At 42.1% G+C, this 71,328-nt stretch overlaps 3 protein-coding genes and 1 pseudogene across 6 annotated transcripts in view; all 4 read left to right on the top strand.

Annotated features, from left to right (window-relative positions):
- Positions 1-798, top strand: part of phax (phosphorylated adaptor for RNA export) — a gene marked incomplete at its 3' end in the record, with an annotated part of 2,576 nt that extends 1,778 nt beyond the window's left edge. For both annotated transcript variants that reach the window (XM_079580900.1, XM_079580899.1), the window contains exon 2: positions 1-798. This exon is cut by the window's left edge. In XM_079580900.1, coding sequence (XP_079437026.1) covers positions 1-798 — 798 coding nt within the window.
- Positions 799-21,631: 20,833 nt separating this feature from the next.
- On the top strand, positions 21,632-31,976 carry LOC306981281 (myosin heavy chain, fast skeletal muscle-like). The gene is made up of 39 exons (XM_079580847.1): positions 21,632-21,856; positions 21,947-22,090; positions 22,737-22,893; positions 22,992-23,019; positions 23,094-23,214; positions 23,294-23,386; positions 23,462-23,525; positions 23,734-23,832; positions 23,926-24,029; positions 24,526-24,664; positions 24,771-24,889; positions 24,971-25,120; positions 25,199-25,369; positions 25,439-25,742; positions 25,810-25,889; positions 25,962-26,049; positions 26,133-26,250; positions 26,327-26,450; positions 26,525-26,661; positions 26,731-26,986; positions 27,068-27,310; positions 27,536-27,712; positions 27,802-27,947; positions 28,020-28,110; positions 28,196-28,585; positions 28,669-28,795; positions 28,866-28,984; positions 29,067-29,263; positions 29,346-29,529; positions 29,608-29,773; positions 29,862-29,986; positions 30,085-30,393; positions 30,468-30,671; positions 30,755-30,880; positions 30,966-31,136; positions 31,210-31,314; positions 31,496-31,591; positions 31,676-31,807; positions 31,877-31,976. The coding sequence occupies exons 1-39, from the start codon at positions 21,647-21,649 to the stop codon at positions 31,889-31,891; spliced, it is 5,829 nt and encodes a 1,942-aa protein (XP_079436973.1). The 5' UTR covers positions 21,632-21,646; the 3' UTR covers positions 31,892-31,976.
- An 8,385-nt stretch (positions 31,977-40,361) lies between these two features.
- Positions 40,362-45,239, top strand: LOC306981465 (myosin-7-like). 2 transcript variants are annotated; one of them, XM_079581074.1, is made up of 5 exons: positions 40,362-40,477; positions 40,563-40,714; positions 41,973-42,054; positions 42,155-42,261; positions 45,070-45,239. In XM_079581074.1, the coding sequence occupies exons 1-3, from the start codon at positions 40,364-40,366 to the stop codon at positions 41,995-41,997; spliced, it is 291 nt and encodes a 96-aa protein (XP_079437200.1). In that variant the 5' UTR covers positions 40,362-40,363; the 3' UTR covers positions 41,998-42,054; positions 42,155-42,261; positions 45,070-45,239. The 2 variants fall into 2 exon arrangements, with proteins under 2 accessions (XP_079437200.1, XP_079437199.1); XM_079581073.1 differs by having other exon boundaries at positions 41,973-42,261.
- Positions 45,240-52,307: 7,068 nt separating this feature from the next.
- On the top strand, positions 52,308-61,269 carry LOC306981283 (myosin heavy chain, fast skeletal muscle-like; annotated as a pseudogene). The gene is made up of 33 exons (XR_013794313.1): positions 52,308-52,532; positions 52,627-52,770; positions 53,416-53,572; positions 53,658-53,685; positions 53,763-53,883; positions 53,963-54,055; positions 54,131-54,194; positions 54,402-54,500; positions 54,594-54,697; positions 55,198-55,336; positions 55,443-55,561; positions 55,643-55,792; positions 55,871-56,041; positions 56,111-56,411; positions 56,480-56,559; positions 56,632-56,719; positions 56,803-56,920; positions 56,997-57,120; positions 57,195-57,331; positions 57,401-57,656; positions 57,740-57,982; positions 58,208-58,384; positions 58,467-58,612; positions 58,685-58,775; positions 58,861-59,250; positions 59,334-59,460; positions 59,531-59,649; positions 59,732-59,928; positions 60,011-60,194; positions 60,274-60,439; positions 60,528-60,652; positions 60,751-61,059; positions 61,134-61,269. The product of XR_013794313.1 is annotated as a myosin heavy chain, fast skeletal muscle-like (transcript).
- Positions 61,270-71,328: the final 10,059 nt, after the last annotated feature.

Below are 71,328 nucleotides of genomic sequence, written 5' to 3'. Positions count from 1 at the left end.
GAGGGCGAGCTGGACACGTCGAGCCGGAACGTGGAGGCCTACAACTACGTGCTGGCCCGCAAGATGATGGAGAAGGAGCGGGAGCTGGAGACGCAGAGCACGGCGGGCGGGGAGGTCAGCGTGCTGGACGAGCAGCTGGACGAGTACATGAGGGGGGACCGGGGAGACAAGAGGAAGCGGCCCGTGAAGGAGCGCCTGGGCCCCAAGGCGGAGATGGACGTGAAGGGGAGGTACGAGATCACGGAGGACGACCCGGCGGAGAGGGTGGCGGGCGAGATCGCGCACAGGCTGAGGGAGCCGAAGACCGACCTGATCGAGCGGGCGGTGGCCGTGGTGGGAGCCAGGACGGCCATCCAGCTGCTCGGGGAGACGGCGGCGCTGGAGGAGGCGGGCGGCGTGTACACCCTGGACGGCAGCAGGAGGCGCACGCCGGGCGGGGTCTACCTGAACCTGCTGAAGAACGCCCCGAGCGTCAGCCGGTCGCAGCTGAAGAAGATCTTCCTGGAGGAGAACAGGCAGGAGCAGAGGAGCAAGAAGGCGGCGCAGAAGAGGAGGCGGCATCTGGTGGCGAGGAAGATGAAGCAGGCCATCGGGACGCTGAACCTGCAGGAGCACGACGACGTGTCCAGGGAGACGTTCGCCAGCGACACCAACGAGGCGCTGGAGGCGCTGGAAGACGGGCCGGAGGAGGAGGAGGAGGAAGCAGCAGCTGAGGAGGAGGAGAGGGCGGAGCCGAAACCCGCGGGGACAGAGGAGAGCCCGGTGGTTTACAGCGCGGCCGACCTGGAAGTCTTTTGATGGACTCGTGATATTCCTTTAGCCGACTGTCTTTAAATGCCACACAGACTCTATGAACAGCAGCCAAGTGGAAGTCAGGGTCGCTCACGCTGAGGGCTGGACACCGTTACACGAGAAAAGCAGGAACTGAACAAAAATATCTTTAGATCCGAGTTTTGATGCTGTTGGTCGAGGGATTAAAGAAGTGACTTGGTTGTTTCAGCTCATGATTTTTTTCCCCTTTTTTGCCCAATTTATTTATTTGACCTCCCCCCATTCACCTAATTTCTTCCCATAAAAAAAAATATATATCTTATTTTCCCCCCACATTTTCCCCTATTTTTGGCCAATTTCCCCCCTAATTATTCCCCTTTTTTTCCCCTCCCCCTCCATTTCCCTAATTTCTTCGTATTTTTATTTTTTTTAAATATTTTTTTTCTTATTTTCCCCCCACATTTTCCCCTATTTTTGCCCAATTTTTCCCCATTAGAAAAAAATATATATATTATTTTCCCCCCACATGTTTCCCTATTTTGGGCCGATTTTCCCCCCAATTATTCCCCCCTTTTTTTTTTCCATTCCCCTAATTTCTTCGTATTTTTCTTTTTTTTTAAATCTTTTTTTTCTTATTTTCCCCCAAATTTTCCCTATTTTTGCCCAGTTTTTCCCCTAATTATTCCCCCTTTTTTTTTTTTTTTTCTTATTTTCCTCCCACATTTTCCCCCTAATTATTCCCCATTAAAAAAAAACAAAAAAATATCTTATTCCCCCCACATTTTCCCACATTTTTGGCCAATTTTCCCCCTAATTATTCCCCATTTTTAATTTTTTTTTCCTCCCCCCATTCCTCTAATTTCTTAGTATTTTATTATTTTTTTAAATCTTTTTTTTCTTTTTTTCCCCTCACATTTTCCCTATTTTCCCCCTCATTATTCCCCTTTTTATTTTCATTATTATTTTCCCCCCACATTTTCCCCTAGTTTTGGCCATTTTTTCCTCTAGTTATTCCCCTCCCCCCCCCCCAGATTTTCCACCACATTTTTGCCCAATTTTTCCCCTAATTATTCCCCATTTTATTTTATTTTTTCTTATTTTCCCTCCACATTTTCCCTATTTTTGGCCAATGTTTCCCCTAATTATTCCACATTTTTCACACATTTCTGCCCCTAATTTCTTCCCATTTAAAAAAAAAAAAAAAAAAACTTATTTTCCCCCCACATTTTCGGCAAATTTTTCTCCTAATTATTCCCCATTTTTCACACATTTCTGCCCCTAATCTCTTCCCATTTTTATTTTATTTTTTTCTTATTTTCCCTCCACAATTTTCCCTATTTTTGCCCAATTCTTCCCCTAATTCTTCCCCATTCTTCACACATTTCTTGACCTTGAACCGTGAACCCAATATTGTTAACTTGCAGATCGTTCTGTTTTCCGGTTCTGGACGACAAATCTTTCTGTTCAGGTGTCGGATTAAATAAAGTTCAGGTGATTCAAGTGCTTGTATGGGATGAAACATGTAGCGGTGCCCAGCCCTCCTGTTTTATTAGACTGCCTTAAACCTAATGAAACGTCTCTGAGTTCAGTCTATTATAAAAAGTAAAGATCAGTTATTATTGATGTCTCTCATTATACGATGATCCCATGTTGAAGAGTTTCCCATTGTGTGAGAACTCCTCCCGTAACGATCTGTCGCTCCTGGAAAGATGATCTGATTTATCATGAATAAAACTGTTAATTGTTAACGTTGTTTTTCATAGTTTCTTTGGTTTGTCTTGGTCTAAGTCAGGGGTTAAAGTTTTTTTTATTTTTATTAAAAAGACAAATTCAATCGACACAGACGTTTATACGGTTAGTCTGGTGTTAGAAGTGATTTTCCTCAGGTGCTCTGTGGGTCAGACTGTTTTAATGCAGGCTACTAGTTACCATAGACATGCACTAGCCTAGCACCGCTAAACTCTTCAAATATGAGGACTGCTTTACCCCAACAGAACTGAGACGAAAACGATGAAGATGTGACAAAAAAGTGAGAAAAAATTGTCAAAAAACGGACAAAAATTTGACCAAAAAAAAATGAAAAAGTGGCAAAAATGTCACAAAAAATTGACAAAAAAGGACACTTTTTTTTTTGTACAAAAAATGGACAAAAAGATAATGAAAAAGTGGCAAAAATTTGATAAAAATTTGACAACAAAAGGACAAATTTGATAAAAAGTGACAAAAAATGTACTATTTGACAAAAAAAGTTACAAAAATGAGTTGAAAACCCCCAAAAAATGATGGGGAAAAAATCTGATGTCGTGAGAAAAAAATATCCATTTAGATGAGTTTTGTAGGTCTTTCAAATTTTTGTCATTTTTTGTCACATTTTTGTTAATTTTTTGTAATATTTTTGTTAATTTTTTGTCACATTTTTGTAATTTTTTTGTAGCATTTTGTCACATTTTTGTGAGGTGTTACACTGGCCTACAGGATTTGGGTAAAGCTGAACTGGAGAAATTGCTCTCGGTTCATTTTTTGTCACATTTTTGTTATTTTTTGTCAAATTTTTGTTATTTTGTCAATTTTTTTTAATTTTTTGGGTTCATTTTTTGTCACATTTTTGTTAATTTTTTGTCACATTTTTGTTATTTTGTCATTTTTTTTTAATTATTTTGTTAATTTTTTGTCACATTTTTGTATTTTTTTTGTTAATTTTTTGTCCATTTTTTTAAATTTTTTTGTAGCATTTTGTCACATTTTTGTGTTTTTTTTGGGTCATTTTTTGTCACATTTTTTCGTCATTTTTTTTAATCACATTTGTCTTTTTTTTTGTCATTTGTCCATTTTTGGTAAATTTTTTTCCGTCAATTTTTCGTCAATTTCTTGTGACATTTTTGCCACTTTTTCAAAAAACATCTCGTCGCTTTTTTGTCAATGTTTTTTACTTTTTTGTCACATTTCCATCATTGTTTTCGTCTCAGTTTTGTTCCTATTTCCACACCTTTTTTGTCCAGAAGCTTTTGGATTGGGGTAAAGCCAAACTGGAGAAAATGTGCTCGGTTCAGGTGGGAGTTAAGGGGGTTAATTTGGCCTGTTACACCGGGATTGAATTTAACATTTTGCTGCCAACTTTTAACTGAATGGTCTGGCGCCGGGTTATCTGTGAGATCTTGTACAGCCATATCCGTACATATTATATTATATATTATATACTCCTCTAGCTCTAAGGTCTAGTGAGGCAGCACTGCTGGCTTGGATTTTGCCCTAATACTTCTTTCCCCCACAGTAAAAAGCAAAGTAAAGTGCTCCCAGAAGAAATTAAAGCTGGACTTGGAATCTTGGAGAAGCCTCAAGCCCCTCCTGAAGCTTGTGAATACTTGGCTCTCATATCACATTTGGCATTTTACTAAACATGGTCTATAAACAGGTCTTACCACTGAAGTGAAAGTTAACAACAACAACAAAGTATTTCTGTCACATTTTCACCTTGAAAGGTCACAGGACCAAACCTATAGTCCATAAAACCACTATATGTTCACATAAAGGCACAACATCATAATGCTCATTAACCTCTTAACTCCCACCTGAACATGTTTTCTCCTGTTCTCCAAATTCTCCAAATCTAAAGGCTTCTGCAAAATGGCGACAAAAAAACGAGAAGAAAATGAGGATGTAAACTGACAAAATGGCAAAAATGCAGCAAAAAAGTGACAAAATCCAGCAAAAAATGGCAAAAATCCAGCAAAAAAATGACAAAAATCCAGCAAAAAAGTGACAAAAATCAATAAAAAAAAAGACAAAAATCCAGCAAAAAAAATGACAAAAAATCAGCAAAAAAGTGACAAAAATCAATCAAAAAAAAGACAAAAATCCAGCAAAAAAAATCACAAAAATTCAGCAAAAAATGACAAAAATCCAGCAAAAAAAGACAAAAATCCAGCAAAAAAATGACAAAAATCCAGCAAAAAAGTGACAAAAATCCAACAAAAAAATGACAAAAATCCAGCAAAAAAATGACAAAAATCCAACAAAAAAAAGACAAAAATCCAGCAAAAAAGTGATAAAAAACCAACAAAAAAATGACAAAAATCCAGCAAAAAAATGACAAAAATCCAACAAAAAAGTGACAAAAATCCAGCAAAAAAAGACAAAAATCCAGCAAAAAAAAGACAAAAATCCAACAAAAAAGTGACAAAAATCCAGCAAAAAAAAGACAAAAATCCAACAAAAAAAAGACAAAAATCCAACAAAAAAATGACAAAAATCCAGCAAAAAATGACAAAAATCCAGCAAAAAAATGACAAAAATCCGATCAGGAAAAGTGTCTAAATGAGTGAAAACAGCTCAAAACAAGAAACATTTCCTCAATTCAAGTCATTTAAGCCGCTTGATATTCACTTTTTGTAGTGCAGGCGCGGGGGAGATTTAAAGAGGCCTCTTCCGCCATTCCACCGAGTTTCCCCCTGTAGTACCTTATATACATAATCCAATGTCGGCTTCTTTGACTCGAATGTAGCGATGAACTTCATTGAATTGCTGTTTCCGTGCGCGATCATGAAAAAACTGGGGTACGTAAACTAAATCGGGGTCATTTTGGCAGATTCTTTTTTTCATGACTGTGTACTACTCACACTGACTATGAGTGAAGAAAAACTGTATCATCTTTCATATTCTTATAGTAAAGGCACAACTGTATAATTCTGTGTTCTCATCTAAATGTCTAGTGTCTTGACTCCCCTTGAATGCATTTCCAATTATATAAAAAACATATATTATCAGTGTTTTTGCTTTCAAGCTGATGCTAAATTAAGTGGAGATGGTTAATTTTTATGTCGCACATAGTACAGATATAGTTTTAGGTATGTTGCAAATCGGCAACAACAGGCAAAAGTTGTAAATGTATTAAAGTGTGTAGTGTTTTGACCTGCTGGTGTTTTGTTGACTACAGGGAGCACACATTATATTGATTTTTTCCATTTCTGTTCTTATTTGCTTCAGCACAGACAGAGAAAGAGCATTTTCAGGCGCAAATATGTGTTTCTCATTCAGGCGGAATTTTGATTTTTCTGTTTCAGACTAATTTTTACTTAAAAACTGTATTTTTTTTTATTTTTTTTTTCACTGAAACATAAAGTACCAAGGATCACGTTTATTTTGGTACCAAGATTAACCATGTACCCCTTGTAGAGGCTGAGTTAAACCCAAATAAACACATGTATAGCATTTGGGGGAAATGGGCCCTAAACAAGAATGGGTTAAGGGAGAGCCGTAGGAAAATAAAACAACAGTGCGACACAATGAATGACAGGATGATGAGAGTTCATGACCAAACAGAGAGACGGTGCTGACCACACACTCCCTCCCCCTTCTATAAAAGAAGCCGCTCTGCTTTTGTGTGAGGACTGACAGGCTCCTGAGGGTGAGTACACTGCACCATGACATTAGTTTACTACTAAAAGTAAAATAAACAAGCCACCATTTAACTATTTGAGACTTGTGTTTAAGCCGTCATGAGCGCAGACGCAGAGGTGGAACAGTTTGATAGATAAGCGCACACTTTGTGGTGGATGATGCAGAGATGTAGCTCAATTGTAAAGTTGTCAAAAGATAGGGTAGAGAAGCCTCGTGTGAAACTGAATGATTTGTAGAATTGACCTGTTCATTAAGAATCTGGACCCAAGCTCTTACCCACGGCATGTTTAACTTGAGCACGGGTCACCAACCGTTCAACCAGATTCCCTTCTGGGCTTCTCCAGTCGCCCTTAGACGTTTTCTATAAATATAACAGTACAATTGCTTCCATCTTGATGCTAAAAATATAGTTATTTAAGTTCTTAAGACTTAGTTCTTGTTCAAAAGCATGAATTTGTCTTATAATATGCTTCATAGTCTATAATTAAACAGTTTGACTTTAAGTCTTCGGGATGTATTTTTAACTGGTTGCCCTTAAATGACTTAATGCTTTAAAAATAGCCCTCAGCTCTATTAAACTTAGTGACCCCTGATCTGGAGTGTGGCGACTGGAAAGAACAAAAAACCCAGTTACTGCCCTTACTATAAAAAAACATGACATAAACAGTTGTAAAGTTGTTATTGTTTTTGCATTTACAGTGTGACAACCCTCTGGTTGCCCCATGGAGTGGTACGTCCGTCCATCCATCTTCTTCCGCTCTATCCGGGGCCGGGTCGCGGGGGCAGCAGTCTCAGCAGAGATGCCCAAACTTCCCGATCCACACACACCTCCTCCAGCTGTTCTGACCCCGAGGCCACACCAGGCCAGCTCGGAGACATAGTCCCACCAGCGTGTCCTGGGTCTTCCACGAGGCCTTGTCCCACTAGGACAGGCCTGGAACACCTCCCGTGGGAGGCGAGTGGTACGTCTATAGAGTAATTTTTGGGAATATAACTGCCCTGCATCACATGAATGATCGCATTTTTAGGGACTATTTTCTAGCAGATCACTCCGCCGCTGTGTAGCTTAAACAACCAGGAAGCTGATGCTGCTCAAATATAAGGTCTTTTTAATGATTCTATGCACACACACATATATTTGTATAGTCTGGTGTTATAAGTGATCTGGAGCGGGTCAGACTGTTTTTAATGCAGGCTAGCTGATACCATAGACATGAGCTAGCCTTGCATTAGCCTAGCGCCACGAAACTCTTCAAAAACAAGAACTGAACTGCATGAATTACAAAAAAAATATCTCCAGAAATCAGCAACGCTCTGGATAACTAGGAAATGAGGCCCTGTGTCAAACATCCTGAAATATCCCTTTATGGATCAGGAACTAGGATCAGGACATAGGAGGTATTATTTAGGGGGAATTCAGACGCAGCCTGTCATTTATAACCATGAACGGAGGCAGCTCAACCGGCAGCACAAAGGTGTTAGGAATGGAGTGGACAGTGGGGGCAGAGAGGGGCAGAGGGAACGCACCACTCCAGAGGGCAGTGTTAGGCAACGTCAGGTCCAAATCCGGATGATTTGAAGAAATATTATTACACCATTTAGAGCTAAAATACCTGGTAAAATACTCCAAAAAATGTGTAAAATACTGTGAAATCCTTAACAATGTCCTGGCATAACACCTCATTTAGTCGTATATGATGTTCAGCACTGGCATTTGTGGAAAGTGGAGCTTTACTTTGGGCTACAAGTGGGAGGTCCGGCCCTTGGTATTTTGACCACAAAGAAAATTGGCCATTCACCCCTGGTTGTCACAACAGTACACACCTCAACAGTGTGTTTATTTATACTAACCAGTGGCCACAAGCTTTTGGTAGTTCCCTTCAGATCACAAGCTGCATCAAACCAGATCGACAGCACTGTCACCATGTTACACTGATCCAATGTGTTTATGTTTTAGACAGAAAGAGTTTGATCAAACGGCAGACATGGCCGTGAGGGCTCACCTCATGGGCTTCATGTGTCGAGCTTATCCTCACAGAATGCTCTGCATCACGGATCCATGTGAGGACAGATAGACAAACAAATGTCAGTACAATGCTCATCTTATTCTCACTCAAAAGACCTACTCTGGGTTGTTCTGCGTCGTGGTGCGGTTGTTGCATTTAGAAGTTCTCTTCCGCCTGCTCCCTTGTTCTACTAGTACCTATTCGATTTCTCTATTTTTGCTGCCTAAAAAAGTAAAGGCAACAAAAGCAATAGTTTATTCTTTTTTTTTTATGTTATTCTTCTTACAGGACACCAGTCTTCTGAACACCAAGAAGAAGCTGGAGTCTGATCTGGTCCAGGGTGAAGTGGACGACTCAGTTCAGGTAGAAAGCCAACCAAAAAGGCCATCACTGAAAAACACATCACTGTGGAAACATTTCAGGCCGCCATGACGGCTGAGGAGCTGAAGAAGGAGCAGGACACCAGCTCTCATCTGGAGAGGATGAAGAAGAACCTGGAGGTCACTGTCAAGGACCTGCAGCACCGTCTGGATGAGGCTGAGAACCTGGCCATGAAGGGAGTGTCTGAAATATTATTGGAAAATTTGTTCCAACAAGTCAAAAACGGAAAAGTTTCTTGAGTTCTGAGCGCAGAGTCCAGGACCTCACAGGTATGTTTTCTTGAGTGATACTTTAACTTCCAATTAATGTTGATTTCCAGCTCTGTGGTGTAAGAATAAGGTATTTATTTATTGTGACACATGTTTGTTGTTTCTTTTACAGACTGAAGAGGACAAGAAGAATGTGACCAGACTCCAGGATGTGGTGGACAAGCTGCAGCTTAAAGAGACGAGCAGGGGAGGCTGTATGCCAATTCAAATCAATATTACAACAACAGCATATATCACACATTCATGACATGTTATTGAACGGGTTGGAATATTGTTTTGACACAAATCTTACAGGAGGAGCATGTCCAGGCTCAGGAAGGTTGAAGTTGAAGAAGCTCCAGAGCGTGTGGATATCGGCCTATGTCAACAAGCTCAGAGTCAAGAGCCGTGATGATGGAGAGGTAAGGACTTCATCAGCTTTGTTTCTTACTGTCTCTCCCTTTGCTGATTTCAGACACTAAGCAGAAGGTGCCCTCACTTTGACCAATGAGACGAGCCTTCCTGTGAACCGGCCTGTCAGGTCCAATCAGGAGGGGAGGGGGAGGAGCTTAATCATTTACTTTTGAAGATTCTGTTCTGGGAGTGTCTTTCTGGTCCAATCAGGAGCAGGGGGAGGGATTTGCTGACTGTCAAATTCCACTCACTCTCACCTCCCTTTGCAAACTTACAAAATATCTCTTTTACTTGTTTGCCTTTGTACCTTTAACCTTAAACACACATGACTTTCTATCAACTATTAAACCAAGAATTACAATATTAAATGGAGAAGTAAACAGGGTAAAAATTATCTTCTGCTGTCACTAATCAAAAGAATATAGAGAACACAACAATCAAAATGACACTTTGTACAAATCACATCAAGACAGTTTAGCATCTTCTAGCATGATTTATTCCATAATCAACCAAGCGTAAAGTACAAACGTTACTACAAACTTACAGTTCAATAAGCACATTTAAAAGTGCTCTCCTCAGACAGGTCCAGCAGATGGTAAAAAATGAAAAATCAAGTCCAAGCGCCGAGAACTGCTCCTTAAGTATAACCGAGCATCAGCTCTGACTGACACATGAACCTCACACAGCAGATGCCTTTCTACTTTTACACTTTGACCCTGACATTAAACTAACATTGCTGTAATCGAGCAGTCCCAAGATGGGCCAGAAATCGGATATGTTTTACAGTCCATACCGGACCATGTAAAGGTCAGTGATCAGATTTAGATTAATATAACTTTCAAAATATCTAGGGCAGTGATTCTCAACCTTTTCAGATCCGGGGTGTCCCTTTCATCTGCCTCTCCCTGTCCCAACACCGACACATTATCACGTTACATCTGCACTTTAATTTATTAATGTGTCAAAGAGCAGCTTTATTCAGGAACAGTGAGAGGACGATGGAGGTTATGTTGGCCACATTAACCTTCAAAATGTCCATGTAAGCTAAGCCACATTCTATACTATAATGGATTGTTCTTTTAGTAATAGAAGGTTTATTTATGTGTAGAGATGCAACGATCCAGCATTTTTACGACCGATGCCAATACTGGGATTTGAGTATCTGCCGAAATCTAATTACTGATACCAAGAGAAAGTGTCTTTGAGTGAAATATTGAAATGACTCTTTTCTCCATTTTAAGATCAATAAAGTCATATTTTATTGTCATGGTGTTAAAGATCACTTATCAATTATATCTGTTGATAAACTAATGGATGAACATTAAACAAGGATCACTGGACTTTTTAACACTAATATCCAGTGCTGGGAAAGTTCATTTTCTACATGAACTAGTTCAAAGTTCAGTTCACAAATTTCAAAATGAACTAGTTCATAGATCTTTCTTTTTTGTTGTTGCTGCGAGCTGTTATTCAGGCATGAAAACAGGTCAGGGGTGAAATAGGTGAGAAGTATATTTCTCCTCTCAGGGAAATGTTAAATTCCATAATTGTTAGCCACATAGCATAACTGCCTAAGTCATTTTGTATTGTTAAAATGGCAATAAGAGAATAACAATGTGTTTTCTATAAAACGTCTTTTTACATGTTTTCCAAAATCAAAACAAAAATGAGTTAGGCAATTATGCTATGTGGCTAACCATACCTTTAAGCAACAATCTGAAGTATTTTGAGATGCATTTTTGCCAACCTGGGAGAGCTGGAGAAAGTAAACTTCAGCCATAAGTCAAAAATATTATGGCCTCCTCTCTTAGTTTCTTAGCTTAAAGGGGCTGGAAGCAAGTTCGCCATTTTATACTCACTACTGCCACCTCTGGCCATATATGTAACTGCACCTTCTATGTTAAGCTCGTGCATGACGGCAATTCGGGCCGAAGTGATACATTTTTGAGTGACCGTACAGGATTTTAGAGGCAGTTGTGGTGAACAGGTCTGAGCTCATTCTACACATTAGGACATGTCTGGAACATGTAGGGGGAGGAAAATACTTAATTTTAACATTTTTAAACTCCTTATAGTCCCTTTAAAGCTCTTTCATGTCAGCCTGTCACTGTTTTAGGAGTGGATTTTGGAAATCTTTGCTAATCAGATTTTATTTTATTATTTTTTTCAAGTTTAATTGGTAAATTCTTAGTGGAAAATGAAGCTACAAATATTCAATTGCATTTGTTAATTTGGGATATTAATCATGTGAATAAGATTGTTTTAGGAGCTAATTTGTAGTTAAAAAACTCCAGATTGTGGCTTTATGTAAATGAGTGGCACCGCGGAGCAGAGGATGTTTGGAGCGACAGACGTTACACAAGGGAAACTCGCTTCGTAGCCTCACACTGCGGCTGCAGCGGCACCGTGCGGACCCGCTGGTTACCGGTGTGCCAGGGCATGTGCCAGAGCCATAAACAGCAGAGTTCAGCGCCACAGACCTGGACACAGCGCGGGGGTGGAGCGGAGCTAGAGTTTAGAGCCGCTGGTAAACTCTTTATATTCACTGATATAAGAAATCTGGCACCAAAATGAACGAACGTAAAAAGGACGGGAATGCCGTTCACAGACACCAGAATGAACGCGTTCATGGTTTCGTTCATCAAACAGTAATCCAGTGCGTTCAGTTCACGTTCGCCCAAAATATGAACGCGTTCAGGTACATCACTGCGGATCGGTGCATCCCTACACAAAACTGTCTGAGAAGTACAGGTACTTAAAGGCAGTAGATGCTGCAACTTTTAAAGAATCAGAATCAACTTTAAAAAATAGGCTGAATCCTGTTTTTCTTTTACAATGGCATTTAGAACACGTTGGCCACAGACATCAATAAATTCATTTTGACTTTCAGGTGAAAGGTAGGGCACTTGTGAACACTTTCCTCTTATCTTTTGTAAATGTTCATTTAGAACAATGTCTTATTTGATAACAGTTCAATCAGGCCAAGGAAATGTCCATTATCTGGTTAATCCAGTACAGTTGTTCCACCTTGAAATGGCAGATTCCTGGAGGCCAAGTAAAGCGTTACACCCAACAGCCCCTTTAGCAAGGCTTTGGTCTCCTCTACCTCAGCCTCCACTAGTTGTACTTTACAATCAATCCCTGAGGCTTGCAAGACACTGTGCTGCAGGTTCTTCCATTTCCAGGAAGAATAATTGTGTCACATTACATATTTTCATCCCATCACTAGAATTCAGTAGCCTGGCTAACCCCAGACTAAAATCACAAGCGATATTTAGTCTGGGGATTTTTTTACTGAACGTTCACACAGTAACAGACAACTGTGAAGTGAAAGCGAAATGATACATGATTCTGTTATTTTTCAAAAAATAGAAAAGTGAAAAGTGGGGCTTGCGTAAGTATTCATACAGCATGAATGAATACTTTGTGGAACCCCCTTTTGCTGCAATAACAGCAGCAAGTCTTGGGTTTGACTCTACAAGATTTGCACATGTAGAGACTGACATTTTAGCCCATTCCTCTTTACAAAACAACCCAAGCTCCGTCAAATTACAAGAAGAATGTTTGTGAACAGCAGTTTTCAGATTATTCTACAGATTTTCAATAGGATTTAGGTCAGGACTTTGACTGGGCCATTCTAACACATTAATATGTTTTTATTGAACCATTCCATTGAAGATTTATCTTTGTGTTTAGGGTCATTGTCCTGCTGAAGGTGAATCTCCGCCCCAGCCTCAGTTCTCTTGTGACTCCAGCAGGTTTTCCTCCAAAATGTCTCTGTATTTGGCTCCATCCATCTTCACAACTATTCTTACAGTCTCCCCAGTCCCCGCTGAGGAAAAGCAGCCCCACAGCATGATGCTCCCCCCGTATATTTGACACTGGGGATGGTGCACTCAGGACGATGAGCAGTGTTAGGTTTGCTCCATACATAACGTTTTGCATTTGGGCCAAAAAGTTCAATTTTTGTCTCATCTGACCAAAGCTCCTTCTTCCACATGGAGCTGTGTCCTCCATATGACTTCTAGCAAACTTCAAACAGGATTTTTTATGGCCTCCTTTCAATAATGGCTTTCTTCTTCCACTCGTCCATGAAGGCCAGATTTGTGTAGATACGACTTATAGTTGTCCCATGTCCAGATTCCCCCAGCTCAGCGGCAGCACTTCAGCTCCTCCAGAGTTATCTTGGGGCACTTGGTTGTATTTCTCACCAGTGTCTCCTTGTTCAGTTTGTTAGTCTAGGCGAACAGCCGTGTCTTGGTAAGTTGGCAGTGGTGCTTTACTCTTTCCATTTCTGAATGATGGATAAAACAGTTGCTCCGGGAGATGTTTAAATCTTGGGAAATCTTTGTATAACTTAATGCTGCTTTAAACTTCTCCACAGCTTTATCCCTGAACTCTCTGGTTCTCGACCTTCATGATGTTGTTTAGTGACCAATACACTCCGACCACAGCTCTGAGGGCCTAAAAGAACAGCTGAAATTATACTGAGAGTAGATTACACACAGGTGCCTCTATTTAACCGTTAGGCCAAGGTGTGAACATTCTGGAGTCATGAGGAATGTTATAAAGGCAATTTAATGCTGTATGAATACTTATGCACGCCCCACTTTTCACTTTTCTATTTTTTGAAAAATAACAGAATCATGTATCATTTTGCTTTCACTTCACAGTTGTCTGTTGCTTGTGTGTGAACGTTCAGTAAAAAAATAAAAATAAAATCTTTATGTTTAGGGTTGTAAACATGACAAAATGTGCTAAAGCTCAAGGTGTATGAATACTTTCGAGAGGCACTATAGCCACAGCCAATCGTATCATCGTATGAGATGACGAACCCGCTGTAAACTTTTGAGCTAAACTATTTAGAACAAGGTCTAAAGCTTGATCAAAAAATACCATCGCATCTGCTGCTGTCATGTTTGATCCGTAAATAAACGTTTTCTTTTTTATCCGTAAATAAACGGCAAGCTTCCGTATATCGAATAGCTCGTCATCGTCTCGCCGTCCCTCCTCGTTCTGTGATTGGTTCCCAAATCCATGCGAAAATTTCGGCCATGGTCCCCAGACTGCTGTGCAGATCCAAATGATTAGAGCGCACACAGCAGTAAGGCGTTAGCCAGGTTAAGAATTCAGTGCATTTGCAGATCACCTTCCCTCAGCTTGTTCAAAAGAAAATAAGAAACATGCTAGGCTTAAACCCCTCCTGGAATCGCTACCTTAACGTGGTAGAGGGGTTTGAGCACCCACATTATCCTGGGAGCTATGTTGTCGGGGGCTTCGTGCCCCTGGTAGGGTTTCCCATGGCAAACAGGTGAGGCTGTCCGTCCGTGGACCAACCACCTGCTGGAGGAGCCATAAGGGGCTGGTGTAGTGTGATTTGGGGAGCTCCAACAGCTGCCCCATGACCCGGAAAAGTGGAAGGAAATGGATGGATGGATGGAGGCCAAAACCGATTATTAATAAGTTACTGTATATGAGTCAGTCCTTTCATTTTTCACCTACCATTATGGGACGTTGCATAGCTCTAATAGTTGGAGAAGGCCCACCATCTGCATCTGGGGGCCAGTTTTTAACCTCCTCTGATAATGTTGCTCTCTTTGCTAGAGCATGCACTGCATTGACGCCTCTCTCTTCATTTGTTCTCTCTCCTCTTTCCATGAATTCTGACTGCTTTCCCTCCACACATACATTACGCCCAGAGGACAGTGGAGATGATCGTGGACTTCAGGAAAGACACAGCCCCACCGTCCCCGTCGCCCTGACAGACTCTCCCGGCCCCATCTCCATTGTGGACTCCTTCCGTTTTCTGGGCACCACCATCACCCAGGACCTCAAATGGGAGCCAGCCATCAGCTCCCTCATCAAGAAGGCCCAGCAGAGGATGTTCTTCAAGATGCTGGTTGCAGTTCTACATGGCCACCATCGAGTCCATCCTCACCTCCTCCATCACCGCGTGGTTCCCGGCGCTACAGACCGGGACAAGCATCGACTGCAGTGCGTTGTGATTGGCTGTGAGCTCCCATCTCTCCAGGACATGTTCACCTCCAGGACCCGGAGGCGTGTGGGTCGGATCACAGCTGACCCTTCTCACCCTGGACACGGACTGTTCACCCCTCTCCCCTCAGGCAGGAGGCCACAATCTATCAAGACCCATAGATCCCGCCACTTGAACAGTTTTTTCCCTTCCGCCATCAGACTCATGAACAAAAAACAAGACCCACAACTTAGGCACAGACTCATGGATGTAATCTGCCCTATTGCACTGTGTGGTGTGTCCACACTTTGATCAGCTGCTATCACTTTATACACCTACACACCTTATTTTTTATCTAGATTCTTTGTTATGTTTTATTCCTAGTTTGTGAACCTGTTCTCAAACCATGGCAATAAAAACGAAAGATAAGCCTCATGTTACAACAGCAGCATCATCATATTAAGACTGACTGTGACTGTTGCAATCTCCTACCAATCTGCAGCTGTTGCGCTCTACGGGACTCGCCTCCGTCTTCCTTTCTCTCCCCGACAGCTGTTTCGCTGTGTGCTGTTTCATTGGTGGATGTTTTGTACTAGAACTTTTGACATTACATAGTAAACTTCGCTGTGAACGCGGAGCCTCAGACTCAAACCGAGGCTCCAGTCTGTTCACGCTCTGCCCGTGGCACCTCTCCTGTTTCCCCCCCTCCGCGGGCAGCACGGGAATATACTAGTGCTTGTGCTTCACAGCTAGAAGGTCCCAGGTTCGATTCCCAGCCGGACGGGGCCTTTCTGTGTGATGTTAGCATGTTCTCCCCATGTTTCTTCCGGTTTCCAGTGCCTCTCGAAGGTACTAATACCATAAACATAAATATTTTATTTTGAATTTTCTACTGAAAGTTCCCACACAAGTATCAGACACCTGTGATGTGAAAGCAAAATGATACATGATTCAGTTATTTTTCCAAAAATAATAAAGTGAGGCAGGCAAAGGTATTCCTACAGCATGAATTAATACGTTGTGGAACCCCCTTTTACTGCAATAATCAATCAAACTTTATTTATAAAGCGCTTTTCATACCGAAAGGTATCACAAAGTGCTTTACAGATTACAACATTTAAAACAATGCGCCTGGGACAACCTCCCATATATATACATTTTATATATTAGGATTAAATAGATTAGTCAGTTAAAGGCTACGCTAAAAAGGTGGGTCTTGAGCTGCTCTTAAAAACATGAACGTTGCAGCCCTGAGCTCCTCCTCAGGCCTGAGCTCCTCCTCAGGCCTGAGCTCCTCCTCAGGCCTGAGCTCCTCCACAGCCCTGAGCTCCTCCTCAGGCCTGAGCTCCTCCTCAGCCCTGAGCTCCTCCTCAGGTCTGAGCTCCTCCTCAGCCCTGAGCTCCTCCTCAGGTGGTTCCAGAGGCGAGGGCCGTAATATTGGAAAGACGCCTCACCATGAGTCTTTTTGTTGACTTTAGGAATAACTAGGAGACCCCTGAGGAGCGAAGGGGCCGTGAAGGTTCGTAAGGTAAAAGCAGTTCTGAAAGATAAGAAGGACCAAGACCATTAAGACATTTAAAAATCATTAAAACAACTTTAAAATCGATCCTGAAACACACAGAGCCAATGCAGCGATTCTCAAACCGGTGTAATGTGGTCCCGCCTCCTGGCCTTCGTCAGGTGTAATGTGGTCCCGCCTCCTGGTCTTCGTCAGGTGTAATGTGGTCCCGCCTCCTGGTCTTCGTCAGGACTCGAGCTGCTGTAAACCTGAGATCCTCTTTTTGGGAAGACCAGAAAGCAGGGCATTACAGTAGTGGATACGACTGGTGATAAAAGCATGCATGAGCGTCTCTGTGTTGGCCCGAGAGAGAATGGGGCGACTCTGGCTATGTTCTTTAGATGATAAAAACCTATCTTTGTGATATTCTTACTGTGTGGAATAAACGCCAGCTCAGAGTCAAAGATCACACCCAGGTTCTTCACCTGTGAGGAAGGATTCATAGACAGTGACTGTAGTTTTGGTATAAGTCTCTCTCTCTGGGCCTCAGGGCTGATGATTAACATTTCAGTTTTGTCCTGGTTAAGCTGGAGAAAGTTTTCTGCCATCCAGAATTTGATTCTAAAATACAGTTAAAAAGTGCATCCATTGGCCTGGTGTCATCAGGAGACACGGAGATGTATAACTGTGTATCATCAGCATAACTGTGAAAGTCGACCCTGTGTCTCCCTGGGGCACACCACATGTAATTCCATGGACTTTAGAGGAGCAGGTATCCACACTCACCATGAACGTCCTGTCTGTGAGGGAGGAAGTAAACCATTTGTGTTCAGCACCAGAGAGGCCGATGTGTTTTAAACGAGTTAAAAGAATAGTGTGGTCAACTGTATCAAAGGCAGAGCTCAGATCCAGAAGAACCAACACTGTGACCTTCTGTGAGTCATAATTTAATCTAAAATCATTTAAAATCTTTAAGAGGGCGGTCTCAGTGCTGTGGTTTACCCTAAAGCCGGACTGGAATTTCTCAAGGACATTTTGTGCAGTAATAAAATCATTAAGTTGGATAAAGACAAGTTTTTCTAAGATTTTGCTTAAAAATGGTAAGTTGGATACTGGTCTGAAATTGTTAAAATCTTTACAGTCCAAATTGCTCTTCAATTCAAATTGAATTTGAACTGAATTGCTCTGCAATTCATCATGTTTAGAAGCTCGTCTCTAAAAGATCCATGAAATGTTTTAAAAAACGGGGTTGGGGCCGGGTCCAAAAGGCATGTGGTTGGCCTCACTGAGGAGAAAACCTTATCAAGCATCTCAGCATTAACCAGGACAAAACTGTCCAGTGTTTCCTCTGGAACAAATAGACCATCAGATGTATTTAGAACCGTGTTACGTTGGGAAGATAAAAAATTACATCTGATAGTGTCTGCAAACTCCTCACAGAAAAGGCACTGCTATAATTAGGTGGGGAGGCAAGAATGGCATTTGCATCCGCACCCAGCCAGGTTTCAGTTAAAAACAATCAAGATTAATATCTAAAATCAAATCGTTTACAATAAAAGACTTATTCGGCAGAGAGCGGACATTTAAAAGGGCCATGTTTACTGTGGTAGGGGGCTGAGTGTTTAAGGAACTATGAGATGACAGTGCCTTGGTGAGAGGTCTGAGGCTACTAGTATTAACAGCGCGAGTGGTCTTAACTTTGGTGCGATAACAGGAGCAAGTCTTTTGGGGTATGACTCTACAAGATATGCACATCTAGAGACTTTCTTACCAGTGCTCTCCTTGTTCGGTCTGTTAGTTTAGGTGGACGGCCGTGTCTTTGTAAGTTGGCAGTGGTGCTTTACTCTTTCCATTTCCGAATGATGGATTGAACAGTTGCTCCGTGAGATGTTTAAATCTTGGGAAATCTTTGTATAACTTAATGCTGCTTTAAACTTCTCCACAGCTTTATCCCTGACCTCTCTGGTGCTCCTTCATGATGTTTAGTGACCAATGCACTCCGACCATAGCTCTGAGGGCCTAAAAGAACAGCTGTAATTACACTGAGAGTAGATTGCACACATGTGGCCTCTATTTAATGGTTAGGGCAAGGTGTGAATATTCTGGAGTCATGAGGAATGTTATAAAGGCAATTTAATGCACAATAACAGAGTCATGTATCATTTTACTTTCACTTCACGGTTGTCTGTTTCTTGTTTGTGAACTTTCAGTAAAAAATTCAAAATAATACCTTTGTTCATGGTGGTGACATGACATGACAAAAAATTTTAAAAGTTCATCGTGTATTAGTACTTTTGGGAGGCACTGTATGGACTTTTCCCGCTGCGGAACCACGTACAGTGCGTGCGCTGGGGGGCAAACCATTTTCTTCTAAAATAAATAATGTTCAGTAGTTGAGCAGATTTTAAGTAGGACATTTCATTTACATGTAACATCAATTGTTTTAGTTAAAAATAAGACATTTTTTGGGGGGGCCTGACTACATGCATTATGTCAAATGTCATCCCATTTTGGAAATGAATCTGCTTTCATAAGTCAAAGGATGAGCCCCTCTGGTCGGTCATGGCCTTGTAGCTGGCACAACAAGAAAGAGACATTGCTCCTGTTTTGGTCATGGTTTGGGAAGTATATTTATAAAGTCAGTGTAGGCTCTCAGACAGACAGGAGTACTCTGTCGTTAATTGTCCAAAGTTTCCTATCATCCAAAAGGCTTTGTCAGCAACTCTAAAATTACAGTTTATAACAAGCTTCAGTTCTAATGAAGATAACATTGAAAAAGAAACAGCTCTCTACCATTCTGTTTACCCAATTTATTTTGGTCCAGAGCGATATCATTTGATATGCTGGCGTGACGACAAATAAAAAGTCAGTGCAGCCACAGAAATAGCTGACATGGCCAGGCTTACAGAGGAATCCCTTTCATGAACAATCCGGTGGAGAAGACTTAGTGAGTGCATTCATTAGCAGCCTGTTATTGCTCTCAAAGGAAAGTAGATGGGTGAATTTTATTCCAGATATTTGCCTGTCATGTAACTACACACCGTGGCATTTTGATTCCCATCCACATTTGAACATTGCTGGCAGTAAAATCGGATCGAGCGGGAGCCAAGTTTGTATTTCATTAGGATGGATTATTTTAACTTTGTTCACTGTGATCCAAATCCATTTACTTAGATAGTTTATAACTTTACATACTGAAGATACTAACCAACTTAAGTATTTCAAAGCAAAAAAGATTACAGTGAAAATGTTCCACACATCTACAGTATTTTAGTATTTATGAAATATATAAATGCACATTATTACATTTATATATCCCAAAAAAGGCAATGTACATGTGTGTTCTGTATTGAATTAAGATTTTGATTTTTAATAATTCCGTAATGATATTAACAAAGATAAAGCAAAGACACAGAAAAAGTACACATTCAGTAAGTAAAATAAAACCTGATTGCTGATGATGCTGTAATGTATCACTATGAAGCAACGTGGTGTGCAGGATTCCTGACCAAATTAAATGGACCTCATTTGCTGATGGGGCAGATGATGTCTGTATAAAACCACTGCAAAGGACTTGGGCTCTTAACTGACAGGCATCTAAGGCAGGTGAGTGAACACACGGAGCTTTATGTGACTTATGTTATCATTGATGGTTTTCAATATTGGTGCTTGTTTATGACTTTTTATTTAAGTGAGATGCTGTGTATTTTGAAGAGAAAAATAAAAGAAAATAGTTTATTGCTATATTTGAGGGCTAGACATTAAAAAAAAGCTAAGGACGGTCTATACATTTACAGCTGTTCCCATTAGACACTGAACAAGTTCATTTGCAATAACAGATAAATCCTCCATTTTCAAGGTTATTTTATTTGTACTGGTAGATTTGATTTGCCTTGAGATCAGATTCAACATCCTCACTCACAAACACACACAGTATCTGTTTCCTACTGAGTAAAAATAATTGTTTCTTTTTCCATTGTGAGTAAATATTTAAGCAGCAAAAGCTTCATCTATTGTATTTTCAGTTGTATTTTCAATACATCTATTGTATTTTCAATAGTAGTATGTACTATACAATAGTAGTATATAGTTCGTCTTGTGATCTTTATTCTTTAGAATAAAGATCACAGTACTTGAGTGCTGTGAGTAATTTTAAAACAGTTACTCACAGTACTCAAGTTTTCTTCAAGTAGTTTACTTTTACTTAAAGTTGCATTATGCAACTTTTAATGCAAGGGAAAAAAGTTGGTTGTCGTGCGTATTTGACCTTGTAGTGACCGAGCTGTATGAGTGGTCAGCATGGCTTCTTTACTTTCCATCACGACGGCCTATACAACAGAGGGTCCGTCAGCAGTGAAAACCTTCCAAATAGTTGACCCTGGAGAGTCATAGAGACCACTCTGACGGAAAGTAAAGGCGCCATGCTGACCACTCATACAGATGGGTCACAACTAAGTAATACATACACAAATATCTACTTTTTTTCCCTGCAGAGAAAGTTGCATAATGCACCTTTAAGTTATTGTTTGGGTCACTACTTTTTAACTGTGCTTGAGTAAAATAATTTCAAAGCAACACTACTCTTACTTTCTAGTAAATATTTTGGCTACTCGACCCAGCTCTAAGTACAAATGATGGCACTAAATGAGCTCGGGACACTTCTACACAAAGACAAACTTACAAGCATACCTTGATATTTTTCACTGGTACTTTTCTGTTTTTGCAAATGAACTGTTTTCTTTTTCTATAAAAATGGACAGCCTTGTTTATTTTAATGCTTAATATTTTGTAATAATGTTTTTTCATCTTAATGTCACACAGCCAGCTGACATCTACCCGGCCCAGAGCCTCATTTCTTCTGTAGTAGAAAAGGTACCATTAGATTGAACATTTTTATGAAACAGAATTTGTTTTGTTGACGTATGAATAATTGTGCAGACACAACCTACGTGCCACCATGAGCACGGACGCGGAGATGGAGCAGTATGGCCCGGCGGCTGTTTACCTCCGGAAGCCAGAGAGGGAGAGGATTGAGGCCCAAACCTCCCCCTTCGATGCCAAAACGGCCTTCTTTTGTATCGACGAGGCTGAGATGTACCTCAAATGTAAAGTCACCAAAAGAGAGGGTGGTAAAGCCACATGTGAGATTGAAGGAGCCGGTGGAAAGGCACGTTTCTATATATTTCAAAAATAGAATATTTTGAGTTCAACAATTTTGAACGGGTGATGTATAATAATGCAAATGTGCCGTCTTTAGACTGTCGTTGTCAAAGAGGACGACATCCACGCCAGAAACCCTCCCAAGTATGACAAGATGGAGGACATGGCCATGATGACCCACCTCAACGAGCCGTCTGTGTTGTATAACCTCAAAGAGCGTTATGCCTCATGGATGATCTACGTAAGTTTAATCTTCTACAGTAGATCCACAGAGAGTAATAGAACCACACACTCATTACTTGTGTCTTTTATTCTTACTACTTCCTGCTTCTCAAGAGTGCAGACGTGTCTCAGTTTGCTGCTGATGCTCGCCTCTTTATTCTCTTTTTAATCATTTTTGGCATATGTCTTGGATATGATTTTATTCTCTTCTTTTAAGTGAACCAAGACGTTTAAATATTTTTTTTATTTTGAATTATTACAACAGTGACGACAATCTTGTCAACATGGCTGAGGGAGTAACTCAAACTTCTCCTTATGAAAGCTGGCGGATATATAAACTAGAAATTTGCTTTCTATGGGACAAGATTTTTTCCTTAAACATGGTCTCTGCACTGGCTTCCTGTCGCTCAGAGGATAGAATTTAAAACAGCTCTGCTTGTTACAAGTGTTTTCATGGTTTAGCACCAAAGTACATCTCTGACATGTTAGAGCCGTATGAACCGTCTCAAGCCCTGAGAACTTCAGGGCGGGGTCTCCTGGTGGTTCCCAGAGTCAGGACAAAACACGGGTTGATGTTTCATTGCTTTGATTTGCTTTCTTGTAATTTAATTGTGATTTGCCTTATGTTTGAACTGAGCTCTCTAAATAAACTTGCTTTGCTTCAGACCTACTCTGGGCTGTTCTGCGTCGTGGTGAACCCCTACAAGTGGCTTCCTGTGTACGATGCAACCTGTGTAGGAGCCTACAGAGGCAAGAAGAGGATTGAGGCCCCACCCCACATCTTCTCCATCTCTGACAATGCCTATCAGTTCATGAACACTGGTGAGACACAACACGTGAAAAAAAATAAGAATGTTTTTTGTTTGTTTATAATTAATATTCTAAACATCAACATGAAATATTTCAAATGAATGTTTCAGATCGTGAGAACCAGTCTGTTCTGATTACGTAAGTAGAGAAGGCACAGATGACAAGAATAATTGAAAAGTATCAGTTTTTAAAATATGCTTGTCCTAAACCAGCGGAGAATCCGGTGCCGGAAAAACTGTCAACACCAAGCGTGTCATCCAGTACTTTGCAACAATTGCAGCACTTGGAGCTAAAAAGGATGCCCCTCCACCTGGTGCTGGCAGCAAAATCCAGGTAAACCCTGTCAAATACAGACAGACAAATACATCAGTTATGAAGGGGGTAATGTTGCACCCAAACTTCTCCATTTCAGGGATCTCTTGAGGATCAGATTGTCGCTGCCAACCCTCTGCTGGAGGCTTACGGTAATGCCAAAACTGTGAGGAACGACAACTCCTCTCGTTTCGTGAGTATATACACATGTCACACTAAAGTACACATTCAAACCACAGGAGTTCATTAACATTTCTTTCAAATTCAGGGTAAATTCATCAGGATTCATTTTGGCACCACTGGCAAACTCGCTTCAGCTGATATTGAAACATGTAAGTTTAAAATGAGCAAATGTGTTTTCAAGAAAGAGTGACTTCATATGTTTTTATTGCACTAATATCATTAAAAACAGGGAAAATAAATGGTACTTAGATTTTTTCGTCTGTTTTTACTATAGAACTTAAATATATTACAAAAACAAACACTGTAATGGGGATACTAACTCAAATGGTTAGTTTATTGTAATGTTTCTCTGCACAGACCTGCTGGAGAAGTCCCGTGTGACCTTCCAGCTGTCGGCTGAGAGGAGCTACCACATCTTCTACCAGCTCATGACAGGCCACCAGCCTCACCTGCTGGGTATGTCATGTCACATAATGCCACATGTTTAGTACAGAGGTTACGGTTTAAAACACTGTACTTAAACTGAGTTTTTCAACATTTGTCCGTCAGAGGCCCTTTTGATCACCACCAACCCTTACGACTATCCGATGATCAGCCAGGGTGAAATTACCGTCAAGAGCATCGATGATGTGGAGGAGTTCATTGCAACTGATGTAAAGGAGAAAATACAACTCAACATGACAATCAATCAACCACTGAAAACAGACAGGCTGAGGAAATGCAGACAATACCACACTATAGTCCGTATAAGCAATTTCTCCAGTGTCTCCAAAGCACCTGGACATGACATTGCTCTGGTCAGGGCTCATAAGAACAGTTATCATTTCATTTTGTGAGTCCATGAGTCTCATCTTAACTTTATATGCAACATTTCTTTAGATGCGTTTAATGTGGTCACATTATTCTGCATGAACAGCTGACTGGCACTTGTTCAGCGAGGGACTTTCAATAGAATCCTGAGAGCATTGTTGTGTGTTACTTACACAACATTAGCTTTAGTGCAGCAGCACCACCATGTGGCCGTGCAGAGTGGTGTGCAGTAGGCTTTAATCAGAGTTATTTTCCATACACATTCCACATTTTCTGTTTGCTTGTACATACAGTTTACAACAGTAAAGAAGATATAAATGTTGCTCAATCTTTGTTCAGACTGCCATTGATATCTTGGGCTTCAATGCCGAGGAGAAGATTAACATCTACAAGCTGACTGGTGCTGTGATGCATCACGGCAACTTGAAATTCAAGCAGAAACAGCGCGAGGAGCAGGCTGAGCCTGACGGCACTGAGGGTAATTACAATAAGATCTATATGACAGTTCTTAATGGAAGGTTAGAATATCCTATGTTTAAACCTGTTTAACCAATATTTAACCTAATTTATTTAACCTTTTTCAGTGGCTGACAAGATCTGCTACCTCTTTGGCATAAACTCTGCGGACATGCTCAAAGCATTGTGCTACCCAAGAGTCAAAGTCGGAAATGAGATGGTGACCAAAGGTCAAACCGTCCCACAGGTAAAGCATTACTGAAATACACAAATATAATATCACTACATTCTCTACTTTTGTGATTTATTACTTTCTTCTTATGTCAAGGTCAACAATTCTGTCAGTGCTCTGTGCAAGTCTGTCTATGAGAAAATGTTCTTGTGGATGGTTATCCGCATCAATGAGATGTTGGACACGAAGCAGCCAAGAAACTTCTACATTGGAGTGCTGGATATTGCTGGATTTGAGATCTTTGATGTAAGTTTATCACTATCATGAAACAGGCTTACTCACTATTGCTATGAAGTGCAATAGTAGTTTACCTTTGATTTGTAGTTCAACAGCTTGGAGCAGCTCTGCATCAACTTCACCAACGAGAAACTGCAACAGTTTTTCAACCACACCATGTTTGTTCTGGAGCAAGAGGAGTACAAGAAAGAGGGCATTCAGTGGGAGTTCATTGACTTTGGTATGGACTTGGCGGCCTGCATTGAGCTTATTGAGAAGGTAATCTGAAACATTTGTAACATGAATAAAAAAGTATGCATTTCATTAACATAAGATAATTCTTGACAGCCAATGGGAATCTTTGCCATCCTTGAGGAGGAGTGCATGTTCCCCAAGGCCTCTGATACAACATTCAAGAACAAGCTGCATGACCAGCATCTGGGCAAGACCAAAGCCTTTGAGAAACCTAAACCAGGCAAAGGCAAGGCTGAGGCTCACTTCTCCCTGGTCCACTACGCTGGCACAGTCGACTACAATATCGCTGGCTGGCTGGACAAGAACAAGGACCCTCTGAACGACTCAGTTATTCAGCTCTACCAGAAGTCTGCAAACAAACTCTTGGTTCTCCTGTATGCCACCCATGGAGGAGAAGGTAAGTACATCTTTTACAAATTGGAACATGATATGACACAGAAAAATAATCAAATATATTTTTCTAGCTGAGGCTGCTGCTGCTGGTGGCAAGAAGGGTGGCAAGAAGAAGGGTGGTTCCTTCCAGACTGTGTCAGCCCTCTTCAGAGTATGTTTTTGACCTTTGATGTGATATTACTTGAAAGAAATGTGCCATAATTCCTTATATTATGATCATCAGGAGAACCTGGGCAAGCTGATGACCAACCTGAGGAGCACTCACCCTCACTTTGTGCGTTGCTTGATTCCCAATGAAACTAAAACCCCAGGCGAGTATCCCTTTTTTTTTAGTGGATCTGTGTGATCTATGAACATCATTTTAATAATAAAAGTATTATACATTCAACTTCAGGTCTTATGGAGAACTTCCTGGTCATCCACCAGCTGAGGTGTAATGGTGTGCTGGAGGGCATCAGAATCTGCAGAAAGGGTTTCCCCAGCAGAGTCCTCTATGGTGACTTCAAGCAGAGGTACTTTTTACATTTCAAATTGAAGAAGTTGAAAGCAAAACAAAGGAACAGAATACTAAAACAACAACTTTCTCAGATACAAAGTATTGAATGCCAGTGTCATCCCTGAGGGACAGTTCATTGACAACAAGAAAGCTTCAGAGAAGCTGCTTGGCTCCATTGATGTGGACCACACTCAGTACATGTTTGGACACACCAAGGTCTATATTCAGTTTAAACTGTTATTGTGATTTATCATTATTTACCAATGTTTCATCACTCAATGTTGTAATAGGTGTTCTTCAAAGCTGGTCTGCTGGGTCAGCTGGAGGAGATGAGAGATGAGAAACTGGCTTCGCTGGTGACCATGACTCAGGCTCTCTGCAGAGGCTATGTTATGAGGAAGGTCTTTGTCAAGATGATGGAGAGAAGGTACAGATAAATTCCACTAAAGAATTCATAATGTCAATGAAGTATTGATCAATTCTTTTCTGCTTACAGAGAATCTCTCTACACCATCCAGTACAATATTCGCTCCTTCATGAATGTCAAAAACTGGCCATGGCTGAAGCTGTATTTCAAGATCAAGCCTCTCCTGCAGAGCGCTGAGACCGAGAAGGAGCTCCAGCAAATGAAGGAGAACTATGAAAAGATGAAGACTGACCTGGCAGCTGCTCTGGCTAAGAAGAAGGAGCTGGAGGAGAAAATGGTTTCCCTCCTGCAGGAGAAGAATGATCTGCAGCTGCAAGTGGCATCGGTCAGCAAGAAATGAAACAATAGTAATTTCAAAGAAAACCTCTGAGAACCTAACATGTTCATCTTTATGCATCTCATATAGGAGGGTGAAAACCTCTCTGATGCAGAGGAGAGGTGTGAGGGCCTCATCAAAAGCAAAATCCAACTTGAAGCCAAACTCAAAGAGACAACTGAGAGACTGGAGGATGAGGAGGAAATCAATGCTGAGCTGACTGCAAAGAAGAGGAAGCTGGAGGATGAATGCTCTGAGCTGAAGAAAGACATCGACGACTTGGAGCTCACCTTGGCTAAAGTGGAGAAAGAGAAACATGCCACTGAGAACAAGGTTTGTTTGTCTGTATATTTAAAACGCTCCTTTTCATTCAAACTGCACTGGCTTGGCAGTTTTGTTGTAAATGTATTAATGCCATTTTTGAATGAACTAAATATGTGAAATGAACAAACATAGATGTAAACAGAGCAGGTTAAATTGAAGAATTATGACATGATAACGAAATGCTCTTACAGTAAAATTGTTTCAAAAAGTGACAATATGTCAATGCTTTTTCAGGTCAAAAATCTTACAGAGGAGATGGCCTCTCAAGATGAGGCTATTGCCAAGCTGACCAAAGAGAAGAAAGCCCTCCAAGAGTCCCACCAGCAAACTCTGGATGACCTCCAGGCAGAGGAAGACAAAGTCAACACTCTGACCAAGGCCAAGACCAAGCTGGAACAGCAAGTCGATGATGTGAGGCTGTCAAAGTTTATCATATATGCTGTATAGTCAAAACTATTATACTACTACCTCAATTATTAAAACATTACAATGTTTGATAGCTTGAGGGTTCTCTGGAGCAAGAAAAGAAGCTCCGCATGGACCTTGAGAGAGCCAAAAGGAAGCTGGAGGGAGACCTGAAACTGGCCCAGGAATCCATCATGGACCTGGAAAATGACAAGCAGCAATCTGATGAGAAGATCAAAAAGTATTTCTTACATTTAATCAAATGGTCTTTTGTTTAATAACACAAAAATGAGAAAGTTGTACTTTCTTTTAGGAAGGACTTTGAGACCAGTCAGCTGCTCAGCAAGATTGAGGATGAGCAGTCTCTTGGTGCCCAGCTTCAGAAGAAGATCAAAGAGCTTCAGGTAATAAGTGGTGCTGCTTCAGTTTGACAGTGTTTTGGTTCACACGAGGAAACATGTTGATCCTATGGTCTGTGATGAAATGTAGGCTCGCATTGAGGAGCTGGAGGAGGAGATCGAGGCTGAGAGAGCAGCTCGTGCAAAGGTGGAGAAGCAGAGAGCAGACCTCTCCAGAGAACTCGAGGAGATCAGTGAACGACTCGAGGAAGCTGGTGGAGCCACAGCTGCTCAGATTGAGTTGAACAAGAAACGTGAGGCTGAATTCCAGAAGCTTCGTCGTGATCTTGAAGAGTCCACTCTGCAGCATGAGGCCACGGCTTCAGCTCTGCGCAAGAAGCAGGCCGACAGTGTTGCTGAGCTGGGAGAGCAGATCGACAACCTCCAGCGTGTCAAGCAGAAGCTGGAGAAGGAGAAGAGCGAGTACAAAATGGAAATTGATGATCTCTCCAGCAACATGGAGGGTGTGGCTAAGTCTAAGGTAAACTGCTCCTCTCTGTGATTTTAACTGTGATTTTTTACTCTTGTCACTATAGTGAAACTTAAAACATTGTATCCTGACAGGGCAATCTGGAGAAAATGTGCAGAACTCTTGAGGATCAGTTGAGTGAGCTCAAGACCAAAAACGATGAGAATGTCCGCCAGCTGAATGACTCAAGTGCACAGAGGGCCAGGCTCCAGACAGAGAATGGTATGGTCCTAAACTGAACGTGTTTTAGTTTTAAATCCCATCGATGAACTAAATGAGGCTGCAATTACAGGTGAGTTCTCACGTCAAATTGAGGAGAAGGAAGCTCTTGTTTCTCAGCTGACCAGAGGCAAGCAGGCTTTCACTCAGCAGATTGAAGAGCTGAAGAGACACGTTGAGGAAGAAGTCAAGGTATGAACAATCTTATCACTTAGCCAGTAAGCTCAAAAATATCTTCAAATGACTGCTGCACACTGATTATTAATGTCTACAGGCCAAGAATGCCCTGGCTCATGGAGTCCAGTCTGCCCGTCACGACTGTGATCTGCTCAGGGAGCAGTTTGAGGAGGAGCAGGAGGCCAAGGCTGAGCTCCAGAGAGGAATGTCCAAGGCCAACAGTGAAGTGGCTCAGTGGAGAGCTAAATATGAGACCGATGCCATTCAGCGCACTGAGGAGCTGGAGGAGGCCAAGTAAGTGGAATGATTCTTTTAGTAGAACTCTAAGGATCATAGTTATCTTAAGTTGATTCTCTTTGTATGTCCTTCATCACAGGAAAAAACTGGCCCAGCGCCTGCAGGACGCTGAGGAATCCATTGAGGCTGTGAACTCAAAGTGTGCATCTTTGGAGAAGACCAAACAGAGGCTGCAGGGTGAGGTGGAGGACCTTATGATTGATGTGGAGAGAGCTAATGCTCTGGCTGCCAATCTGGACAAGAAGCAGAGGAACTTTGACAAAGTAAAAAATGAATTAAAACACACAAAAACAGATGGATGTTCTCTCTCATTCATGTAAACTCGAATCTAATATTTCCAGGTCCTCTCAGAGTGGAAGCAGAAGTTTGAGGAAGGCCAAGCTGAACTGGAGGGAGCCCAGAAAGAGGCTCGGTCTCTGAGCACTGAACTTTTTAAGATGAAGAACTCTTATGAGGAGGCCCTGGATCAGCTGGAGACCATGAAGAGAGAGAACAAGAACCTGCAGCGTATGTACACCGACATTTTGGGATATACAACACTATACAATCATTGTAGCTGCACAGTAAGCAAGGTTGATTCTTGTTTCCTATTCAGAGGAGATCTCTGACTTGACTGAGCAGATCGGAGAGACTGGAAAAAGCATTCATGAGCTGGAGAAGTCCAAGAAGACAGTAGAATCTGAAAAATCTGAAATCCAGACTGCCCTCGAGGAAGCTGAGGTAACATTTCATCATTAGAGAAATGTGTTATATAGGCAATTGCAAATATTATTTCCATATATGAATGAATGAAAACACAAGTACAATGGCATTTCTAGGGCACACTGGAACATGAAGAGGCCAAGATTCTTCGTGTCCAACTGGAGTTGAACCAGGTCAAAGGGGAGATTGACAGGAAGCTGTCAGAGAAGGACGAGGAGATGGAGCAGATCAAGAGGAACAGCCAGAGGATCATTGACTCCATGCAGAGCACCCTGGATTCTGAGGTCAGGAGCAGGAATGATGCTCTGAGAATCAAGAAGAAGATGGAGGGAGACCTGAACGAGATGGAGATTCAGTTGAGCCACGCCAACAGACAGGCAGCTGAATCCATGAAACAGCTCAGGAACGTCCAGGGCCAGCTCAAGGTCAGAGAACTGATGCAAGTTCAATTAAAGATTATGCTGGAGAATATTTTCATACAATGTTTCTCTGTGGTCAGGATGCCCAACTGCACCTTGATGATGCCGTCAGAGGACAAGAAGACATGAAGGAGCAGGTCGCCATGGTGGAGCGCAGAAATGGCCTGATGATGGCCGAGATTGAGGAGCTGAGAGCTGCCCTGGAGCAGACAGAGAGAGCACGTAAAGTGGCTGAGCAAGAGCTGGTGGATGCTAGCGAGCGTGTTGGACTGCTTCACTCTCAGGTTTGGAAAGAACAATTACTGTGAGAAAGTATGGTGCAAAATACATGTAAATACACAAACTATTTTTAACATTATTCTAACAGAACACCAGTCTTATGAACACCAAGAAGAAGCTTGAGTCTGATCTGGTCCAGGTTCAGGGTGAAGTGGATGACTCAGTTCAGGAAGCAAGAAATGCTGAAGAGAAAGCCAAAAAGGCCATCACTGATGTGAGCTCACATGTCCAACAGCAGAGTACACTGTACAACAGTACACTGTTTATGGCAGTATGAACTTACTGTGGAAACATTTCAGGCCGCCATGATGGCTGAGGAGCTGAAGAAGGAGCAGGACACCAGCTCTCATCTGGAGAGGATGAAGAAGAACCTGGAGGTCACTGTCAAGGACCTGCAGCACCGTCTGGATGAGGCTGAGAACCTGGCCATGAAGGGAGGCAAGAAGCAACTCCAGAAACTGGAGTCCAGGGTGAGTGTCTGCTGAAATAAGACTCTAGAATTGCATGTATGGAGATGATTATCATAACCCTTCTTATTAAAAGGTGCGTGAGTTGGAGTCGGAAGTTGAAGGTGAGCAGAGGCGTGGAGCTGATGCTGTTAAAGGAGTCCGTAAATATGAGCGGAGAGTCAAGGAGCTGACCTACCAGGTAAGTTCTCACTCGACTTGGGGAAGATATTTTCTCCCACTCCTTTGCACTGCACCATTCAGGCAGTATTCATTACCAGTAAACTGTTGCAGAGCTGCAATACTACAATCACACTTTTTAAATTACAATATGTAAATTACAAATCGTTTATTCACCACCTTTCCTATATACTCATGCATAGACGGAGGAGGACAAGAAGAACATGACCAGACTCCAGGATCTGGTGGACAAACTGCAGCTCAAAGTCAAGGCTTACAAGAGACAATCTGAGGAGTCTGTGAGTTGTGAAAAAAAGAAAGAAAGAAACTTCATATGGCATGTTGTTTATGGATGTTTACAAATAAACATTCAACATTTTCAGGAGGAACAAGCCAACACTCACATGTCCAGGCTCAGGAAGGTTCAGCATGAACTTGAAGAAGCTCAGGAGCGTGCTGATATCGCAGAGTCCCAGGTCAACAAGCTCAGAGTCAAGAGCCGTGATGCCGGAAAGGTAAGGATTTACAAAAAATGTCTATAACAGAAAGTGAATAAAAATTGATTGAATGCACTTCTTCTCCAGGGTGAATCTGAGTAGCCGTCTACATGTAAAAAATGAAGCTGGTAAATGTTCATAAAATATGACAACTTAGGTAGCTCTGTGTAAAACTTCAATAAAGCCGATATAAAATCCTCTTTGTTTTTTGTACTTTATCAGATTTAAGAAAAAACAAACAATAAATCATCAGCATTGATCATTTTGAAGAAAAACTACTAAACACAAAGGCTGTTGCACAAGACTTAACACCAGACTCAGCTCATAGGAGCAGGTCCCAGTGCTGGCCTTCAGAAACACTTGATTCTGGAAAGAAAAGCTGATCAACTTTTTCTGCTAGATTGCTTTACTATTCAGTACCTCCAGTCTTTTTAACCCAGCGTGTTACTTAAGCGTAAAGCCAAAGAGAGACAGATGTCACTAGGAAACACACGGCAAGATTTAAAAGTGTGGGCAGATTTCTCAAACCTTACAGACACCACACATGGAAACAAAACATCTAACAGTTTTGGTCATAGTGTGTGGTGTGCAGCCACACGGCAAAATCAACACACACAAACTGAATTCACTCACAAACATGACTGAATTTTTCTGCAAAAATAAACCCCGTTAGCATGTGGCACTCGCCTGAGCTAAACATTCACCTTCTGCAGCGGAAACTGCTACGATAAAACTTTGGTCGTAGCTAAGATTGTCTCTCAGTTTGAACAAACACACAGTGGAGACGAGAGCTGCTCACAATGTTTCCATCCCCACGACTGTAATGTGAATCTAAAAATCTTATAAGGCAAAAAAAAAGAAGAGAAAAGTGTATAAAGTGTGTGGTGAGGGGCTTTACAGCTTTAAAACATATATAATAATTGTAGCACCTAATAATTGTATTATAATAATAATATATGTAGGACTTATCCGAGAATGGTGGGTGCCTGGGTTCGGTTTACTCACAGGTGGATACCACGAATGTTCATCTAATTAATTGAGTGTTGCAAAACAATACAAAACCAATAACTAACGTATTTAAGAATGAGACCCAGAGCGAGTGCAACGTTCAGGCAAAAGTTTAAAGAGCCTTAGTTTAATAAACAAATTGATTAAATTTACAATTGGACAGAAAAATAGATCTCAAATAATATAAGCTTAAACCTAAGCTAAGTTTAGTTCTATAACTAATTTGGTACAATCTAAATTCTCACCCTCCTCAGCCTCCCCGGTAAGGTCTACTCCAGGGTGCTGGAGAGAAGGATCCGGCCGATAGTCTAACCTTGGATCCAGGAGGAACAATGCGGTTTTTGTCCTGGTCGTGGCACCAACTCTAAACCCTTTGTCGGGTGCTTGAGGGTTCGCCCAAACAGGCGCTGGCCTTTTAAAAACTCGGGACTTGTCGGGACCCATGAGACTCCCCGGGCGGCCAGGGGAGGACACTCCCGCGGGAGACTCGGGGGGCGTCAGGAGCAGACGGGAACGGGATTGAAATCCAGTCCCGTGCAGGTCTCTGTGTCACCCCCAACAAAGGCAATCAAAGATGCATATGCTGTCTGATCAGAGATGGGAGCAAAGTGGCGCTACTAAGCACAGTACCTTTCAGGATTTGTAAAACATAGAAGAAAAAAGAAGTTTATTCTTCACATTGCAATAAAGATGTTCTTGTTTGCATGTTTGTGTGTATTCCTGCTTACCTCAAAGCAACAGCAAGTCTTTGTTTTGGCTCAATTGCAGCCCTGTAGTTGGTGCTCTGCCTGTACATTTCTGGTCCAATATAGGAGAGGAGGTGATCCATTTGCTCAGCACTCATCCTATAATATTGGTGGAGTCTTTGGCTGTCAACCCTCAGCTCGGCCACAAGGTGGTAGAAGTCACCTTGCTGATGATGCTGCTGGTTAATAGGTGGTTCACATTTAGAATGTGATGATGTCATAATGTCAGATGGAGGGCGGGGCCAATAAAACTCTATGGGAGAAATACAGTTTTTGTAAGAAAGCTTCAAAACGAAAATTGACAAATGTTTTCCTCATGATCGTGATTGCATTCACAAACCTGTGATATTATTTTTATGTCTGAAAGTCCTTTCTATTGGACAACATCACAGTCATGTTTTCGCATATTGTCACCACTTTTTGACGTTTTTCAGAGAAAATAATTGGACATTAGTTCATATGTGCTGACAGAGGAGACGATGAACTTTGTGACAGTTTCATGTGGATTCCTCCAGTAATGACTGAGATATGAGCCAAAAAACAAACACATCAAAATATGCATTTTGTCAGTTACCACAGTTACCACAGTTACCGTCAGTTACTCCACCTCAATTTTAAACCATAGGCTCTTTAGAATGTTGTGACGTTACATGAACGCAACCTATTGGATGTACCCATAGTCAGTCGCCTGGTCTGTTGTCTCTCCTGTCTCCTCACTTCTTCTACCAATAATTCAATAAATTGGCAGAGCTTGATGTACGACTAGCAAAATGTATGATGTATAATTAGAAATGTTATTACTTACCGACTTTTATAGGCAAAATTATTCCAAGTGATTTGGGGAAGAACAAAGAAACACACGCGTAGCTTTAGCTGCTCTGACGCTGCATCACATCCAGTAACAGCTCCTGGTGTAAATTCGGCGTATTGTTCTGGTAAGGCCCTAATATTCCACCGGGCTACAACCTCCCCCTTCTAAAAGGTTTTGATGTCCTCATCAAGAAAGACTTACAGGACTGTAACAGTCCGAAGCCTAAAGGAATAGGCCACCGTTTTTACATACTGAGAAATGTTCTTACCTTAGGCGAGTTCTTTTGTATCCGTCTGGTCTTCACGCATGCCTTCAGTCAGTCAGGTAAGCACAGCACAGACGGCGTTATTCACCTTATTCCGGAGGTTCGCCTGGGCACCGACCCGTCATGAACTGCGCCCACTCCTTTCCTCCTATCTGTCAACATGGGGCTGGAAAAGTCCACATAAAATCAGTTACTACATGTTAACAAAGCGACCGCATACAGACGGTGCAGTGTTGAACATTGGACATTTTACACAAATCAATCCACTACACAGTTTTGAGCGGAGAACATTTTCCCTCGTTCTCCGTTTAAACGAATGGGCTTTGCGCTCGACCGGAAGTGTCTGTACGTAACCGTATAGATAGTTTTCCTGCACAGTTCCATATGGCGCCATCTTGTGTGTCAAGGGTCTAATTGTTTGTGTCACAAATCATTGATAACATGGTGAAGAAATAGTGCTCACACCTGTGTTGTGTGGGGCTGATCCCGACACGACCAAGAGAAAACGTCTCAATATCCCAAAAGTAATTCATCACTAAGGAACAGAAACGGAAACACTTTTGCACGAGAGATTTAAACTATGGCCGCCGAACGCTCGTCCCGGGTGTCGGGTCTGACTTTACGGGGCAGCCTGTGCTTATTCCGCTCTGTGTCTGTGTTTGAGTCTCATGTCTTGGCTGATGTTCCCTGGTTTTGCCAGGGTCTGTCAGCTTTTATCTGACAGATAAATGAGAGAAAGTGGCATCAAACAGATTTGACAGCGGGGCGAGCTGCTAGCATGAAATAAAGCAAGTCTACGATGAGCTCATAGTAGACTTGTATTATTTCATGCTGCTGTCAAACAAAACCAGGGTACAGTTAGCAGCTAGCAGAGAAATGAGACTCAGACAAATCACGGAGGAAGCACAGGCCGTCCCCGTAAAGTGAGACCCGGTGAGAGTGAGAGGCGGCCGGGGAGAGTGTGAGGAGAAGGCCGGGTGAGGCGAGAGTGAGTCGGCTGCTGTTACTCTCTTCGTAAACGCAGGTAAAAGCAGCATAGATTGGCACTGATACACGTTATAAATACAGCCTTTTCTCATGGTTTATCCGCTCACATGACGGCTGTTTGTTTGGTTCGATGAACAAGTTTAAGCGCACGCTAAGGCCTACGCCTTTTACTGTTATGATTATGTTAGCCTACCCATCACATGGCTCATTGTGAGTTAAATACAAAACATTAGCGACAACAGAACGCCCGCAGTAGACACAATTATTCATTAAATGTGCATGCGAGTCGTGCATAAACATTGTCAAATGCCACGCAACATGGCGGCCGCTGCTGTGGATCGAGAAACGGAAAACCATCTATTACCGCCATACCGCGGTCACTTGACGTACACCACGGGTCAGAGTTCCTCACCATCATCACCGCCCAAAAAAAAAAAAAAGGCCTTCAAGTAAACGAAATTTAACCAGAAAAAGAACTAATAATAAACCAGAACAAGTGTCTCAACGAAAAAACTAACAAGTGTCTCAACTAGACTAGCCACAGGTGAAAATAAAATGAAAAACCTGCCGCCCTGAGGTGCAGGCAGTCACACATCAGGCCTACGTGAGCGCGTAGTGTGTGGATACAACTGCATATGTACCCAGGCCCTTTGTACCAACAAACTACATTTACAAATGAAAAAATTGGAACAGACAAAAGGCGCGAACTCTCTCTCACGCGCACACACACACGGTCTGAGCTGTACATTAACGGTCGTGGGGTCACTCACTCACTCACTCACTCACACACACAGAACTCACGGCTCCGGAGCTCCCCGACGGTCCGACCGGAGTCAAAGCACCCTCGTTGCAGGCCTTGTTTTACTCGTGCTAACCGCTCAGGAGGTCGAACCCTCTCATAGGTTCAGACACTTGAGTGCGTTGCGAGAAAACGGTCTCCGTGGTCCGGTGGCTTGAGTGCGTTGAAATGGAGCGGTAACGGTAGCTCAACGTTAGCCCGCGGTTGCTTCTGCCTCGCTAACGTCCGTCCACACAGCGGTCCCCATGGCTCCTCCGGTCCCACGAACGATTCTAACGCACGAACCTTCCCGCCTCGGTGAGGGCGACTCACGAGTCCTAGTCGGCGTCTACGAGCCTCCCGCTCCGGGTCGCCGAGGTTCGTGAACGTCACTAACGTCACTAACGTCCACTGCTCCGGGAGGAAAACGCCTCCAGCCAAGATGTCTCCCCGAACTTTCAAGGAACACGTCCCTCGAGTTCAAGGACACACCCCCTTACGAAGCAACAGCCAATCACTATCGACTATAAAATGCATCTTTAGAACTGACCAATGAAATGGCTGACCATACAGCACGAAAAAACAAAAAACTGTCTTCCGTTCCCATAGCAATAATGTTAAATTAATTACGAGGAAATAACCTCACTTGCTTAAACCTACACTTTAATCTGAAGCTCGAGTGACATATGTTTAAATCACTAAGAATATTAATGATCTCCTATCATGTAATGACGAATATAGAGCTCCACAGTCCCGCCCCTCGCGGTTTTGTTGCTCCGGTCCGGAAGCAAAAAATCCCCGTCTACACGACCGTCGATTTTCCAAAAATTCAAATATTAAGAGTTTAACGTCATCGCAAAAACTCAGCTCTGTAGCAATTCGTGACCATAAAATGTTTGATTTCAATCCAAAAAGAAGACGACATGTTGAAGAAAAGGCAAAGGTACAAGGCTGTGACATCATTCACTTCCTGACTATAGAAACTCCGTATCCCAAAAACCATTGCGACATCGCGCCCGCTGGTCAAGGCAACCAGGTTTTTAGCAAACACGGCCAGTTTCTTTTACTTTGCAGACACAAGTTCTATATTATTTCACTATTAAACAATCTGAATCCTGCTCATAGAAATAAAAATGATGGTGGTTAGTTTAATTGGATCATTGGGAACATTTTTTTTGATCCATCTGACGTTTTTCTTACTATCAGTGTTAGATCTGGATAAAACATCAACTATCTGCCTGCATTATGTTTGATACATTGTTTATAATATGTTTTCTAAATTACAATAAATAAACACGAGTGGGAACGTGAAGCTCCACCAATCAAAAGCCTCGTAGTAGATCATGGGGCTCCCGAGCATCCTGGGTAATGTAGTTCTAGGACAAAGGCTCGCAGTTAAACTAGATGGATCTCATACGTGCTTTTTTCACCTGCGTCTGACTTTGCGGTTTGACTTTAGCGACACCTTAGCAACCGTAGAACGCTCTTTAGTGATGACGTAGATTAGAAGAAGGTATGTGCACTTAAAATACAGCAGATGGCGCTCTTATTTGTAGGTATTTGACAGTCTTTTTTCTTATATTGATACGATTTTTTGATTTGCTATATTTATATTAACCCCTTACCTCCCACCTGAACCGAGCACATTTTCCACCTGAACGGAGCACATTTTCCCCAGTCCAAAAGCTTCTGGGAAAAAGCTGTGAAAAGAGCAACAAAACTGAGACGAAAACAATGATGGAAATGTGACCAAAAATTACAAAAATTTGATAAAAAATGGACGAAAAAAACGACAAAAATGTGAATAAAAAATTACAAAAAAATGACCAAAAATGACAAAAATGTGACAAAAATTTCACACATTTTTTTTTTTAAATTTGACAAAAAAATAAAAAAAACATTGACAAAAAATGCCAAAAAAGTTACAAAAATGAGTTGAATACCCAACAAAAAAATGATGGAAAAAAAATCTGATGACGTGAGGAAAAAGATCCTTTATTTTGTAATGTTTATATAATTATTTGATTCATTAAAGCAAGATGGTGGCATGAGAGTCGTAGTAAAATAAAAGGGCAGTGCGACACAATGAATGACAGGATGATGAGAGTTCATGACCAAACAGAGAGACGGTGCTGACCACACACTCCCTCCCCCTTCTATAAAAGAAGCCGCTCTGCTTTTGTGGGAGGACTGATAGGCTCCTGAGGGTGAGTACACTGCACCATGACATTAGTTTACTACTAAAAGTAAAATAAACACGCCACCATTTAACTATTTGAGCGCAGACGCAGAGGTGGAACAGTTTGATAGATAAGCGTACACTTTGTGGTGGATGATGCAGAGATGTAGCTCAATTGTAAAGTTGTTAAAAGATAGGGTAGAAACTGAAGGAGAAGTTGTAGAATTGACCGGTTCATTAAGATACACAAACTTTCAGGAGAATCTGGACCCAAGCTCTTACCCACGGCATGTGTAACTGGAGCACGGGTCACCAACCGTTCCCCCAGTTCCCTTCGGGGCTTCTCCAGTCGCCCTTAGACTTTATCTATAAATAAAACTGTTCAATTGCTTACGTCTTGATTCTAAAAATATAGTTATTTGAGACTTGAGACCCAGTGTTTGTTTTAAAGCATGAATTTGTTTGACTTTAAGTCTTCGGGATGTATTTTTAACTGGTTGCCCTTAAATGACTTAATGCTTTAAAAATAGCCCTCAGCTCTAATAAACTTAGTGACCCCTGATCTGGAGCGTTGCGACTGGAAAGAACAAAAAACCCAGTTTTAATGAACATTTCTTGTCATCGACTGATTACATGGGGGATTGTTATTGGTCCAATGTGATTTTTACCGTACTATAAAAAACATGACACAAACAGCAACTATACAGTTGATGCCATTTACAACTTGGAAGGGAGGCAGCGCAACTGGCGGCACGAATGCTGGTAAATCCATGATGGCACGAGGGGCGTATGTTAGGAATGGAGCGGACAGTAGGGGCAGAGAGGGGTAGAGGAGTGTAGCCAGTGGCCACTCTGAATGGTTATGAAGCTTTTGGTAGTTCCCTAGATCAGTGTTTTTCAACCTTTTTTGAGCCAAGGCACATTTTTTCCATTGAAAAAATCACGAGGCACACCAACAGCAGAAAATGTAAAAAAAAAAAAAATTACTCTGCATAGCCTATATTCACAATATAAAGTCTCATCAAAATGTTTTAAATAGGAACACCGTATAGTCTTGTCAGCCACAATGACTCTCACACCTGTCGCATCCATGCATCACTAATTCTCTTGTCTCAAAGAAATGAGCTACCTGCGGCGATAACATATAACATGGTTACTCTGTCGATCACTAGACAGCTCAGAGACTCAATAACAGCACATTATTAATTGGTCTTAAAAAAATATCTTTTTATACCAATTAGGTGAAATTGGATAATTTCCCACGGCACACCAGACAATATCTCACGGCACACTAGTGTGCCACGGCACGGTGGTTGAAAAACACTGCCCTAGATCAATAGCACAATCACCATGTTATGTTGATCAAATGTGTGCAGCAGAACGGAAGACATGGCCGTGAGGGCTCACCTCATGGGCTTTATGTGTCGAGTTTATCCTCACAGAGTTCTCTGCATCACGGATCTATGTGAGGACAGATAGACAAATAAATGTCAGTACAATGCTCATCTTAATCTCACTCAAAAGACCTACTCTGGGTTGTTCTGCGTTGTGGTGCGGTTGTGTCGGTGGGAAGGCATTGACAAGTCATCTTCCGCCCGCTCCCTTGTTATACTAGTACTTATTCAATTTCTTTATCGAGGACTTTGCTGCCCAAATAAACCAAAACTAACGAACTGAAGGCAACAAAAGTAATTGTTTATTCTTTTTTTTATGTTTTCAATGAAGGTATTCGAGTCGTCTTCTGTTCTCAGTGGTTGGAGTCTCGAAATGTTGTTATTATTCTAACAGAACACCAGTCTTATGAAGACCAAGAAGAAGCTGGAGTCTGATCTGGTCCAGGTTCAGGGTGAAGTGGATGACTCAGTTCAGGAAGCAAGAAATGCTGAAGAGAAAGCCAAAAAGGCCTTCACTGATGTGAGCTCACATGTCCAACAGCAGAGTACACTGTACAACAGTACACTGTTTATGGCAGAATGAACTTACTGTGAAAACATTTCAGGCCGCCATGATGGCTGAGGAGCTGAAGAAGGAGCAGGACACCAGCTCTCATCTGGAGAGGATGAAGAAGAACCTGGAGGTCACTGTCAAGGACCTGCAGCACCGAGTGTCTGAAATATTATTGGAAAATTTGGTCCAACAAGGACCTGCCAGGTATTTCTTCTTTTTTATTCATTTTTTATTAACATTTTATTGAATTAACCAACATAAAAGGCAAAACACGAAGGACTAAACATCAGACCGGACATATTACAAGGATAAAAAGCAAAAAGACAGGCGAGACATACAAAACACCATATAAGACAGAACAAGACAAAAACCAGGGGATTCACAAGACATCGCCATGTGCTATAACAAAGTTTTTGTTTGAGCATCTCTGTGTCCCACTTAACAGGTAGCTGGGCAAATTTGCGTCTAAAAATGATTGATCTCAGGACCACACCATAGCATGTGGATTAGTGTTCCCCTTTTGACCGCAACCTCCCCAGCATAAATCAGCAACATACGGATCTATTACTTTGAGTTTGGCTGGTGTTACATAAGCAGTGTTTTAAATTGTATCATCCGAAGTCTCACTGATTTGGATATTTTCGTTATGTTCCTCCATATTGGTTTCCATTCTGACATGGGTATTATTTGGCCTACATCCTGTTCCCAGTGATTGTGTACGTTTATTTACAGTACGATCGGAACAATTGAGCAATTTATATAGACCAGAAACAGTCCCTTTATTAACAGTCAACTCTCTACATTTATTGTCCATTTCACTATCATAATAATAACATTGTTCAGGTAACTTGGAGCAGATTGAAGCTATTTGGGCATATTGCAGAAAGGCATTTGTACATAGGCTATATTTGCTTTCTTGAAGGACAACAATGAGCCTTGATGAGATTTGTTGTGTATTATGTTTCCACACCTTATTTGTTAAAGGATTCTCTGCTGCTGTAATAGCAATATTATGCCATATATTTGCATTACTCATTTTCTGGTGCACTTTCTTTATAGTTTTACAAGTCAGTCGCACAATAGGGTTATCCAGTTTGGCGTGTAGGTATGGGTGGTGCCATAGTGATGGTAGTGAAAAGGATACATTATTTTCTTTCAATAATTGTTCCTCCAGCCAATCCCAACTTCCGTCCTCCCGTGCCTTCTTGCAGCCCCAAATCAGACCATATCTAGCATTGAATGCAATATAATAATGAAAGATATCTGGGATACCGAGACCTCCTTGGTCTCTTTGCAAAGATAATTTCTTTAAGCTTATTTGGGGGTTTTCTCTTTCCATAAAAAGGAACAAAACGTTTTCTTAACATCATCAAACCAAGACAATTAATGTCGATAATCAGCTCTGTGGTGTGAGATTAAGGTATTTATTTATTGTGACACATGTTTGTTGTTTCTTTTACAGACTGAAGAGGACAAGAAGAATGTGACCAGACTCCAGGATGTGGTGGACAAGCTGCAGCTTAAAGAGACGAGCAGGGGAGGCTGTATGCCAATTCAAATCAATATTACAACAACAGCATATATCACACATTCATGACATGTTATTGAACGGGTTGGAATATTGTTTTGACACAAATCTTACAGGAGGAGCATGTCCAGGCTCAGGAAGGTTGAAGTTGAAGAAGCTCCAGAGCGTGTGGATATCGGCCTATGTCAACAAGCTCAGAGTCAAGAGCCGTGATGATGGAGAGGTAAGGACTTCATCAGCTTTGTTTCTTACTGTCTCTCCCTTTGCTGATTTCAGACACTAAGCAGAAGGTGCCCTCACTTTGACCAATGAGACGAGCTTTCCTTTGAACCGGCCTGTCAGGTCCAATCAGGAGGGGAGGGGGGAGAAGTTTTATCATTTACTTTTGAAGATCCTGTTCTAGGAGTGTCTTTCTGGTCCAATCAGGAGCAGGGGGAGGGATTTGTTGACTATCAAATTCCACTCACTCTCACCTCACTTTGCAAACTTACAAAATATCTCTTTTACTTGTTGTCAATATCATTTTCTTTGCCTTTGTACCTTTAACCTTAAACACACGTGACTTTCTATCAACAATTAAACCAAGAATTACAATATTAAATGTAGAAGTAAACAGAGTTAGCATTATCTTCTGCTGTCACTAATCAAAAGAATATAAAGAACACAACAATATAAATGACATCAAATTATTGACAATTATTACAAATCACATCAAGACAGTTTAGCATCTTCTAGCATGATTTATTTGATAATCAGTCAAGCGTAAAGTACAAACATTACTACAAACTTACAGTTCAATAAGCACATTTAAAAGTGCTCTCCTCAGACAGGTCCAGCAGATGGTAAAAAATGAAAAATCAAGTCCAAGCGCCGAGAATTGCTCCTTAAGTATAACCGAGCATCAGCTCTGACTGACACATGAACCTCACACAGCAGATGCCTTTCTACTTTTACACTTTGACTCTGACATTAAACTAACATGTTTAATGTCAGGGTGGGCAGTAATCGAATCCCAAGATGGGTCAGAAATCTGATATCTTTTCCACAGTCCGTACTGAACCATGTAAAGGTCTGTAATCAGAGTTAGCTGAATATTTATTTCAAGATATCTAGGGCAGTGGTTCTCAACGTTTTCAGCTCTGGGGCGTCCCTTTCACGTGCCTCTCCCCAACTATGTTACATCTGCACTTTAATGTCTTAATAATGTGTTGAAAAGAGTGGTTTTGTTCAGGAACATTGACAGGATGATGGAGGTTATGTTGGCCACATTAACCTTAATAAGTCCATGTAAACTAGGCCACATTCTATACTATTATAGATCGATCTTTTAGTAAGAGGTTTGTTTACCTGCTTTACTCATTTCAATCACTTCTTGTGATCTTCCTCAGTAGGTAAAAGCCCCTTGACGCCTCCTCCAGGACGGACAGGACGGGAGAAGGCGTACGCGCCGGCGTCTACGACACTTTCACCACCAGGTGACTCTTCTGAGGAAGATTACTGCAAGTGATCAAAACTATAAAGCAGATAAACAAACCTTCTGTCTGACTAAAACAACAATCTATAATAGTTTCAACGAAGAAGACAGTATGAACCTTTTTCAAACACATTCACACGAAGGAGATTTTACCTCAGAAATATGAAATGGCTTTTGTTCCAAACTTTGTTGTGCTGATCTTGCCTGCTTTTTTACAATGTGTCTTTTAATTCAGCACAAAACATCAAATTCCTAAAATTAGACCTCATGCTGTAATACAACCTGAAATTGTTAATTTGGCATTCCTTACTTTACGTTGTGCATCTGTAACCTACAGGTCTATAGGGCTATCTGAACACAAAGACACCAGGGATCCGATGCAACAGATGTATCGCGGGTGCATTTTTGCTGAGTAGGGGTGTTGAAAAATATCGATCTGCCGATATAGCACCCATATCGATATTCATAGCAGCGTCTCGCTTTGGTCCTGTACTTTTACTCCCACCTGCTAGATGGCAGCGTAGCCCGCTTGAGTAACACTAGAATCTAGTGCAGCAATAGTGGTCTGCGAACCCCGTTTCCTCGACCCCTACACAGCGCACGTCTCACAGGGAGTTGAGCCGTGTTGGCCAACTCTTATCTTATCTCTTATTTGATCAAACTTTAAGAGTGACCAGTGCATTGTGACCAGGGCGAAGTCTTTCCTTTTTGAGGGACAGAGCTGGAAGTGTTATGGATGCACACGGATCGCACTTCTCAGAACCGAATCAGAACCGTGCGTTATCTTTCCTCATCCTGTTTGTCAGGATTTCTCACATGGCTGGGGCAGAACGCCAGTGCGTACGATGCGCAGGTTGCGGGTTCCCCTGCGGTCTCCACAGCCATGCCCGCAGATCGGGTCATACAATTGTCCTTTGATGTTGGGGCGGGTCGACCGCGGCCTTACGTGCGTCCACTGTCTGCAGCCACGACTCATTCTATCATCTTTACAGCAGGTTTTTCACATCAATATGCGACGGATTTTCATTAAATAAGCAGCGTTTTGTTGCTTGTGATCCAGAGAACGCTTTTGTGGAGCCAAATGTCTCCTATTTTCCACGGCATGTGCGTCTGTGCACGAGTTTGCGTGACCTACATCCAAAGTGCTCATGCCCTTCCCAATACTGTACAACTGTGAAGTTGGGTTTTCTACACTGGTTGGTTTGACTGAAAACCAACCAGTGTAAAATCCACATTTTTCCCCAGCATTATTTTCAGCATTTTCTTGTTCCATAGTTACAACCATAGACTTCCTATACCCACCACCTCAGTTTGAAACTATTGGCTCCTTTTATGACATTAAGTGGGACCTGTAGGCTGTTCAGTAGCTTTTTTGCACATGTTTTGTTGTTCATATTAAGCTGCAGCTCATTTCACATTTACTTTTTCAAATAAAATGAAATTCATATAAGAATTTCTGATCTTATTGCATTTGTGTTTGAATAATTTGTTTTTGACTTGAAATGGTTGCATATTAAACATCTATTTAGCTCATCCTTCCTATTTTGTTGTTTTTAGGGGCGTGCTGGAGTGGGATTCTGTTAGGTGGTCCTCAGAAAAAGGAAGTTAAAGTGGTCCTTGGGCTGAAAAAGTTTGAGAAACACTGATCTAGTGAGAGTTAGAGAAACTCAGGAAGAGTTCTACCATGGAAAAGCCTGAGACAAGACGATACACACCCCTATTGCTGAGCCAACCAACCCAGATTGCCCAGTTACAAGTTTTAAAAAGTATCTTTCCCATTGCCCACCGGACGCCACTCCGTTCTACCTACACCCTCTGAGAAAGCTACAGGAGACCCTCACCCTGCAGAACATCTGGTATACCAGGGAGCCCATGGGACATAATGCACTTGGACAAATGATGCCAAACATCAGCAAGGCAGCTGCACTTTCGAGGCCCTACACCAACCGCAGCCTGCGCAGAACAGCTGTGCAGCTACTGTCAAAAGCAGGCCTGCAAACCAGAGATCATGACGGTTACCGGACACAGATGCGAGACCAGCCTGAAAACAGGAAGCAACATCCCTCTCTCCTGTTACAGCTTAGAATCAGCCAGAATCCAGACTCTAATTGTAAGCTATAGAAATGGTAAATGGTAAAAATGGTAAATGGTCTCAACTTATATAGCGCTTTTCCACCTATATTAGGCACTCAAAGCGTCTAGAGGCTGTTTTTTCTGCAAAAGGAGGTGCACAAAATATTGAGTTAAGTTTTCTTTTGTGGTGCCTAAATTTATGCACATGCCTAATTTTGTTTGAATAATTCTTGCACATTTCCATGAATCCATGAAACAGTTTAACATCAATCTAGCCTTGCTGCAACACACAAACTTGTGGGAACTTTTTCTTTGTTAACCTTTCGGCCTTCATAAAAGTGTATGAAGTTTTTTGTGGTTGTTCAGTTGGCAAATAATATAATAAGCGGGATAATGCATAGAACTGGTCATTGTTGGGAAAATACAAACCGACAGGGCGAACGAGACCCTTAAGGGGCGAAACAAGAATACATGTCTATACAGCGTTCTGTTGTATAGAACGCTGTATAGACGAGCGTTCTATACATTATCCCTTACACAGAGCCTAGTGCTATCAAAACATGAACACCAAATCAGGTCAAGTCAAGAATCCCTCGTGTTGCCCCTTCTATTAAGCTATGAAAAGCTATTAAAAGCTATATTTATTCCAAGGGACTGAGTTTGGCCTAATAATAGAGCATTTATTTTTTGTATGTTGTTTCATAGAATAAACTCTCCTTTTGTGTGCGCGTGTGTGTGTGCTCTTTCACGTGCACGTCCATTCATGTTAAACACTAAACATCTGAAATAGTTGGAATTCTACTGTATGTCATAAATTGGGGGTGAAATATAGAACAAATTTAGTCATCAATAATAATCCTCTGATCCACAGACTCCAAAACAGGGTTCGTCACGAAGAGACAGTACAATTGTTTTAATTCAAAACAAAGCTGACTTGTACTTCTACTACTTGTACTGTAACATCAGAATGACCTTTTACGAAGGTTAAGAGAGTTATATTTGTCGGCTGACAACTTTCAGCCAATCAGTGTTAAGTACCCGCCTCCAGCCGGCCTCTTCGGCTGCTACTGTCCTTCAGTATAGTCCTGCAGCATACCATTGAAGCAACTGGACACGGCCAAAACAGCAGAGCGACACTTCACCAACATTGTAGCTCAGAAATGGACAGGAAATATTATCATTTTTTGAATATTCAGCAACTATTGAAGGTCAACTTTTGAGAAATTCATATTTTCACCATCTATGTTGCATAAAAATGTAATGTTTCAATGTGTAGTCGCCATCCACGAATGAGCAACAACGGGCATGATAAAAAAGAAAAAACAATATGCAATATACTAAAAAATGAAAAACCATAAAAATATATTTTATGGTGCTAAAAAAAAAGACGGAAAAATAGACAAAATAAAAATGAGGAAAAAAAAATAAAAACAACAATAACAATGCATGATACTTACTAAATACAGGGCAGTCAACAGAGATGCTGGGGCCTGGGGCAAGAAGATGTTATATGGGCCCCCCACTTGGGACTATGTTACCATGCCAACGGCATCTATCTAGTCATAAACAATCATACACAGTCCAAAAATGTTCTAAATGTCAAAAAAGGTATAGCAATAACAGCAAAAGCTGTTAAAATTCTCACAATTTGAAATGAAGATTGTAATGAACTGGAAAGAATGTTGCGAACTGCATATTTCAACTGTCAACTATTTATATAATTTCGTCCTCTACTCATCAAAAACTAATCTATTCAAAATGAAGGACATTTAAGGAGAGACACTACAGGGAGACTTCAAACAACAAGGTATGTTCTGAGTGATTTTTCAACATTTATTACATATTGATTTTGAACACCAGGATTTTTTACAAATTGTTTTCAATAATAACTAGTTTATTGAAAAAAAAAATAGATCCAAAATCCCTCTGAGTACATCTTTGAAGCTAATATATCTACTAATAAATGATCAAATAAAACAATCTGACTTAATACATTTTCTTTTCTTTCTTTTTTTTTTTTTTGTACAAAATTTGCATTATTTTCTCATTTATGTCAGAAATATACAGCAACACTTTCAAATTGATATCACTAAATTATTTACTTCCCCTATTCATCCAAGATTTTTGTGTATGCAGTCTTAGAGAGACAGAGAGAGAGATGCCTGTGGGTCGTTTTTCTTTAAGGGTAAATAAATTTGACTCCTCAGCGTAAAAATGGAACGCAATGTCGTATTTCCTCAGGATGGAGCCTAGAGGGAGCATAGAGGGAAAACAGCAAAGGTCCAAGAAAGAAAGATTAGACTCCCTTCTTTCATCTAAAAAAAGGTTTGTTCGCTCCATTCTTTAGTAATTGTCCATAGAAAATAGGTTTGAAAATGCTGGTTTCTGACAGTGACTTTGCTGCTATTATCTTTTACTTTATTGACATCTCAAACATCTGAACAGTGGTTTCCTTCTATAAAACAGAAGCATGTAGGTCCGGATGTGGGCTTGGTGTTAGCATTTCTAGCATGCTTGCTAGGGGCTTTTTTTTTTAGGTCTGCCTCCTTGATCCCCGTTTTTCACCATTACTACGAAAACCACTGCAAACCAAAACCTGGTCAAGTGTAAGTTGCCTGTAGTTTTCCTTACGTTTGGCCATTCTCTCTGGATTTTCTCCTTCCCTTGTCTGAGACCACGTCAGATCAAAACAAGTATCTGCGGTTACTACTTCTACCACAAGGATCCATTCTTGGACCTTTGCTGTTTTAGGGTACCCCACATGATAATGGGGCTGAGGAAGAAACAAATTCTCCAAGACCAACACAAAAAGACCTCCCATGATCTGAACCAGCCCAAGACTGAACCACGAATCCCCACGCAGTGCTCTAACCGGGAGGAGGAGGATCCCATGTTAGAGTTAGAGTTAAACTGAGGTCAAGAGTGTGTCCACGCTCTTGCGTAGGGCCCGACACGCGCTGTACCAAATTTAAGTTTAAGAAGTCCTTTGACAACGGCTTTTCAGGACAGTTGATATGGATATTGAAGTCGCCAACAATTAATAGCTTGTCATATTTTGATCTAGCGCCAGCAAGAAAGTCAGAAAAGTCACTGATAAAATCCTTATTGTATTCAGGAGGTCTAAATACACTTGCACACAGGATTGGAACGGGGCGAGAAAAGTCAAAGGTACAAAGATCAAAGCTTGCATATGTAGAGGGAAGCGTTAACTGCTTACACTTATACATTTCTTTACATAGTCGCAATTCCTCCTCCACACCCCGAAAACCTCGGGGAATTGAAGAATGCAGACGGTAAAAGTTCAGAGAACAAACCGGACTCACCAACGTGGGACCTGAAGAAATCCTTGACAATGAAGGTTTTATTCCCAAGCGATCGAGCGTGTCCTGATACTTGCATCCTGGGCTGAAGAGTTCACCAGAGCAGTCTAATGCACAATAAAACGGGTTGTGTTTAAAGTCACTGTATGCCAGTCCCTTTCATTTTTCCCCTACCATTATGGGATGTTGCATAGCTTGAATAGTTGGAGAAGGCCCTACCTTCTGCATCTGAGGGCCAGTTTTTAGCCTCCTCTGATAATGGTGTTCTCTTTTCATTTGTTCTCTCTTCTCTCTCCATGACGTCTGACTTCTTCCTCTCCGCACATACATTTCTTTTGTCTTTTTCTGGAAAAGATAAGCCTCACATTAAAACAACAACAGCAGCATCATATGAAGGCTGACTGTGACTGTCGCTGCCGTTTCATTGATGGATGTTTTGTATTATAACTCGTTACATTACAAAGTATGTTTTAAAACTTTGCTGTGAACGCGGAGCCTCAGACTCAAACCTAGACCAGAGTCTGTTCACGCTCTGCCCACGGCTCCTCTCCCTCCCTCCTTTACTTACTTTTTTATCCCCTCCGCGGGCAGCACGGGAATGTACTAGTGCCGGGTTCGATCCCCAGCTGGACGGGGCCTTTCTGTGCGGAGTTAGCATGTTCACCCCGTGTCTGCGTCGGTTACCTCTGGGTTTCTTCCGGTTAAGCCACTATAATATCACCTGCTCTCCGCGCAGCTACATTCGGGTCACAATCAGACTAAAGTTAGGCTCTGGCAACAAATCAAAAAACTGCAATTTGTTTACTTACCGCAAATGCCATCATCGGATTCCACAGCCAAGTCAAGCACCGGTGGTGCTGTTGGTCCCTTTTAAGAACTTTATCATATATTCCCGTTCCCCTCTATGGTCTCTTTTTCTTTTTTCTTCTCTTTCCTGGTTTTCCCGTTAATGGGCCTGATATCAACAACAACAGTGTGCTAGATTGACATATGGACTTTTCCCGCTGCGGAACCACATACGTGCGCTGGGTCAAACCCTTTTCTTCTAAAATACATTTGAGTAGTTGAGCAGATTTTAAATAGGAAACTTCATTTACATGTCATATCAATAGATTTTTATTTTTCTAGCTCACTTTGGAAATGAATCTGCTTTCATAAGTCAAAGGATGAGCCCCTCTGGTCGGTCATGGCCTTGTAGCTGACACAACAAGAAAGAGACATTGCTCCTGTTTAGGTCATGGTTTGGGAAGTATATTTATAAAGTCAGTGTAGGCTCTCAGACAGACAGGAGTACTCTGTCGTTGAATTGTCCAAAGTTTCCTATAATCCAAAAGGCTTTGTCAGCAACTCTAAAATTACAGTTTATAACAAGCTTCAGTTCTAATGAACATAACATTGAAAAAGAAACAGCTCTCTACCATTCTGTTTACCCAATTTATTTTGGTCCAGAGCGATATCATTTGATATGCTGGCATGACGACGAAGAAAAAAGTCAGTGCAACCACATAGTTGAATCTAATAGACGGGTGAGCTGACATGGCCAGGCTTAGAGAGGAATCCCTTTCATAAACAATCCTGTGGAGAAAACTTCGTGTTTTTATTAGCATTCTGTTATTGCTCTCAAAAGGAAAGTAAATGGGTGAATTTTATTCCAGATATTTGCCTGTCATGTAACTACACACCGTGGCATTTTGATTCCCATCCACATTTGAACATTGCTGGCAAATAAAATTGGATCGAGCGGGAGCCAAGTTTGTATTTCATTAGGATGGATTATTTTAACTTTGTTCACTGTGATCCAAATCCATTTACTTAGTTTACAACTTTACATACTGAAGATGCTAAGCAGCTTAAGTATTTCAAAGCAAAAAAGATTACAGTGAAAATGTTACACACTTCTATCTACAGTATTTTATTATTTATGAAATATATAAATGCACATTATTACATTTATATATCCCAATAAAGGCAATGTACATATGTGTTCTGTATTGAATTGAGAAGTAATGATATTAACAAAGATAAAGCAAAGACACAGAAAAAGTACACATTCAGTAAGTAAAATAAAACCTGATTGCTGATGATGCTGTAATGTATCACTATGAAGCAACATGGTGTGCAGGATTCCTGACCAAATTAAATGGACCTCAGTTGCTGATGGGGCAGATGATGTCTGTATAAAACCACTGCAAAGGACTTGGGCTCTTAACTGACAGGCATCTAAGGCAGGTGAGTGAACACATGGAGCTTTATGTGACTTATGTTATCATTGATGGTTTTCAATATTAGTGCTTGTTTATGACATTTTATTTAAGTGAGATGCTGAGTATTTTGAAGAAAAAAAAGAAAAGAAAATAGTTTATTTCTATATTTAGGTTAGACATTAAAAAAAAGCGAAGGACGGTCTATACATTTACAGCTGTTCCCATTAGACACTGAACAAGTTCATTTGCAATAACAGATAAATCCTTCATTTTCAAGGTTATTTTATTTGTACTGGTAGATTTGATTTGCCTTGAGATCAGATTCAACATCCTCATTCACACGCACGTGCACACCCACTCACACGCACGTGCACACCCACTCACATGCACACACACACACACACACACACGCACTCACGCAGTATCGGTTTCCTATTGAGTAAAAATAATTGTTTCTTTTTCCATTGTGAGTAAATATTTAAGCGACAAAAGCTTCATCTATTGTAATTTTAATACATCGATTGTATTTTCAATACAAGTTTGTCTTGTGCTCTTTATACTTTAGAATTATTTAGTTATTCTGCCATTTTCTTGGAAATGTCTTCACAAGATCAAAATTTCCACATGATCAGACTTTTTCTCTAAAACAGTTGCTCACAGTACTCAAGTAACTGAAGTTTTCTTAGTTTACTTTTACTTAAAGTTGCATTATGCAACTTTGTATGCAAGGGAAAAAAGTTGGTTTTCGTGCGTATTTGACCTTGTAGTGACCGAGCTGTATGAGTGGTCAGCATGGCGCCTGTACTTTCCATCACGGCGGCCTATACAACAGAGGGTCCGTCAGCAGTGAAAACCTTCCAAATAGTTGACCCTGGAGCGTCCTAGAGACCACTCTGACGGGAAGTAAAGGCTTCTACACAAAGACAAACAAAGCATACCTTGATATTTTTCACTGGTACTTTTTTGTTTTTGCAAATGAACCATTATCTTTTTCTATAAAAATGGACAGCCTTGTTTGTTTTAATGCTTAATATTTTGTAATAAATAATAATGTTTTTTCATCTTAATGTCACACAGCCAGCTGACATCTACCCGGCCCAGAACCTCATTTCTTCTGTAGTAGAAAAGGTACCATTAGATTGAACATTTTTATGAAACAGAATTTGTTTTGTTGACGTATGAATAATTGTGCAGACACAACCTACGTGCCACCATGAGCACGGACGCGGAGATGGAGCAGTATGGCCCGGCGGCTGTTTACCTCCGGAAGCCAGAGAGGGAGAGGATTGAGGCCCAAACCTCCCCCTTCGATGCCAAAACGGCCTTCTTTTGTATCGACGAGGCTGAGATGTACCTCAAATGTAAAGTCACCAAAAGAGAGGGTGGTAAAGCCACATGTGAGATTGAAGGAGCCGGTGCAAAGGCACGTTTCTATATATTTCAAAAATAGAATTCATATTTTGAGTTCAACAATTTTGAACGAGTGATGTATAATAATGCAAATGTGCCGTCTTTAGACTGTCGTTGTCAAAGAGGACGACATCCACGCCAGAAACCCTCCCAAGTATGACAAGATGGAGGACATGGCCATGATGACCCACCTCAACGAGCCGTCTGTGTTGTATAACCTCAAAGAGCGTTATGCCTCATGGATGATCTACGTAAGTTTAATCTTCTACAGTAGATCCACAGAGAGTAATAGAACCACACACTCATTACTTGTGTCTTTTATTCTTACTACTTCCTGCTTCTCAAGAGTGCAGACGTGTCTCAGTTTGCTGCTGATGCTCGCCTCTTTATTCTCTTTTTAATCATTTTTGGCATATGTCTTGGATATGATTTTATTCTCTTCTTTTAAGTGAACAAAGACTTTTAAATATTTTTTTTATTTTTAATTATAACAACAGTGACGACAATCTTGTCAACATGGCTGAGGGAGTAACGCAAACTTCTCCTTATGAAAGCTGGCGGATATATAAACTAGAAATTTGCTTTCTATGGGACAAGATTTTTGCCTTAAACACGGTCTCTGCACTGGCTTCCTGTCGCTCAGAGGATAGAATTTAAAACAGCTCTGCTTGTTACAAGTGTTTTCATGGTTTAGCACCAAAGTACATCTCTGACATGTTAGAGCCGTATGAACCGTCTCAAGCCTGAGAACTTCAGGGAGGGGTCTCCTGGTGGTTCCCAGAGTCAGGAAAAAACACGTGTTGATGTTTCATTCATTTGATTTGCTTTCTTGTAATTTAATTGCGATTTGCCTTATGTTTGAACTGAGCTCTCTAAATAAACTTGCTTTGCTTCAGACCTACTCTGGGCTGTTCTGCGTCGTGGTGAACCCCTACAAGTGGCTTCCTGTGTACGATGCAACCTGTGTAGGAGCCTACAGAGGCAAGAAGAGGATTGAGGCCCCACCCCACATCTTCTCCATCTCTGACAATGCCTATCAGTTCATGAGCACTGGTGAGACACAACACGTAAACATATCAGGAAAAAATACATAAATATTATAAACATTAATATGAAATATTTCAAATGAATGTTTCAGATCGTGAGAACCAGTCTGTTCTGATTACGTAAGTAGAGAAGGCACAGATAATAAGAATAATTGAAAAGGTATCAGTTGCTTTAAAATATGCTTGTCCTAAACCAGCGGAGAATCCGGTGCCGGAAAAACTGTCAACACCAAGCGTGTCATCCAGTACTTTGCAACAATTGCAGCACTTGGAGCTAAAAAGGGTGCCCCTGCACCTGGTGCTGGCAGCAAAATCCAGGTAAATCCTGTCAAATACAGACAGACAAATACATCAGTTATGAAGGGGGTAATGTTGCACCCAAACTTCTCCATTTCAGGGATCTCTTGAGGATCAGATTGTCGCTGCCAACCCTCTGCTGGAGGCTTACGGTAATGCCAAAACTGTGAGGAACGACAACTCCTCTCGTTTCGTGAGTATATACACATGTCAGACTAAAGTACACATTCAAACCACAGGAGTTCATTAACATTTCTTTCAAATTCAGGGTAAATTCATCAGGATTCATTTTGGCACCACTGGCAAACTCGCTTCAGCTGATATTGAAACATGTAAGTTTAAAACGAGCAAATGTGTTTTCAAGAAAGAGTGACTTCATTTGTTTTTATTGCACTAAAATCATTAAAAAGAGAAAATAAATGACGCTTAGATTTTTTCGTCTGTTTTTTCTATAGAACTTAAATATATTACAAAAAACAACAACTGTAATGGGGATACTAACTCAAATGGTTAGTTTATTGTAATGTTTCTCTGCACAGACCTGCTGGAGAAGTCCCGTGTGACCTTCCAGCTGTCGGCTGAGAGGAGCTACCACATCTTCTACCAGCTCATGACAGGCCACCAGCCTCACCTGCTGGGTATGTCATGTCACATAATGCCATATGTTTAGTACAGAGGTTACTGTCTAAAACACTGTACTTAAACTGAGTTTTTCAACATTTGTACGTCAGAGGCCCTTTTGATCACCACCAACCCTTACGACTATCCGATGATCAGCCAGGGTGAAATTACCGTCAAGAGCATCGATGATGTGGAGGAGTTCATTGCAACTGATGTAAAGGAGAAAATACAACTCAACATGACAATCAATCAATAACTGAAAACAGACAGACAGGCTGAGGAAATGCAGACTATACCACACTATAGTCCGTATAAGCAATTTCTCCAGTGTCTCCAAAGCACCTGGACATGATACTGCTCTGGTCAGGGCTCATAAGAACAGTTATCATTTCATTTTGTGAGTCCATGAGTCTCATCTTAACTTTATATGCAACATTTCTTTAGATGCGTTTAATGTGGTCACATTATTCTGCATGAACAGCTGACTGGCACTTGTTCAGCGAGGGACTTTCAATAGAATCCTGAGAGCATTGTTGTGTGTTACTTACACAACATTAGCTTTGGTGCAGCAGCACCACCATGTGGCCGTGCAGAGTGGTGTGCAGGAGGCTTTAATCAGAGTTATTTTCCATACACATTCCACATTTTTTGTTTGCTTGTGCATAGAGTTAACAACGGTAAAGAAGATATAAATGTTGCTCAATCTTTGTTCAGACTGCCATTGATATCTTGGGCTTCAATGCCGAGGAGAAGATTAACATCTACAAGCTGACTGGTGCTGTGTTGCATCACGGCAGTTTGAAATTCAAGCAGAAGCAGCGCGAGGAGCAGGCTGAGCCTGACGGCACTGAGGGTAATTACAATAAGATCTATATGACAGTTCTTAATGGAAGGTTAGAATATCCTATGTTTAAACCTGTTTTACCAATATTTAACCTAATTTATTTAACCTTTTTCAGTGTCTGACAAGATCTGCTACCTCTTTGGCATAAACTCGGCGGACATGCTCAAAGCATTGTGCTACCCAAGAGTCAAAGTCGGAAATGAGATGGTGACCAAAGGTCAAACCGTCCCACAGGTAAAGCATTACTGAAATACACAAATATAATATCTCTACATCCTCTACTTTTGTGATTTATTACTTTCTTCTTATGTCAAGGTCGCCAATTCTGTCAGTGCTCTGTGCAAGTCTGTCTATGAGAAAATGTTCTTGTGGATGGTTATCCGCATCAATGAGATGTTGGACACGAAGCAGCCAAGAAACTACTACATTGGAGTGCTGGATATTGCTGGATTTGAGATCTTTGATGTAAGTTTATCACTAACATGAAACAGGCTTACTCACTATTGCTATGAAGCGCAATAGTAGTTTACCTTTGATTTGTAGTACAACAGCTTGGAGCAGCTCTGCATCAACTTCACCAACGAGAAACTGCAACAGTTTTTCAACCACACCATGTTTGTCCTGGAGCAAGAGGAGTACAAGAAAGAGGGCATTCAGTGGGAGTTCATTGACTTTGGTATGGACTTGGCGGCCTGCATTGAGCTTATTGAGAAGGTAATCTGAAACATTTATAACATGAATAAAAAAGTATGCATTTTATGAACATAAGATAATTCTTGACAGCCAATGGGAATCTTTGCCATCCTTGAGGAGGAGTGCATGTTCCCCAAGGCCTCTGATACAACATTCAAGAACAAGCTGCATGACCAGCATCTGGGCAAGAACAAAGCCTTTGAGAAACCTAAACCAGGCAAAGGCAAGGCTGAGGCTCACTTCTCCCTGGTCCACTACGCTGGCACAGTCGACTACAATATCACTGGCTGGCTGGACAAGAACAAGGACCCTCTGAACGACTCAGTTATTCAGCTCTACCAGAAGTCTGCAAACAAACTCTTGGTTCTCCTGTATGCCACCCATGGAGAAGGTAAGTGCATCTCTTACAAATTGGAACATGATATGACACAGAAAAATAATCAAATTGTATTTTTCTAGCTGACGCTGCTGCTGCTAGTGGCAAGAAGGGTGGCAAGAAGAAGGGTGGTTCCTTCCAGACTGTGTCTGCCCTCTTCAGAGTATGTTTTTGACCTTTAATGTGATATTACTTGAAGGAAATGTGCCATAATTCCTTATATTATGATCATCAGGAGAACTTGGGCAAGCTGATGACCAACCTGAAGAGCACTCACCCTCACTTTGTGCGTTGCTTGATTCCCAATGAAACTAAAACTCCAGGCAAGTAACCCTTTTTTTTTTGTGGATCTGTGTGATCTATGAACATCATTTTAATAATAAAAGTATTATACATTCAACTTCAGGTCTTATGGAGAACTTCCTGGTCATCCACCAGCTGAGGTGTAATGGTGTGCTGGAGGGCATCAGAATCTGCAGAAAGGGTTTCCCCAGCAGAGTCCTCTACGGTGACTTCAAGCAGAGGTACTTTTTACATTTCAAATTGAAGAGGTTGAAAGCAAAATGAAAGAACGTATTATTAAAACAACAACTTTCTCAGATACAAAGTATTGAATGCCAGTGTCATCCCTGAGGGACAGTTCATCGACAACAAGAAAGCTGCAGAGAAGCTGCTTGGCTCCATTGATGTGGACCACACTCAGTACATGTTTGGACACACCAAGGTCTATATTCAGTTTAAGCTGTTATTGTGATTTATCATTATTTACCAATGTTTCATCACTCAATGTTGTAATAGGTGTTCTTCAAAGCTGGTCTGCTGGGTCAGCTGGAGGAGATGAGAGATGAGAAACTGGCTTCGCTGGTGACCATGACCCAGGCTCTCTGCAGAGGCTATGTTATGAGGAAGGTCTTTGTCAAGATGATGGAGAGAAGGTGCAGATAAATTCCACTAAAGAAGTCATAATGCCAGCGAAATATTGATCCATTCTTTTCTGCTTACAGAGAATCTCTCTACACCATCCAGTACAATATTCGCTCCTTCATGAATGTCAAAAACTGGCCATGGCTGAAGCTGTATTTCAAGATCAAGCCTCTCCTGCAGAGCGCTGAGACCGAGAAGGAGCTCCAGCAAATGAAGGAGAACTATGACAAGATGAAGACTGACCTGGCAGCTGCTCTGGCTAAGAAGAAGGAGCTGGAGGAGAAAATGGTTTCCCTCCTGCAGGAGAAGAATGATCTGCAGCTGCAAGTGGCATCGGTCAGCAAGAAATTAAACAATAGTAATTTCAAAGAAAACCTCTGTGAGAACCTAACATGTTCATCTTTATGCATCTTATATAGGAGGGTGAAAACCTCACTGATGCAGAGGAGAGGTGTGAGGGGCTCATCAAAAGCAAAATCCAACTTGAAGCCAAACTCAAAGAGACAACTGAGAGACTGGAGGATGAGGAGGAAATCAATGCTGAGCTGACTGCAAAGAAGAGGAAGCTGGAGGATGAATGCTCTGAGCTGAAGAAAGACATCGACGACTTGGAGCTCACCTTGGCTAAAGTGGAGAAAGAGAAACATGCCACTGAGAACAAGGTTTGTTTGTCTGTATATTTAAAACGCTCCTTTTCATTCAAACTGCACTGGCTTGGCAGTTTTGTTGTAAATGTATTAATGCCACTTTTGAATGAACTAAATATGTGAAATGAACAAACATAGATGTAAACAGAGCAGGTTAAATTGAAGAATTATGACATGATTACGAAATGCTCTTACAGTAAAATTGTTTCAAAAAGTGAAAATATGTCAATGCTGTTTCAGGTCAAAAATCTTACAGAGGAGATGGCCTCTCAAGATGAGGCTATTGCCAAGCTGACCAAAGAGAAGAAAGCCCTCCAAGAGTCCCACCAGCAAACTCTGGATGACCTCCAGGCAGAGGAAGACAAAGTCAACACTCTGACCAAGGCCAAGACCAAGCTGGAACAGCAAGTCGATGATGTGAGGCTGTCAAAGTTTCTCATATAATGCTGTATAGTCAAAACTATTATCTCAATTATTAAAACATTACAATGTTTGATAGCTTGAGGGTTCTCTGGAGCAAGAGAAGAAGCTCCGCATGGACCTTGAGAGAGCCAAAAGGAAGCTGGAGGGAGACCTGAAACTGGCCCAGGAATCCATCATGGACCTGGAAAATGACAAGCAGCAATCTGATGAGAAGATCAAAAAGTATTTCTTACATTTAATCAAATGGTCTTTTGTTTAATAACACAAAAATGAGAAAGTTGTACTTTCTTTTAGGAAGGACTTTGAGACCAGTCAGCTGCTCAGCAAGATTGAGGATGAGCAGTCTCTTGGTGCCCAGCTTCAGAAGAAGATCAAAGAGCTTCAGGTAATAAGTGGTGCTGCTTCAGTTTGACAGTGTTTTGGTTCACACGAGGAAACATGTTGATCCTATGGTCTGTGATGAAATGTAGGCTCGCATTGAGGAGCTGGAGGAGGAGATCGAGGCTGAGAGAGCAGCTCGTGCAAAGGTGGAGAAGCAGAGAGCAGACCTCTCCAGAGAACTCGAGGAGATCAGTGAACGACTCGAGGAAGCTGGTGGAGCCACAGCTTCTCAGATTGAGTTGAACAAGAAACGTGAGGCTGAATTCCAGAAGCTTCGTCGTGATCTTGAAGAGTCCACTCTGCAGCATGAGGCCACGGCTTCAGCTCTGCGCAAGAAGCAGGCCGACAGTGTTGCTGAGCTGGGAGAGCAGATCGACAACCTCCAGCGTGTCAAGCAGAAGCTGGAGAAGGAGAAGAGCGAGTACAAAATGGAAATTGATGATCTCTCCAGCAACATGGAGGGTGTGGCTAAGTCTAAGGTAAACTGCTCCTCTCTGTGATTTTAACTGTGATTTTTTACTCTTGTCACTATAGTGAAACTTAAAACATTGTATCCTGACAGGGCAATCTGGAGAAAATGTGCAGAACTCTTGAGGATCAGTTGAGTGAGCTCAAGACCAAAAACGATGAGAATGTCCGCCAGCTGAATGACTCAAGTGCACAGAGGGCCAGGCTCCAGACAGAGAATGGTATGGTCCTAAACTGAACGTGTTTTAGTTTTAAATCCCATCGATGAACTAAATGAGGCTGCAATTACAGGTGAGTTCTCACGTCAAATTGAGGAGAAGGAAGCTCTTGTTTCTCAGCTGACCAGAGGCAAGCAGGCTTTCACTCAGCAGATTGAAGAGCTGAAGAGACACGTTGAGGAAGAAGTCAAGGTATGAACAATCTTATCACTTAGCCAGTAAGCTCAAAGATATCTTCAAATGACTGCTGCACACTGATTATTAATGTCTACAGGCCAAGAATGCCCTGGCTCATGGAGTCCAGTCTGCCCGTCACGACTGTGATCTGCTCAGGGAGCAGTTTGAGGAGGAGCAGGAGGCCAAGGCTGAGCTCCAGAGAGGAATGTCCAAGGCCAACAGTGAAGTGGCTCAGTGGAGAGCTAAATATGAGACCGATGCCATTCAGCGCACTGAGGAGCTGGAGGAGGCCAAGTAAGTGGAATGATTCTTTTAGTATAACTCTAAGGATCATAGTTATCTTAAGTTGATTCTCTTTGTATGTCCTTCATCACAGGAAAAAACTGGCCCAGCGCCTGCAGGACGCTGAGGAATCCATTGAGGCTGTGAACTCAAAGTGTGCATCTTTGGAGAAGACCAAACAGAGGCTGCAGGGTGAGGTGGAGGACCTTATGATTGATGTGGAGAGAGCTAATGCTCTGGCTGCCAATCTGGACAAGAAGCAGAGGAACTTTGACAAAGTAAAAAATGAATTAAAACACACAAAAACAAGATGGATGTTTTCTCTCATTCATGTAAACTCGAATCTAATATTTCCAGGTCCTCTCAGAGTGGAAGCAGAAGTATGAGGAGGGCCAAGCTGAACTGGAGGGAGCCCAGAAAGAGGCTCGGTCTCTGAGCACTGAACTTTTTAAGATGAAGAACTCTTATGAGGAGGCCCTGGATCAGCTGGAGACCATGAAGAGAGAGAACAAGAACCTGCAGCGTATGTACACCAACATTTTGGGATATACAACACTATACAATCATTGTAGCTGCACAGTAAGCAAGGTTGATGCTTGTTTCCTATTCAGAGGAGATCTCTGACTTGACTGAGCAGATCGGAGAGACTGGAAAGAGCATTCATGAGCTGGAGAAGTCCAAGAAGACAGTAGAATCTGAAAAATCTGAAATCCAGACTGCCCTCGAGGAAGCTGAGGTAACATTTCATCATTAGAGAAATGTGTTATATAGGCAATTGCAAGTGTTGTTTCCATATATGAATGAATGATAATACAAGTACAATGGCATTTCTAGGGCACACTGGAACATGAAGAGGCCAAGATTCTACGTGTCCAACTGGAGTTGAACCAGGTCAAAGGGGAGATTGACAGGAAGCTGTCAGAGAAGGACGAGGAGATGGAGCAGATCAAGAGGAACAGCCAGAGGATCATTGACTCCATGCAGAGCACCCTGGATTCTGAGGTCAGGAGCAGGAATGATGCTCTGAGAATCAAGAAGAAGATGGAGGGAGACCTGAACGAGATGGAGATTCAGTTGAGCCACGCCAACAGACAGGCAGCTGAATCCATTAAACAGCTCAGGAACGTCCAGGGCCAGCTCAAGGTCAGAGAACTGACACAAGTTCAATTAAAGATTATGCTGGAGAATATTTTCATACAATGTTTCTCTGTGGTCAGGATGCCCAACTGCACCTTGATGATGCTGTCAGAGGACAAGAAGACATGAAGGAGCAGGTCGCCATGGTGGAGCGCAGAAATGGCCTGATGATGGCCGAGATTGAGGAGCTGAGAGCTGCCCTGGAGCAGACAGAGAGAGCACGTAAAGTGGCTGAGCAAGAGCTGGTGGATGCTAGCGAGCGTGTTGGACTGCTTCACTCTCAGGTTTGGAAAGAACAATTACTGTGAGAAAGTATGGTGCAAAATACATGTAATTACACAAACTATTTTTATCATTATTCTAACAGAACACCAGTCTTATGAACACCAAGAAGAAGCTGGAGTCTGATCTGGTCCAGGTTCAGGGTGAAGTGGATGACTCAGTTCAGGAAGCAAGAAATGCTGAAGAGAAAGCCAAAAAGGCCATCACTGATGTGAGCTCGCATGTCCAACAGCAGAGTACACTGTACAACAGTACACTGTTTATGGCAGTATGAACTTACTGTGGAAACATTTCAGGCCGCCATGATGGCTGAGGAGCTGAAGAAGGAGCAGGACACCAGCTCTCATCTGGAGAGGATGAAGAAGAACCTGGAGGTCACTGTCAAGGACCTGCAGCACCGTCTGGATGAGGCTGAGAACCTGGCCATGAAGGGAGGCAAGAAGCAACTCCAGAAACTGGAGTCCAGGGTGAGTGTCTGCTGAAATATGACTCTAGAATTGCATGTATGGAGATGATTATCATAACCCTTCTTATTAAAAGGTGCGTGAGTTGGAGTCGGAAGTTGAAGGTGAGCAGAGGCGTGGAGCTGATGCTGTTAAAGGAGTCCGTAAATATGAGCGGAGGGTCAAAGAGCTGACCTACCAGGTAAGTTCTCACTCGACTTGGGGAAGTTATTTTCTCCCACTCATCCTTTGCACTGTACCATTCAGGCAGTATTCATTACCAGTAAACTGTTGCAGAGCTTCAATACTACAATCACACTTTTTAAATTACAATATGTAAATTACAAATCGTTTTTTCACCACCTTTCCTATATACTCATGCATAGACGGAGGAGGACAAGAAGAACATGACCAGACTCCAGGATCTGGTGGACAAACTGCAGCTCAAAGTCAAGGCTTACAAGAGACAATCTGAGGAGGCTGTGAGTTGTGAAAGAAAGAAACTTCATATGGCATGTTGTTTATGGATGTTTACAAATAAACATTCAACATTTTCAGGAGGAACAAGCCAACACTCACATGTCCAGGCTCAGGAAGGTTCAGCATGAATTTGAAGAAGCTCAGGAGCGTGCTGATATCGCAGAGTCCCAGGTCAACAAGCTCAGAGTCAAGAGCCGTGATTCTGGAAAGGTAAGGATTTACAAAAAATGTCTAAAACAGAAAGTGAATAAAAATCGATTGAATGTACTTTTTCTCCAGGGTGAATCTGCTGAGTAACCGTCTATTTCTAAATGAAGCTGTTAAATGTTCATAAAATATGACCACTTAAGTAGCTCTTTGTAAAACTTCAATAAAGCCGATATAAAATCCTCTTTGTTTTTTGTACTTAATCAGATATAAGAAAAAACATACAATAAATCATCAGCATTGATCATTTTGAAGAAAAACTACTAAACACAAAGGCTGTTGCACAAGACTTAACACCAGACTCAGCTCATAGGAGCAGGTCCCAGTGCTGGCCTTCAGAAACACTTGATTCTGGAAAGAAAAGCTGATCAACTTTTTCTGCTAGATTGCTTTACTATTCAGTGCCTCCAGTCTTTTTAACCCAGTGTGTTACTTAAGCGTAAAAGCCAAAGAGAGACAGATGTCACTAGGAAACACATGGCAAGATTTAAAAGTGTGGGCATATTTCTCAAACTTTTCAGACACCACACATGGAAACAAAACATGTAACAGTTTGGTCGTAGTGTGTGGTGTGCAGCCACACGGCAAAATCAACACACACAAACTGAATTCACTCACAAACATTCTCAGGTAAGATGCGAAATCTCTCAAAACCTATTGGGATGACTTCAGAGTAAACCAACAGAGGCAGTCATAGAAATAAAAACGAGAAGCTTCCTCCGATCCTTACGCATGTGGACAGTTTGCAGAAGTAGAGGCTGCTCCGATATACTTTTCACATTCCATTAGCCTGCTGAATGTATTTTCCCTATGGTGCCATGTCATTGGTCCGACAACCTATTAACCCTGAACCAAATTCTATTTTTCAACCCCTACACAATGGGACATTTTCGTAATACAGTCGTCCCGCTATAACGCGGTTCACCTTTCACGGCCTCGCTCTTTCGCGGATTTATTATTAGCACAATTTTATACGCTTTTTTTAAGTGGCGCAACTGAGCACAGTACCTTTCAGGATTTGTAAAACATAGTAAGAAAAAAAAAATGGATATAATTTATGTCTCATGGCATGTGTTATGTTTCAGTTTGACAGAAGTACCTTAGTACAGGCGCATTGAGTTGCCTTGTGTACGAAATGCGCGGTATAAATAAAGTTGCCTTGCCTTACCTTTTAAAGTGGATGTCATTTAAAAAAAAAAAGTTTTCAGAAGTTTATTCTTCACATTGCAATAAAGATGTTCTTGTTTGCATGTTTGTGTGTATTCCTGCTTACCTCAAAGCAACAGCCAGTCTTTGTTTTGGCTCAATTGCATTCCTGTAGTTGGTGCTCTGCCTGTACATTTCTGGTCCAATATAGGAGAGCAGGTGAACCATTTGCTCAGCACTCATCCTATATTATTGGTGGAGTCTTAGGCTGTCAACCCTCAGCTCGGCCACAAGGTGGTAGAAGTCACCTTGCTGATGATGCTGCTGGTTAATAGGTGGTTCACATTTAGAATGTGATGATGTCATAATGTCAGATGGAGGGCGGGGCCAATAAAACTCTAAGGGAGAAATACAGTTTTTGTAAGAAATTTTCAAAACGAAAATTGACAAATGTTTTCCTCATGATCGTGATTGCATTCACAAACCTGTGATATTATTTTTATGTCTGAAAGTCCTTTCTATTGGACAACATCACAGTCATGTTTTCACATATTGTCACCACTTTTTGACGTTTTCCGGAGAAAATAATTGGACATTAGTTCATATGTGCTGACAGAGGAGACAATGAACTTTGTGACAGTTTCATGTGGATTCCTCCAGTAATGACTGAGATATGAGCCAAAAAACAAACACATCAAAATATGCATTTTGTCAGTTACCACAGTTACCATAGTTACCGTCAGTTACTCCACCTCAATTTTAAACCATAGGCTCTTTAGAATGTTGTGACGTTACATGAACACAACCTACTGGATGTACCCATAGTCAATCGCCTGGTCTGTTGTCTCTCCTGTCTCCTCACTTCTTCTACCAATAATTCAATAAATTGGCAGAGCTTGATGTACGACTAGCAAAATGTATGATGTATAATTAGAAATGTTATTACTTACCGACTTTTATAGGCAAAATTATTCCAAGTGATTTGGGGAAGAACAAAGAAACACACGCGTAGCTTTAGCTGCTCTGACGCTGCATCACATCCAGTAACAGCTCCTGGTGTAAATTCGGCGTATTGTTCTGGTAAGGCCCTAATATTCCACCGGGCTACAACCTCCCCCTTCTAAAAGGTTTTGATGTCCTCATCAAGAAAGACTTACAGGACTGTAACAGTCCGAAGCCTAAAGGAATAGGCCACCGTTTTTACATACTGAGAAATGTTCTTACCTTAGGCGAGTTCTTTTGTATCCGTCTGGTCTTCACGCATGCCTTCAGTCAGGTAAACACAGCACAGACGGCGTTATTCACCTTATTCTGGAGGTTCGCCTGGGCACCGACCCGTCATGAACTGCGCCCACTCCTTTCCTCCTATCTGTCAACATGGGATTGGAGAAGTGCACATAAAATCAGTTACTACATGTTAACAAAGCGACCGCATACAGACGGTGCAGTGTTGACATGTTGGTGCAAATGAACATTGGACATTTTACACAAATCAATCCACTACACAGATTTGAGCGGAGAACATTTTCCCTCGTTCTCCGTTTAAACGAATGGGCTTTGCGCTCGACCGGAAGTGTCTGTACGTAACCGTATAGATAGTTTTCCTGCACAGTTCCATATGGCGCCATCTTGTGTGTCAAGGGTCTAATTGTTTGTGTCACGAATCATTGATAACATGGTGAAGAAATAGTGCTCACACCTGTGTTGTGTGGGGCTGATCCCGACACGACCAAGAGAAAACGTCTCAATATCCCAAAAGTAATTCATCACTAAGGAACAGAAACGGAAACTCTTTCGCACGAGAGATTTAAACTATGGCCGCCGACCGCTCGTCCCGGGTGTCGGGTCTGACTTTACGGGGAAGCCTGTGCTTATTCCGCTCTGTGTCTGTGTTTGAGTCTCATTCCTTGGCTGATGTTCCCTCGTTTTGCCCGGGTCTGTCTGCTGTTATCTGACAGATAAATGAGAGAAAGTGGCATCAAACAGATTTGACAGCGGGGCGAGCTGCTAGCATGAAATAAAGCTTCAAAAGATTGGAACAACATCCCAGCAACAATCAGAGAAATCAATAGTTATAACATGTTCCGTTCATCATTAAAACGTTGGCTCCTGAGCAAACAAACATGCCAGCACTGAACGTCCGCTGCCGCTTCCTTGAGTCTCTTGCATGTCTTTCTTATCTAATCTCAATACTGCTGCATTTTAATGATTACTTTCTTTTTTACACCTTCTATTATAACTGACTAATGTTATTAACTGTATCTTTTAATCTGTATTGACTGTATCTTTTATCTAACTGACTAGTTGTTCATGAACTCCTGCTGTGCTTCCTCATGTTGCCTCCTGCATTCTCACTTAAGCTCTGTCGCGCATGAACTCTTTGTTGCATGTTTGTTTTGGTGTGTTATTCCTGCTGCTGAGCAAATGTGATGTTTATTGTACTTTGCCATGTGATAATCGTGATAACTTGTCTTACCCATTTCCAGGGTGCCTATTGTACATCTGGCCGAGGACTACAGATGAAAACTAGCCTTTTGGATAACTCTGGCATATTTTACAGTTGAGCTGTTATGTTAATATGCACTGTCCTTGCAAAAATAAATAAATAAATAAAGCAAGTCTACGATGAGCTCATAGTAGACTTGTATTATTTCATGCTGCTGCCAAACGAAACCAGGTACAGTTAGCAGTTAGCAGAGAAATGAGACTCGAACAAATCACGGAGGAAGCACAGGCCGTCCCCGTAAAGTGAGACCCGGTGAGAGCGAGAGGCGGCCGGGGAGAGTGTGAGGAGAAGGCCGGGTGAGGCGAGAGCGAGGCGGTCGCTGCCCTTCTCTTCGTTCATGAGGAGGTAAACGCAGCATAGATTGGCACTGATATACGTTATAAATACAGCCTTTTCTCATTGTTTAACCGCTCACATGACAGCTGTTTGTTTGGTTCGATGAACAAGTTTAAGCGCACGCTAAGGCCTACGCCTTTTACTGTTATGATGATTATGTTAGCCTACCCATCACATGGCTCATTGTGAGTTAAATAAAAAACATTAGCGACTACAGAACGCCCGCAGTAGACACAATTACTCATTAAATGTGCATGCGAGTTGTGCATAAACATTGTCAAATGCCACACAACATGGCGGCCGCTGCTGTGGATCGAGAAACGGAAAACCATCTATTACCGCCATACCGCGGTCACTTGACGTACACCACGGGTCAGAGTTCCTCACCATCATCACCGCCCAAAAAAAAAAAAAAAGGCCTTCAAGTAAACGAAATTTAACCAGAAAAAGAACTAATAATAAACCAGAACAAGTGTCTCAACTAGACTAGCCACAGGTGAAAATAAAATGAAAAACCTGCCGCCCTGAGGTGCAGGCAGTCACACATCAGGCCTACGTGAGCGCGTAGTGTGTGGATACAACTGCATATGTACCCAGGCCCTTTGTACCAACAAACTACATTTACAAATGAAAAAATAGGAACAGACAAAAGGCGCGAACTCTCTCTCACGCGCACACACACACGGTCTGAGCTGTACATTAACGGTCGTGGGGTCACTCACTCACTCACTCACACACACAGAACTCACGGCTCCGGAGCTCCCCGACGGTCCGACCGGAGTCAAAGCACCCTCGTTGCAGGCCTTGTTTTACTCGTGCTAACCGCTCAGGAGGTCGAACCCTCTCATAGGTTCAGACACTTCGATCTCCGTGGTCCGGTGGCTTGAGTGCGTTGAAATGGAGCGGTAACGGTAGCTCAACGTTAGCCTGCGGTTGCTTCTGCCTCGCTAACGTCCGTCCACACAGCGGTCCCCATGGCTCCTCCGGTCCCACGAACGATTCTAACGCACGAACCTTCCCGCCTCGGTGAAGGCGACTCACGAGTCCTAGTCGGCGTCTACGAGCCTCCCGCTCCGGGTCGCCGAGGTTCGTGAACGTCACTGACCTCACTAACGTCCACTGCTCCGGGAGGAAAATGTTACGGGCTCCCCCTCTGTAACCTATAATGGTACAGTCCAGCCATACTGTGAAGCGGGAGTGTTCTATCACAAAGTGTATGTTTTGAAGACGCTACTAAAATAACAGCCAAACGTCAACTGCTTGTTGTGTCTTCATTCCTCCACAAACATGGTGTCAGAAGTACTAGTACACCCATCGCCTGGAGAAACAGTTGTGCAGCAGTGAGCAGAGCAGCATCGTGGACTCGGTGAAGTTTGGAAGCGAGTGTTGGTGGGCTAGCGGCTAACAGCAGACAACATGGCATCGAGCATTCCACCTCCGGAGGGAATGAAGCTAACCGGCGATATTACAAGTAACTGGGACAATTTTCGAACTGAATTTGAGGACTACTCCTTGGCGTCTGGGTTAGCTGACAAAGATGCCAAAGTGCAGGCTGCCACACTGAGACGAGTGATGGGCAGTGAATGCCGCCACGTTTATAAGCACAACTTGACCCTAACCGCAGAGCAACAAGGAGACGTGAAAGCTATTCTGGATGCACTAGAGAACTATTTCAAGCCAAAAAGAAACGTGATTTTCGAAAGGTACGTGTTTGGGAATTGCAAGCAGGATGAAAGCGAGCCTATTGATTCATTTGTCACAAAGCTGAGAGAGAAGGCTGCTTCTTGTGAGTTCGGAGAACTGAGAGAGGAGCTAATAAGGGACCGGCTGGTCCTCGGCATTAGCGATGAAGGGGTGCGACGGCGTCTTCTGAGAGAGAAAGATCTTACCCTGAGTGCGGCCATAAACATGTGCAGAGAAGCTGAAATGACGGACATGAAGTTAAAACTGATGACGCCTGATCGGCTCGTGGAGAGCGTTAACATAACTCACAAGCGGCAGCAGCGGCCAATGCGGCGCCCGGACAGGCCCCAGTACAGCGTCCAGGGAACGGGCAACGACATCACCTGCAAATATTGTGGTGGCTCACATAAACGAGGACGTGATGCTTGCCCAGCCTTTGGAAAAACGTGCCGCCAATGTGGCACACAGAACCATTTTGCGAAGGTGTGCATGAAAAAGTCGCGGACTGATCAGAGAGTAAACGCTGCTGATGATACACTCAGTGATGATGGAGATACTGACCAGATTTACACAGCTGAGAGCATCGGCGCGCTGCATGGACCGGGGAAAAAGTGGTTTGCGACACTAAAGCTAAACGGGGGACTCCAAAGGTGCCAGCTCGATTCTGGGGCTACATGCAATGTGATGAGCATTAAAGATAAGAGGAAACTAGCACCCAAGGTACCACTACTTCCCAGTAAAGCCAAGTTAGTACTGTACTCTGGGGAAACGCTGAACTCTGTTGGTGTCTTCCGAACTGACTGTGTGGTACGAGGTAGGAGGTATGTACTGGACTTTGAGATTGTCAAGTGTGACCAAAGGCCCCTCCTGTCAGGCTCATCAAGTGTGGAGCTAGGTTTGTTGCATTTCACCATCCCAGATGTAGTGAACAAAATAGACAAAAGCGCCACAACACCTTTGACCAAGCAGCAACTTCTTGACCTATATGCAGATGTTTTTACCGATCCTGTCCAGTCGCTTCCAGGGGATGTCCACTTCGAGCTGGACTGCTCAATAGCTCCTGTACAAGCCTCCCCAAGAAATGTCCCGGTGGCTCTCAGAAGCGCTGTCAAGGCCCAGTTAGACAAACATGAGCAAGACGGACACATAACCCCAGTGTCTGAACCAACTGAATGGATCAGCAACATGGTGATTGTTAGGCAGCCAGAGAAATTGAGGATCTGTATTGACCCCAAGTCTCTCAATAAGGCTTTGAAGCGCTCCCACTACCAAATGCCCACACTGGACGACGTGCTGTACAAACTCCCAAAAGCTCGAGTCTTCACACTTGTGGATGCACGTGATGCCTTTTTACAGTGCAAATTGGACAGAGACAGCAGCTACATGACAACGTTCTGGACACCGTGGGGCAGATACCGTTGGTTAAAGCTGCCATTTGGGGTATCTGTTGCACCAGAGGTCTACCAACGAAAGCAGCATGAACTTTTGTCGGGGCTCAGTGGTGTCGAACCGATAGCAGATGACATACTGATTGTCGGTTGTGGGGACTCCGAGGCAGAGGCAGTGGCAGATCACGACAAGAAGCTGCTTGCCTTGATGGACAGATGTAGCAAGATCAAATTGAGGCTTAGTCTCAGGAAGCTGCAGTTCAAAGTCAAAGAGGTCAAGTTTCATGGACATATTCTTTCGGCAGAGGGTCTGCTCCCAGACCCAGAGAAGATCAGGGCAGTGCAGGAGATGCCTCACCCCACTGATGCCAAAGCAGTACAGAGATTTGTTGGATTTGTGACCTATCTTGCAAAGTTCCTGCCACGTCTATCAGAAGTGTGTGAGCCGCTGCGGAGGTTACTTGATAAGGACGTGATGTTTCACTGGCTGCCAAAACATGATGAAGCGGTGCAGGAGATCAAAAGACTGGCCACAGCAGCCCCGGTCCTGAAATACTATGATGTGACTAAGCCGGTCACAGTTCAAAGCGACGCAAGCCAGAAGGGACTGGGCTGTTGCCTTTTACAGGAGGGCCAACCAGTTGGATTTGCATCTCGAGCATTGACGCAGACTGAACAGAATTATGCACAAATTGAGAAGGAGTGCTTGAGTATTGTGTTCGCATGTCAACGTTTTCATCATTATCTCTACGGCAGGGAAGAGATTACAGCTGAAACGGATCACAAGCCACTCATCTCTATCTTCAACAAGCCGCTTCTGAGTGCACCCAAACGACTGCAGAGCATGCTCCTCACGCTGCAGAACTACAACCTGAAGGTAATATACAAACCAGGCCCAGACATGCACATTAGTGACACACTGAGCAGAGCCACAGTTCCTGCAAAAACACTCAATGAGGCATATAGCCGCCACTCGGTATGCTTCCTCCAGAGGGCGCAAGAAACTGTTGAACACATAAACCAAGCTGACTACTTGAATGTCACTAGCCAGCGTCTAACACAGATCAGGGGGCACACAGATGAGGACACATGTCTCCAAATGTTGAAATCTGTAGTTCTGAAAGGGTGGCCGGAGCACAAAGAGGACACACCCACAGCCATAAGAGAGTATTGGTCTGTCAGGGATGAAATCAGTGCTCAGGACGGTGTGCTTTTCAAGGGTCAGAGAATAATCATCCCGAGGTCACTGCGCCCAGAAATGTTGAAACGCATTCACGTCAGCCACATAGGGGGCGACGCATGCTACAGACAAGCAAAAGACACTCTGTACTGGCCCAATATGCAGGGTGAAATAAAAGATTTTGTTAGTCAGTGCTCGGCATGCAATGAATACTCACACAAACAGCAGCAGGAAACAATGATGTCACACGCACTTCCCACACGGCCATGGCAAATCCTCAGCATGGATTTATACAGACAAGCAGGCAAAGACTTTTTGATAATGGTGGACCACTACTCAGACTTTTGGGAATTTGAGCAGCTTTCCGACCTCACTGCAGAAACCACAGTTCTCAAGTGCAAATCTCAGTTCGCCAGATATGGCCAACCTGATCGTGTAATCACAGATTGTGGGCCCCAGTTTGACAATGAGACATTCCGGAGATTTGCGAAAGAATGGGGTTTTGAACATGTTATGTCCTCACCTAGACACCCCAAGTCCAATGGTAAAGCTGAGTCCGCTGTGAAAATTGTTAAGAATTTGTGCAAACGAGCGTTGAGTGCAGGATCTGATCTCTGGTTGTCT

The sequence above is a fragment of the Gobius niger genome (genome assembly GCF_951799975.1).
Source record: "Gobius niger genome assembly, chromosome: 22".
Taxonomy (NCBI): Eukaryota; Metazoa; Chordata; class Actinopteri; order Gobiiformes; family Gobiidae; genus Gobius; species Gobius niger.
The sequence above is the reverse complement of the archived record's forward strand: the minus strand, read 5'-3'. Positions and strand labels throughout refer to the sequence as shown.

Coding starts and splice junctions, on each gene's coding strand:
- LOC306981465 (XM_079581074.1), top strand. CDS start 40,364: ATGAAGACCAAGAAGAAGCTGGAGTCTGATCTGGTCCAGGTTCAGGGT. Junction 40,478..40,562: donor CCAAAAAGGCCTTCACTGAT/GTGAGCTCACAT, acceptor AAAACATTTCAG/GCCGCCATGATGGCTGAGGA. Junction 40,715..41,972: donor GTCCAACAAGGACCTGCCAG/GTATTTCTTCTT, acceptor TTTCTTTTACAG/ACTGAAGAGGACAAGAAGAA.
- LOC306981281 (XM_079580847.1), top strand. CDS start 21,647: ATGAGCACGGACGCGGAGATGGAGCAGTATGGCCCGGCGGCTGTTTAC. Junction 24,890..24,970: donor AAGGTCAAACCGTCCCACAG/GTAAAGCATTAC, acceptor TCTTATGTCAAG/GTCAACAATTCTGTCAGTGC. Junction 28,985..29,066: donor ACGTTGAGGAAGAAGTCAAG/GTATGAACAATC, acceptor TAATGTCTACAG/GCCAAGAATGCCCTGGCTCA.